Below are 72,089 nucleotides of genomic sequence, written 5' to 3'. Positions count from 1 at the left end.
CTCTACGTGTCAGTTCATATACTTTACTTTCTTTCTCTTTCCTCTCCCCTTCACCGTCTGGGGTTCTGGTGTAGGAAATGGCTAAGGCGGATATAAGGCATTGGATTTTTGTTCTACTGTATGTTTTCCTTTTTGAATACTAATCGCTTCTGTTGCCTGTATTGTTTGTTTTGTATACCGATTGTTACTGTGTTCTCTATCGTTTGTTGTGTATGAGTGTTTTTGTGGTATGGGAAATGGGATGAGAGAATGATACGTGCTTGTTGCTGTTCTTCGTTATAGAGGTAAAGAACCTTAATGTATTGTGCTTGTGTATCGCTTTTTCTCACAGCTGTTTTGTAATGGTGGGTTTAGGATGAAGAACAATGGAAGGAGTGAATGGTACATGTTTTCTTTCTATCCCTGTTCTTGGTTTATGATGAACAATGGAATGAGTGGTACATGTTTTTTTTTGTTTTTTTTCAATTCTCGTTCTTGGTTTATGATGAAGAACAGACATGAGTGAGTGGTACATGTCTTTTTTTTTATCCTCATTCTTGGCTTATGATAACTGACCCCCCTTTCGGCCACCTCTTCGGATTCTTTACAGGAGCAGCGAGTAGCGGGCTTTTTTATTATTGTTTCCTTTTTTGGGGCCCTTGTGCTGTCTCCTTTGCTGTAAAAAAATGATGAAAAATGGAATGTCTATCCTCGTTCTTGGTCATGAAGAGTAAGGAATCGATTTTTTTTCCTTTTAGCATATCAGTTTTGTTGTAGACGTTTTCTAGGAGTGGGTTTGTGGAGAGAGAAAGGTGGACTGAGGTAACCGTGCATGTTTTCAATTTTCACTCTTCGGCATTGTTAAAAATCTTGGGGTTTTGCTTCTCGTATTTCGTTTCCGTCGCAGTTGTTTGATATAAGTGGCCTTGCGTTGGGCGGTGGAATGAATCATGTCTGTGTTAAAGTATTTTTTTGTAAAGAAGCTCTGACCGTTTATTTTATTGTACTCGTAATGGTCCTGAAAACTTTCCCCCCTCAGTAAAACAAACAAAAAAATAGATGTATCTTTAAGAGAACAATATGGAACACTTTTTTCAGCTTTCCAACCAGTCTTCTCTGATTTATGGGACTTTCTTGTTATCTTTTTTTCTTTTTTCCTTTTAATACTTCCCTTCCCTTCCAGAAACGACAAAAAAAATGTTATCTCGATCTGCAGAATATGGTCAGACTTTCTTTCTGGGGAACATTAAAAAAAAAACATTAACTCTGAGTCTGAGATTTGATATTCCGGTAAACAGTTTCCTCCCACCTTTCAGAAACAAAGAGAAGAAGAAAATTGTTTTGAAGTGGGGGATACAGTCCTGTTTTTATATGAACCTTTTTAACAATCTTTCATTTCGGGAGATTGGTTTTCCTTTAAATCCTTCCTATTCCTTAAAAAAAAAAAACAGGAAAAGTTGTTGGTAAAGGGGACAAACAATAGAAACTTATTTCATTGAACTTTATAACAACCACCTACTCCAATTTGTGGCTGAGTGATATACCGATACTTACTTCCCATTCCTATAACAACCGACAAAAAAAACTTTTGTTTTTTCGAAGTAGGTTTTTAGAAGGATATTTATTTTATGGAACTTTCTAACAAGCATCCACTTCAAGTTAGAGATCACTGGGGTTTGTTTAGATACTTCCCTTCCTTTGATAACCGATAAAAAAGAAGCGTTATGTTTTCTCGACGTGGACAGGCAATGAAGATATATTTTATGGAACTTTTAATCAACTGTAAACTTTATATTAGACACCAATGTTCCCTATTTTTATTCTTCAGATACTTCCCTTCCTTTGATAACCGATAAAAAGAAGCGTTATATTTTCTCAACTTGGACAGGCAATGAAGATATATTTTATGGAACTTTTAATCAACTGTAAACTTTATATCAGACACCATCGTTCCCTATTTTTATCCTTTAGATACTTCCCTTCCTTTGATAACCGATAAAAAGAAGCGTTACATTTTCTCGACGTGGACAGGCAATGGAGATATATTTTATGGAACTTTTAATCAACTGTAAACTTTATATTAGGCACCAATGTTTCTTTAAATACTCCCCCTTCCATTACAAAGCAAACCGAGAAAGAAAGAAGTGTTGTTCATTTGAAGTGGAGAGACAATAGAGAGATTTCTTTCACTTAGTAACAATCATCTACTTTAATTTATGGTCCATCAATTTTCCTTTTCATTATTTATCTTCCCTTAGAAACCAATAAAAGGACAATGTTGTTCTTTTGAAGTGAACAATATGGTGACGTACATGTTTTGATAGACGCAGAGAGAGAGAGAGAGAGAGAGAGAGAGAGAGAGAGAGAGAGAGAGAGAGAGAGAGAGAGAACTTATAGGCAACCTTCTGAGCCTGAAATTTAACGAGACAAGTTTCTTAATCCATCAGCCGTGTGCCTAACAAAATTTCATTACAAAGTTGTTGTTTTCCCCTTACACCCGGGTTTAATTTCCTCCATTGCCCCTCCGCTGCGTCCCTTAACCATCAACGCCAACAGTAATTATCTAACACACGCGCGCCCATCCATTCCCCGCCACCCCTTCCACCCCTTTCCTCCGGGTCATCACTATCTAATTTTCCTCTTTCACATCTTGTAATAGTTTTGTTCCCATCCCCTTCCTTCCTTCCTTTCCTACTCCTGTTCTTGCTCTTCTTTCAATAATAACAACTCTCTTTTTTTCTTTCGTTCTCTCTCTCTCTCTCTCTCTCTCTCTCTCTCTCTCTCTCTCTCTCTCTCTCTCTCTCTCTCTCTCTCTCTCTCTCTCTCTCTCTCTCTCTCTCTCTCTCTCTCTCTCTCTCTCTCTCTCTCTCTCTCTCTCTCTCTCTCTCTCTGTAACGTTGACTATATATATGATCGTAAAAATAATGAACTTCAATTACTAATAAACAACAAAAACAATCGTAAATCTATGAGTAAAGAAATAAGGAAATACAAAAGAGTAAGCAATGTTTGAATAATCTCTCTCTCTCTCTCTCTCTCTCTCTCTCTCTCTCTCTCTCTCTCTCTCTCTCTCTCTCTCTCTCTCTCTCTCTCTCTCTCTCTCTCTCTCTCTCTCTCTCTCTCTCTCTCTCTCTCTCTCTCTCTCTCTCTCTCTCTCTCTCTCTCTCTCTCTCTCTCTCTCTCTCTCTCTCTCTCTCTCTCTCTCTCATTAATTTAAAAGTTGGGTCCCTCAACACCCACTATTTTCGTTCATCACGGCGACTCCTGAGACACCGCGATCTGTGAGCTTTGGGGGGACTGGAAGGGGGTGAGAGGGAAGAAGAGGACGAAGAGTAGCTGGGGAGCAGAAACGAAAAGAGGAAGGAGGGAGGCAGATGACAGACACGCACAAGTAAACAAGGGGAAGATACGTACAGAACACCCCAAAAAAAAAAAATGAAAAAGATGCTGAGACAAAAGAAGAGGACGGAGAGAAGGAGGAAGAGTAGGGAAAGGAGAGAGAGGGGAAGGGAAGGAAGAGTACATAGCAAAAGAAACATGAGAGAGGAGGAGGAGGAAATGGCGGAGGGTGAAGTATAAAGGAAAACACAGAATAAAACGAAACTATGTGAGAGAGAGGAAGAAATATGAGGGAGAGGAAGAGGAAGAGGAAGAGGAATGATGAGCGATGGAGGCTGGGAGAGGAAGAGAGGAAGAGAGAGAGAGAGAGGAGAAGGAGAACAGGGAAGAACGACGAGATTGAAGAGAAAGAGGGAAGGAGGAGATAGAAAACGTGATGAGAAGAGGGACGAGGGAGAGCTAGGAGGAGGAGGAGGAGGAGAGAAAGAGTGAGAGAGAGGGGCTTTAGAGACTGACTCGGGAGAGATGAGGGTCGTTTACTTTTTTTTCCTTCAACACCACCTCCTCCTCCTCCTCCTTCTCCTTCTGCTTACCTACTTATAAACGTACCCAGTCACCCATCTTCCTACTTACTCCTCCCCCTTCATTACTAATTCATGTTCCTACTTACTCTCCTTCTCTACCTTACTTATTCACTCCCTCAAGTACACACACGCCATATAATTCATCCCCTTTCCCTTTCACTTATACACACCTTCTTGCTCACCTTCATATGTGTACCTGTTAACCTGTTCGCCCACCCAGGTAAACGACTGCACCTGGCTGACTGGCTGGGGAACGACTGCCCGACTGACTGATTGACTGCACGTGAATCTTCTCCCGTTTGTCAGCCTTCGATCAAACTCTGTAGCCTATATATTCACTCTCCCTCTCGCTCGTTCAAACACTCATTCTCAGTCGCTTGCTCTGCCTCTCCACTCTCCACTCTCTCTCTCTCTCTCTCTCTCTCTCTCTCTCTCTCTCTCTCTCTCTCTCTCTCTCTCTCTCTCTCTCTCTCTCTCTCTCTCTCTCTCTCTCTCTCTCTCTCTCTCTCTCTCTCTCTCTCTCTCTCTCTCTCTCTCTCTCTCTCTCTCTCTCTCTCTCTCTCTCTCTCTCTCTCTCTCTCTCTCTCTCTCTCTCACTCTCTCTCTCTCTCTCTCTCTCTCTCTCTCTCTCTCTCTCTCTCTCTCTCTCTCTCTCTCTCTCTCTCTCTCTCTCTCTCTCTCTCTCTCTCTCTCTCTCTCTCTCTCTCTCTCTCTCTCTCTCTCTCACGTGATACTGTTTTCGTCGCAATGATTTTCGTATTTTTGTTTTATATTTTTAACCCACTTTTTTAACTTTTTTTTTTTTTTAATGCGAGTTTTAGGGGCAGTCACTTTCAACAATTTCAGTTGGTGCAGAGTAAGAGGCTGTTTTCATCTCTGTTTGTCTGTCTGTTTGTGTCTGTGGGTCTGTCTGTCTGTCTCTACATGTTTTAAAAAGGTTGACGTTCTCTCTTCTTTTCGTGGGAGAATATTATAATTTCTGACATCTGCTTCCTTACGTTTTTTTTCCTTCCATATCTTTCCCTCTCTCCCTCTCTCCCTACCTTACCTTTCCTCTACCATTCCTTTCCTCTCCCCAACTCCCCCTTCCTTCCTCCCTACCTCCTCTCTCTCCTTCACCCTTTTGAGATGAAGTTATTTGCATCTCTCTCCCTCCCTCCACCTCCCCGCCCGGCGTTTCCTGACTCTCGAGATAAGTCCGCCTCACACACACACACACACACACACACACACACACACAAAGCCCCTTAACCCCCCCTCCCAACACACACATCAATCATCCGTCTGCCGCCGCATGTAGTCCGCGCTAAGTAGTGCCTGGTCCGGTTTCGTTCCCTGTTTGAGACTGGGAATTTGTCACACTAATAATGGCGTGGAGACCTGGTAGTCGTGTTCAGAGGTGGGGTGTAGGAGTGCTTAGTGTGAGGTAGAGAGCAGAGTAGTTAGTGTTGAGGAGTGCTTAGTGTGAGGTAAAGAGCAGAGAAGTTCGTGTTTAGGAGTGCTTAGTGTGAGGTCAAGAGCAGAGAAGTTCTTGTTGATGAGTGATTGGTGAGTTAAGTAGCAAAATAAATGGGAAAAGAAGAGTTAAGTAGCAGAATAAATGGGAAAAGAGGAGTTAAGTAGCAAAATAAATGGGAAAAGAGGAGTTAAGTAGCAGAATAAATGGGAAAAGAGGAGTTAAGAAGCAGAATAAATGGGAAAAGAGGAGTTAAGTAGCAAAATAAATGGGAAAAGAAGAGTTAAGTAGCAGAATAAATGGGAAAAGAGGAGTTAAGTAGCAAAATAAATGGGAAAAGAGGAGTTAAGTAGCAAAATAAATGGGAAAAGAGGAGTTAAGTAGCAAAATAAATGGGAAAAGAAGAGTTAAGTAGCAGAATAAATGGGAAAAGAGGAGTTAAGTAGCAAAATAAATGGGAAAAGAAGAGTTAAGTAGCAGAATAAATGGGAAAAGAGGAGTTAAGTAGCAAAATAAATGGGAAAAGAGGAGTTAAGTAGCAGAATAAATGGGAAAAGAGGAGTTAAGTAGCAAAATAAATGGGAAAAGAGGAGTTAAGTAGCAGAATAAATGGGAAAAGAGGAGTTAAGTAGCAGAATAAATGGGAAAAGAGGAGTTAAGTAGCAAAATAAATGGGAAAAGAGGAGTTAAGTAGCAGAATAAATGGGAAAAGAGGAGTTAAGTAGCAAAATATATGGGAAAAGAAGAGTTAAGTAGCAAAATAAATGGGAAAAGAAGAGTTAAGTAGCAAAATAAATGGGAAAAGAGGAGTTAAGTAGCAAAATATATGGGAAAAGAAGAGTTAAGTAGCAAAATAAATGGGAAAAGAGGAGTTAAGTAGCAAAATATATGGGAAAAGAAGAGTTAAGTAGCAAAATAAATGGGAAAAGAAGAGTTAAGTAGCAAAATAAATGGCAAAGAGAGTTAAGTAGCAGAATAAATGGGAAAAGAGGAGTTAAGTAGCAAAATATATGGGAAAAGAAGAGTTAAGTAGCAAAATAAATGGGAAAAGAGGAGTTAAGTAGCAAAATAAATGGGAAAAGAAGAGTTAAGTAGCAAAATAAATGGGAAAAGAGGAGTTAAGTAGCAAAATAATAGGAAAAGAAGGGTTGTCAAAATAAATGGGAAAGAAGTGATTAGCGTGAGGGTAATGACGAGCAGTGTAGTTTATTAGAGTAGTGTTATTGAGTGACTGGTTGCAGTTGTAGCAAAATAAATTTTAGGAAAAGAGGAGTTGTTTGAGTGATTAGCGTAAAGGTAATACGAGTAGTGTAGTTTATTGGAGTAGTGTGGTACTTTGAGTGATTTGTAAGCAAAACTAACAGGGTACAGCGTGGGACTGCGGTGTTTGGTGGGGCGTGAGAGTTACGGAGATTAACGGGTGACGAGGGGTGGCAAAATGGAACAAGTAATTAATAATACAAAATTAAGTCAGTTAGTAAATTAGCCAATAAGAACTACATCCCTGTCGGCAACATTATTGGATCTTATTGTGACAAATAATCCTGCCTTAGTGTTGGACCATGATGGTATTGTTTGCCCCATTGCTGACCATGACTTGCTAACTCTCACTCTTGACATTGCCAAACCTAAAAGGCTACCTATAACAAAAACATTCCGAGAAATGAAGAACTACTCACCATAATTATTCTGTAATTTATTAATATCAGAAAGTAAGACATTAGATAACATCTACATTACTGGTAATGTCAGTACTCAAGTTAAGGTTCTTAATGGTGTCTTTTTGAAATGTCTTGATTTTTGCGCACCCTTAGTGACAAAGGAATTGAAAAGACCCTTTGCTAAATGGCTTAATGAAGAGTTAAGAACTTTGATACAACAAAAAAACAGTGCCTTGAAAGCCTGGAAAAAAGAGAAAAGCAACGTTAACCTAGTAAATACTTATAAAAACTTAAAGTGCCAAGTCAGAAGATCTATTCACTAATTTAAATCCGAATTCTACAACAAAAAATTTGACAACAAAGGTAATAGCAAAATCATTTGGAAAACCATTAAGGAACTTATCCCTAATAATAAAAGCAGTAATCTGCCTGTCACATGTAACCATAAAGAAACTACCATGCAGACTGCTAAGCTCTTCAATGATTTTTTTGCTAACGTTGGTAGAATCACTTTTGAAAAGACACAATTAGGTGACTCCTCACGTCTCCCAACTGCAGATCCAGTTGATATCACTGATCCTAACTGTCTCTTCAGACCTGAGCCTATTGACTGGCAAACTTTAGTCCTTACCATTGCACATATGAACAATAGTGATGCATGTGGGTCTGATGGGATACCACTGAGATTCCTTAATGATTCCCTTCCTGTTATTGTCTCCTATTTAACCACCATCATGAACACGTCAATAGTCACAGGAATTTTTCCCACAGCATGGAAATTCTCAATCGTGGTGCCAATCCTCAAGACTGGTGATGTAAACGACCCCAGTAATTATCGTCCCATATCTCTCCTCCCAGTCCTCTCCAAACTACTAGAAAAAATAGTTTCATCACAGTTGATTCAGCATCTGGAATCAAATCACCTACTTATTAATGCTCAGCATGGCTTCAGACCAAAGTTATCAACTACTTCAGCTCTATTAACACTAACTAAGAATCTATATTCCAACATGAATAATAAAAATGTCTCTCTGGTCACTCTGCGATTTATCAAAGGCCTTTGACAGCGTTATTCATGTTATTTTACTTAAAAAAAAACCTTAAATGCAATGTGGATCCATTCTGGTTCGAGAGTTACCTTAGTGACAGAACACAATCAGTGCGATTAAATGACACCGTGTCTGATAAGACAGGTATTTCATATGGGGTGCCTCAAGGGTCTGTTCTTGGCCCTATTCTCTTTAATATTTATATGAATGATCTTGCTTCATTCTTCCTCAACTGTGACGTCATTCAATACGCAAACGACACCCAAATTATTCTTTCAAGTAATATTGATAATTTAAAGGACCTTATACAAAAAGCTGAAGACTAAATTAGCTAAAGCATACTTTAATGCAAATGGTCTAATGCTCAATGCCTCAAAAAACAATGTATCTTTATTGGATCCAGAAGGCTTTTATCACTGATTCCAGCCAAAGTGGCTCTCGGAGGCGCTGCAAAAAGTGACCATGTTACTCCCTTCCTTAGGGAGCTGAAATGGCTGAAAATAAATCACCAGGATGTGTATGAGATTATAACACTCACATATAGGATAATCAACCATGACCTCCCTGAGTGGTTGCTCCCATTCGCTCGTGTTCGTGACAGTCGCCGTCACCATGTAAACACCAGGCAGACTGAACACCTACATGTACCCCGGTGTAACACTTGCCTTGCCACCAGGTCTTTCCAAGTGAGTGCTCCCTCACTTTGGAACAACCTGCCTCCTGTTGTTCACTTTCAAATCACGTCTCAATTTTTTTTTACTTAATAGGCAATTTTCCCAGTAGCTTATCTAACTTTTATTCAATTTTTAGTTTTTGGTCCCATATTTGATTTTATTTATTTTACATCTGACTGTGATAGGCCTCGCCCTGTTAAATCTTTTTCTTGTTTTTATTTTGACTCAGCACTGTTGCTTTATGGGCTAATACTTATTAGCTCTCTGTGCCTGAATTTAGTTTTTAACACGTCTGGCTAAACTTCACTGGCCTTATTGTATGGGACTTTTGTTATAAATCTAATTGATTATAAGATATATGTCAAGAATAGCCATTGTAATAATGGAAATAAGTTCTATTCTATTCTATTCTATTCTATTCCTCCTCCTCCTCCTCCTCCCGCCCCGCTGATGAGAGCTCTGCCTCTCTAAGTCCATTGTTATTGTTTCACGAGCGCCTCTACAGACAGACTGAGCCTGATAGGTGCCTTGCAGTGCACCATACAAACTAGTTCCTAACCCAGTAATATCCAGAACGCGCATGGATCATTACGATTTCGGACATAAATCGGTCTTTACGAGTTCTACGTTATTTTCTTCTCTATAATAAGGTAAATAATAGCGCAAGTATTTGTATTTTGATTTTAAACGATTATATTCCTGATATATTACTACGCGGGGTCTATCGCTGCCAGCCGGCACGTAGCAGTCTGACAGTCTTCCTCGCGGCGCCATGATGGAAGGACAGATACAACTAAGGATAAAGACGAGATGACTTTAGAATTTACCCAAACGATGATTTTGAGATAGCTTTTAAATATTCGAACGATGACTATATGAAGAATTTACCTAGTGTGAAAAATGTTTGGTATAGAGGAGGAAGGGAGAGTAGAATAGGCAGGTAAAGGTAAAGAAGCGCGTGGCCTCAGTGCTCCTCCTCCTCCTCCTCCTCCTCATCATCATCATCATCATCATCTAACTTAGCAACTACCCTCTCTGTGTTCCTCTTCTCTTCCTCTTACTGTCTTTCTTAATCTTCTATTTTTTCATCTTCTTTCTCAGGTGTGACAATCTTTCCTCTTCTATAGTCTCTCTCTACGCTTTTCCTTTTCTCCACCTTCATATTTTTTTCCCGTTTTCCTATGAATCTTCCTTTATTTTTTATGTCCCTTTGTAATATTTTTTTGGCTCCTCAGTTTTCTCGGTTATTCTGCGTGCTTTCCACCTTGTCTCCTCCTCTTCCTCTTCCTTCTCCTTTATCTTCCCGACTCTCCCTTTTCCCTCCATCTCTTCCTCTCTCATCTACATTGACATCCTCTCCCTATATCTGGGCGGGAAGGAAGAGGGAACGATGGAGGAGAGAGGGGAAGAGGGAAAGATGGGAGGAAGGAGGAATGTGTTTGAGGTAGAAGACACGAGCTGGAGAAGGGGAGAGAGAAAGAGAAAGACAAAAAACAGTAGGTAGGGGACAGGAAAGAGAGGAAAAGGGTGAGACGAGGAGAAACGAAGGGAGGAAAAGATAGAAGGAATAACGAACGTCGAAGAGAGTAGAATACGAGAAGAAAGAAAGGGGAGAGAGAGAGATAAATGGAAGAAAATAGGTGGTGAGAGGAGGATGATGGGGACGAGGGGTATAACGTTGGCTAAAGAGGAAAGGTAAAGAGAGGAAGAGGAGTGAATGATGAAGAGAAACAGGAGAATAAAGGAGAGGGAAAGAGAGTTGAAAGTGAAGGGAAGATGATGGGTACAACAATAATAACAGAGACTAACGAAAGGAAGGAAAGAGAAGGAAGGAGGAAAGAGTGAAATGGATGAGTCGAGTGAGAATAAAGGAAAAGGAAATAGGAAAAGAAATGGAATAGAGAGTTAAGGGAAGGTAATGAGGAAAAAGAGAATTGGGAATATGAGAGTTTAAAGAGGAAGGCGTAGCAAAGAGAGAAAAATGTAAGAAAACGAAGATGCGAGAGTATAAAGAGAAGGAATAGAAGGAGTGAAGGGAAGATATAGAGAGAAAGGGAATCATGAAACAGTTTAGAGATGGGAAGTAAAGAGAGGGAGAGGAGTGAGTGAGATAAAGGAGTAGAATGTGAATAAAACGGAAATGGGAGAGAGTAAAAGGGAAGGAATAAAGGGAATAAGGGGAAGAAAATGAGGAAAAGGGAATAATAAGACAGTTTAAAGATGGGAGGAAGGAAAATGAGGCAAGGACGGGGAAAAGATAGACAGGAGAGAAGAAAATGAATAAATGGAAAGTAGAGATATAGAGATGAGTGAATACGGGATAGAGAAAGAGGAAAGAAAGCAGAAGGGAGATGAAAAGATAATGAAAGGAGAGATACATGAATACGGGATAGATAAAAGATAAGGAAACAAAATAAAGAGAAGAAAAATCAGAACTCAAAGTAAAGAAAAATATCAGAAACCAACAGGAAAGGAAAGAGAAGCGAGATAGGAAAAACAGATAAGCGAGAGGAGTGAACACGGGATAGATAAAAAGAAATTAAGAAACAAAATCGAACCCACACACAAAACATAAGCACATCAACCCGAACGGAAAGTATAGACGACATAAACAAACAACACCAAACCCCAAAACCTCCCAGTCACCTCAGAATCTAAACCTTTATATCCACCACGCGTGAATCATAATGTATTCCGATCGTATGTAAATTCCCCCCTTGAAGCCATCCATTCCCTGATAAGCCATAAATTAGTGTTATTCTCCCATTAACCTTATCGCGCGCATATTTATTCATTTTTGCCCCTTTTGTCCTCCCTTCCTGGTTCCCTTTATTTGTACTCTTGAAGCGACAGTCATCCTCTATCTTGTCTTACATCTTATCTTCCTCCCTCTCCTTCATCTCCTCACTTGCGGTCTCTTTTATCTCCTTCTCTTTTCCCCTTCTAATTATTACACACAAAACCAAAGTTAGTCAAATCCTTCATCAAAAAGATCGTGACTAATGTGTTAGTCATTTCATTCGACCCCTACATCCTTGTAGCTACTGGTTAAAAGCGTTTATAACACTTGCCTTACAAAGAAAATAACTCCTCGTTGAATGTTTGTAACATATTATGAAATAAATTGACTGAGGATGTGATAATATAGCGCATTAGGTTCGGAATGAGGCAATTTGAATCGACCGCCTCCAGCGGCGGCGTCGCCGCTAGGGTGCGCCACCGTCGCAGCAGCAACGAGTTCAAAAGAAAACATGGCCGGAGGTAAACATAACGCCGCTTCCCCTGCCACTCTACACGGCCAAACGCCTCATCTCCCGCACCTGCCACGCCTCATGGGACGACACCACCTTCATGGGCCAGTACCGCACCAACTCCTCCCCACAGCCGTGGGTGAGGAAAACGTTCCGCGTCCTAGACGTGGCCCTGACGCGCCATCGCCTGGGCCCTGGGCCACACACGCCCCGGCGCTCACCTCCACCGCCTGTCCCCGACCCTTACTGCCCCTGCTGGTGCAGGACCGTCGAGGACACCATTGAGCATCTCCTGCTGCACTGCCCACGCCGTTACTCCCAGCGAGTGCTGCTCCGACACCACCTCCGCGCCCTGACGTGCCCACCTTTGACCTGCCCACCTTTGACCTGCCCACGCTGCTGTCGGCGGCAGGCGTCCACCCCTCACGCCAGGAAGCTGCCATCCGCCTCACCTGCGCCTTCCTCAGGAAGACAGCAGACGTGGATGTGAAGCCCTCACAGCACAACACCAAGGCTCATGTGAACAGTGAGCGACTAGATCGCCGCGGCCCAAAACAACGAGACGTGGGTTCACTGCTGGTAAGTTTTGTTGTTCCTCTAGTGATTTATGTTAGATAGTTATGGGTGAAGTTTGTGGGCAGAAACAGTACATGCAGTAGCAGATTGAGTGAGTTTTAGGTGTGGTGTCTTTGCCTCTTTGCCACCCTTGCTAAAACTGGCCAATTTTTTTTTTAACATTTTCAGTGTATGGACAGTGATTTCCAGTGATCACACACACTATCAGTACCAGGGGAAATGCCCATCGTATTGACCATCACCCAGGTGCTCATCCTTGTGTGTGCCTTCATAGAGCACTTACTGGTGGTGGATGACATGTTTGCTCAAGGAGTCATTCAAGAATCACATTCCCCGTGGATTCATCACTTTTATCCCCCCAAAAGGATGGTTCATTTCGACCTGTGGTGGACTTTAGGAAAGTAAATGAAATCACTATCCCTGATCATTTTCCCCTCCCCATTCTTACTATAGTGACCATCTTCAGTTAATGAGGTATTATTCCAGAGTTGCCAGCCAGCGACTATTGGGTCACAGGGCCCACGAAGCTTGAGCTACTCGGTAATTCTTTACAAGAAGTCCGCCACCCCCTCTGCCATTCCAGCCCCGCCCTACCCCCCAAGACAAGCCTAGGAACCTGTGGAGAATTGGGGTTGTGAAGGCGGAGTCAAATTAACTGAAAAATGGGCCTCCAAAACTACCATAAAATATTTCCCTAGGATAGGGAAAATTCCCTAGTTAAAAGTTTAAGGGGAGTTCCATTAATTTATTGTCTTGTAATCTATTCTAACCTAGCCTAGCAGAGGAGGGTCAAGTTTTGGTTAGGTAAAGACAGGTTGGAGTAGTTTAAATATACTTGACGTACAGTGTAAGCTGTCAGATATACGCAGTTCAGTACACTTTTGAGGAGTAGAAAATTTACCCTATTTTAGGGATTTGGGGCGGTAAATTTGGGAGTCCCATATATCAGTCAGTCTCCCTTTCCCCCCCGGGATGTTTTTGGGGGTGGGGGGCACTGGAGTAGCGGAGTTCTTGTAAAGAATTACCAAGTATTTTTTCAATCATCATAAATTATCTGTATTTCTTTGGGACTTTCAACAATTACACTTCAATATAATAAGTGATACTAATATTAGTAATAATGTAGCTGATCATTCTCATTGTTTTATTTATTGGTAAATGAGAGAAAATATAAATGCTATTAGGTAGCATTTCCTCATCCATAATCGTTCTTGCATGAAAGCCCTGTGAAATCAAGCCAAAGTGGGCTACGACTGGGCTTCTTAAAAAATCTATTTACATTACATTGTTTGCTGAGTTCCTGTCATGCATGTATCAGCCCCACCCCTCCAAGACTAGGAAGGCCAGGTGTTTGTGTCTCGGTGAGGTTACCGGCTTCCGCTCCCAGCATATTATACTTCACCCTCAAATGATTGCAGGTTGTTGTGCGAGATGAACCGAGACCTTGGGTGGACGACTGCCACTACCAGAAGCATGAACAGGTCAAAGGTGATGCCGCTACCAGGAGTGTAGGCAGTTCAAAGGTGATGGCTTTAGAGCCAAGAGTTGTGGGTGGAGGAAAACACTATTGGATGGATGCTATCGCACACAGACAATAAACAAAGGAGGTTCGCTTTCTGCCGAGATGCCTGGCCCCCAAATGTTCTGATAAATTTCGCCGAAGGCGACAAAGATTCACCCAAAGCAGGTACTCAGCATGTAATGTAAACAATATTTTTTTAAAGCTCATTTCTGCTTGGATTTCACAGGTCTTTCATGCAAGAACGATTTGGGATGCACTGGAAATGCTTAATTGTTTCATTCTGCATATTCACATCAAATGATAGCTGTGCTATATAAAACTAGTTAGATAAAATTGAATATTTCTTTACAGTAGGGCTGCACTGTTGTAAACCAGAGTCGTGACCTCCAACCAGCTCCCTAAGCTAATCTCACTGCCCCCCAACCCCTCCCTTACAGGTGTTATATGCACAGGCTTCAGCGAATTATTTCAAATACAGGTTAAGGTCAATCTTTATCATCATTTCATCGACGCATGCTCCAAGGAGCTCCTACCAGGGAATGGCCATGGCAGAAGAGTTTCCATCTTTTTCTATCCAGACACTCCCTCCTTGTCTGCACAAAGTTTCTCAAGGATCTTTCCCCCTTCTCCATAACGTATGCCTGCATCCTCTCTCTCCATTTCATTGGAGGTCGTCCTCTAACATTCCCTCCCTCCATCTCACTCACATACACCATCCTGGTCATCTCACTCTCCTCCATTTGCTCCATGTGACCAAACTATTTTAAAGTGTCACTTCACTTCTTCCACCACTCAACACCTCTTCCCTTCACCCCTGTGACACATTCCAAAACGTTCATACACACTTCCATTACTTATTCCATCCATTCTACTCACACCACATGCACTCCTCAAATAACTCATTTCCACTGCCTGCACTCTAGACCTCTGACTTTCATTCCAGGCCCATGTTTCACTTGCATATGTGAGGGTTGGTACTATTATTTTATTTCTCACATCCCTCTTTACCTCCATGCTCACACTTCTGCCATTCATGATACGTCCCAAAGACCCTACCACCCTTCTTCCTTGCAATGGCCTTTCTCTTGTCTCTCCCTCCGTATCACCATGCTTGCACCTAACTGATCAAGATAGTTAAACTCATTGACCTGCTCCATTTCTTCACCATTCAAAATTATTTAGCATTTTTTTCATATTCAGTTCCCACTCTATATGGGCATACAAAATTTACAACCTCACTCCTACTTTGCTCACAAACCATCACTTTACTTTTGTTGACATTTACTTTCAGCTTTCTCCTTTTACATACCCTATCAAAAACACTGACCAAATTTTGTAGGTCACTTTCATTTTCTGCAATGAGCACTATGTCATAAGCAAATAAGATTGAATTCAGCACCCACTTCCTTCCCTCAGCGTACATTTTAACTCCAACTCCCCAACTTTGAACTATGCCCTTCATTCCTCTAATAACACCATCCATATAAATATTGAATAACCATGGTGACATGACACACCCTTATCTTAAGCCCACTTTTATATCAAAATGTTCACTTGTTTCTCCACTAATTTTGACACATGCATTCTCATAAAAACACTTTATTGCACTAAGCATTTTTCCTTCCACACCATAAATCTTTAAAACATCCCACAATGCAATCCAATCGACTCGTCGTAAGCTTTTTCCTAATCCATGAAGGCAGCGTATGGTTTCTTTCTTTTTGCTATTATTTTTTTTCTACTATCATCCTGAAGGAAAATATCTGATCCACATCCCCTTCCTTCCTGAAGCCTCCTTGTTCTTCACAGATCTTCTTTTCTGTAAGCCTTTTCACCCTCTCTATACCTTTCCGGGTATACTTAGGAGACTTATACCTCTATAGCTCCCACACTCCCCTCTCCTGCCCTTCCCCTTGTAAACTGGGACAATGATGGATTTTGTCCAGTCTGCTGGCAACCTCCCTCCCATGCCACTTCACAAAACTTGACCATCCATTCAGTAACTACCTCTCCTTCACACTTCAACATTTCTGCTGTGATTCCATCAATTCCTGCTGCCTTTCCATTTTTAATCTTTTATTGCTTGATTTACTGCTTCATATGTTATACTTCTTTATATACTCCTACCTCTACTCAAAACGGCTGCTGTTACAGGTGCTGGATGTCCATCCTCAAAATTCGTTAAGTTTTTTAAATATTCTCTCCATCTCTCCTTCACAGCTTCCCCGTCTTTTAACGTCTTTCCATTCTCATCCATAACTTCATTTATTTTACTTGGGGAGATATTTTCTGCATTTCTTTTGTGTTTTACTTCTTTCCAATATGATTTTGTTCCCTATATATTTTTCACTTAGTCTTTTTCCAAAGTCTTCATCAACTCTCTTCTTACTTTCTTTTATTGCTTGTTTTAATTTCATCTTGCATTCTTTATATTTCTTTTTCCTTTCCCCTTTACTTGCTCAGCCATAATTCTTTCTTGAGTTTTCTTAAAAAGTCCTCTTTTCTCTTTTACTTTCCTCCTTATCTCTTCTGTCTACCATGAATTTCCTTTTTTTTCCATCCCTCACCACTTTCATCCCTAACACTTATTTTGTTGTAATTAACACAGCTTCTTTAAATGTTCCAAAAACTTTTTCAATATCCACTATCTTTTACACTTCCCCATTTTTCACTTAAGGCCTTTGCCATTTCATGTTTATACTCATCTTTTTTTTTCCTGTAACTTTTCTATCTTCAATATTTCATTTTTTTCTTAACGTTTCTTTTCAATCACCCACTTTTCCTTTCCAATTTTTTTCAAAACCTAATTCCGTCAAAATAGGTGATAGGTGATGTTGGTGGAAAAAATAGTTTCATGGTCTTTGAAGAGATTGATAAAGATGACGGAAGCAGGGATTGCTTTATTCTCATGTCTTTCTCATACTTGCAGGCTGAATTTTGATAGATGAAACAAGGTAATTGATTTTTCAAGACAGGATATTATGAGGAAAACAGAACTGTTAGTGCAATATAAGAAATATGTAAGACTATGTCAATAACTAATAAGAAGCATTTTTTTTCCATTTGCAGAAAGGGATCTGATCACCTGCAAAGCAATGTAACACCACTTGAGGGTTCAGTTTCACATATATTGCTCATGCACTAACCCTATACTAGACCACAACACAGAGAAAAAAAAACTACCCTGACCAAATATCTACTAACATTGTAATTTCAGACAAAAGCAGCTCATCCCATCCCATTCCATATCTTCTCATCCTGTTCCATCTCTTCTCCCATCAAATCCCATCTCTTCATCTACAATCCCATCCTATCTTACATCATCTGATAGCCCTTCCATATCATTACATCCATTATCTGCACCTCCCATCTCATCTGTTGCTTTCCCATTCTATCTCATCCCATCTCTCCTCCTCCCAACTACTTCCAATCCATTCAAATCCTCCACAATCTTTTCAACTCCCATCTCATCTCGAGTTATCCCGTCCCATCCCAGAGTTTCTCCCATCCCATTCCACATCATCTCTTCTCCCATTCCTCTTCCCATCCCATCTCTTTCCCTCCCGTCAAATCTTTTACACTCCCATCCCATGTCGATTCCTCCCTTCCCATCCCATCTTTTCTCCCATCCCATCCCACTTCATCTCTTCTCCTTTTCCCTCTTCCCATCCCATCTCTTCCCTCCCTTCCCCACCTCCCATCCCGGACCGCCCAGACCACTCTCGATCGCCGTGACCAGCAGGGACGGACGAGTAAATGTTCCTCTCTGGTCTCAGTTTCTAATCTTCTTTAATATCCAGTTGGGAGCGTGTATCAAGGAGACCAGATGCTCCCTCGACATGTTCCTGGCGGTGGTGGTAGTGGTGTGGGTGGTAGCGGTGGTAGTGGTGGTGGTAGTGACGGGTTCGAAGAAGGTTAAGGTGAAGGAAGGTGTGGTGTGGTGTGGTGTGTGTGTGTGTGTGTGTGTGTGTGTGTGTGTGTGTGTGTGTGTGTGTGTGCTGGAGGAGCAGGAAGGAGAGAAAAAAAAGGTTAAGTAAAAAGAGGAAAGGAGACAGTTTATCATAATTCTGAAGTTTGTAAAGTGGGGAAACAAGAAATATAGGAAGGGATGAAAAGGAAAATAAAGAAAAAAAAAGGAAATGTGTGGAGAGATGTTAAGTAATGAAAGATGATAATATATAGTTGCATAATATTAAGATGAAATGATGTGCTTGAAGAAACAGACATAGCTGGAGTAAAAAAAAAAAAAAAAGATAGAATATTAACATTGACGGTGATACTGTTGATAAGACTGTATGACGTGGTGGTGATGCAGAGGAACGATGGTGGTGGAAGTGGAGCGGGGGTGGGGTGGGGGGGTGGGGGGGATGAAGATGGGTAGAGAGTAGGTTTAAGAAGAAAAAAAATAGTGTTTTCTTTGGTGATGGTGTGGGTGGTGATGATGATAGTGGTGGTGATAATGATGGTGATGATGGGATTCAGACTTGGTGGTGGTGATGGTGGTGGTGATGGTGGTGGTGATGGTAGGAGAAAATAAAGAGATAAATAATAAAGGCAAACACTGAGTAAGAGTATGATGAGGAAGCGAAGGAGGAGGAGGAAGAGGAGGAGGAGGAGGAGGAGGAAGAGGAGGAGGAGGAGGAGGAGGAGGAGGAGGAGGAGGAGGAGTTTCCGGGTTACTGGCTTACCTTAACATAACCTTGGAGACATTAATTCTTCTTCCCTCCTTCCTTCTCTCCCTCTCTCCCTGCCTCTCGTCTTTCTTCGCTTCTCTCCCTCTCTCCCTTCCTCTCTCATTCCATCTCTGTTCCATCGTCTGCCTTCATCTTTCTCCTTCCCTTCTCCCTTATCTTTCTATCTCTCCCTCCCTGACTCTCGCCTCCCTTCACGTCTCTCCCTCTTCCCTCTCTTCCTCCCTCTTTTCCTCCGTTCCGTAGTTTTCATCTCTCTCCTTCCATCCTTCCCTTCTTTTCTCTCTCCTTTTCCCTCACTTCTGTCTCTCTCTGCTTCTCGTCTCCATTCACTTCTCTCCCTCCTTCCCTCCTTCTTTTCCTCCGTTCTGCCGTTTTCATCTCTCTCCTTCCCTCCTTCCCTTCTTTCTCTCTCCCTTTCCCTCACTTTTGTCTCTCTCTGCCTCTCGTCTCCTTTCACTTTTCTCCTTCCTTCTCTCCTTTCCTCTCTCATGCTATCCTTCTGTTCTCCCGTCTCTCTTCATCCTTCTCCTTCCATTCCCCCTCTTCCTATCTCTCCCTCCTTTTCTTTCCATCTTTCCCCCCTCCTCCTCCCTCCTTCCTTTCCCCGTCACTCTTCATCTTTCTACTTCCTTCTCCCACTCTCTATCTCTCCCTACCTCCTCCCCTCGCTTCTTCCTTCCCTTCCTCCAGGCAATCGCTATACAGACTTCGAATGGCAACTCACTCGGTTTGTTTATCTTTTTTTTCAAATATCTGAAATACAATTCTGAGTTCAGTTTTATGTGCACGCGCCTCTGCGGTTACACACACACACACACACACACACACACACACACACACGTATACAGACTCACGCACACACTCAAAAAAGGTGTTGATATCGGTTCGAATCCCGCAGACAGCAGAGTCCACGCAGCACACGTTGAGTGGTTTGTAAAAAGAGTTTCTTGTGACTCGTCCGAATCGTTTTAGTCCTTAGGTTCGAGAGCCTTTGGTCAGGATTTTTCTCCTTTTTTGCAGCTGAAGGTATACGATGTGCTGCATCCGGAACAAGATCAATCGCGAAAGGAAAAAAAAAATAGTAAGTGAAGTCTGCGAGAGGCTGCTGATACATAAACAAAACTAGATGCCGTCCCCTCCCTGTCCCCTCATGAGTCTATAGAGGTGAAAAGCAACAGTGGAGATCACTACAATGAAGGTACTTGAAGAAACTAGATCTAAAGTGAATTAAAAAGTTTGGAAATGATCGCGTCAAACCGAGATCGAGGTATGGGGTCTGAGAGAGGTGTTATCTACACTATCATAGATCACAATGGACCTCTGCCAGACTGGAAGTTTTGTGCGCGTGGTGAAGAGCCTGACGCCCGCTGAGGGGAGGCAGCGGCGCCGACCACGGTCTTCCCCTTCCTCGAGCTGTTCCGGCGATGCAGCACCAGCGGGGGGAGCTTGCCCAGAACTTGACTGACGGCAATCACGAGGAGGAGGTGACACTTGTGAAAGACAAATATGGAGACAAAGAACAACACGGAATGGAGTGTGAGGAAAGAGAGGAGATCCTTGAGTTCATATAGTTGGAAGAGACGGTGACACACGAGGAGAAGGAGAAGAAGGAGGAGGAAGCGATTTTGGAGTAGGGGGAGAAGGAGGAGGAGGAGGGAATGGACCACAAAGAACAAGACGAGTTGTCTTTGTTTCTTGAGCTGCAGGAGCTGGTGAAGGCACAAGAGGAGGCACTGAAGCAATCTAAGGACGAGGAGCAAGTCACACAGGAGGGGAAGGAGTTGCAGAAGGAGAAGGAGGAGGAAGTGAGTCTCAAGGAACAAGACGAACTGTCTTCGTTCCTGGAGCTGCAGGAACTTGTCAAGGCACAGGAACTGTTTCTAGCATTGCTGCATGACGCACAGATCATTAGACAGAAGCCCCGCAAGCTGCACGGTTTCTCTTACTATTATTTTTTCTCAAAATTAATTCATCATACTACTATTGCTCTCCTTCCCACTTCACACACACACACACACACACACACACACACACGTATATAGACTCACGCACATACAAAAAAAGGTGTTAATATCAGTTCGAATTCCGCAGACAGCAGAGTCCACGCAGCACACGTCGAGTGGTTTGTAAAAAGAGTTTTTTGTGCCTCCTCCGCCTCGTCGTAGTCCACAGACTCGTATAACGTTTTTGTTAAGATTTTTCTCCTTTTTGCAGCTGTGGTGTATCGGGAACAAAAAGAAGACAGTGGCGAGAATGAGGACTCAGAAAGAGGTGCAATATAAAAGCAGAAAATGTTTAAACAATAGTTAGATAGAGGTGACAAAGAGGTGTGAGGTACAGCAAGTTAATATAAAAATAAGAGAGAGAAGTAAATATGACAGGCTCCAGTAAATGACTGTAAAAAATATGAGGACAGCAAATGTGACAGAACTGGGAAACAAAGAGGAAAACCAGGAGAGGAAACAGAAAAGCGAAAGGAGGAGAAAATTATGTAATGACTGGAAAAAAATAAATACAGAAAATATATACAGAAAAATAAATACAGAAAAATAAATACAGAAATAAATACAGAAAAATAAATACAGATAAATAAATACAGAAATAAATACAGAAAAATAAATACAGAAATAAATACAGAAAAATAAATACAGAAATAAATACAGAAAAATAAATACAGAAATAAATACAATAAAATAAATACAGAAATAAATACAGAAAAATAAATACAGAAAAATAAATACAGAAAAATAAATACAGAAATAAATTTGTAAAAATAAATACAGAAAAATAAATACAGAAATAAATACAGAAAAATAAATACAAAAAAATAAATACAGAAATCCGAAGGTGAGGTTATATAAGAAGATTAACAATGAGATGGTAAGAAAATAAACAAAACAAACAGAGAAGCCAGAAGGAGAGGGTAAAAGAGGCAAAAAAAAGACGAATAAGGAAATTGAATGGGTGAGGCCACACTAAAAAAAAAAAAAAAAGTGATGACTGGAAAAAGTAGACCAGAGAGAAGACAGGAAGTGAGGTACGTACATGAGGTAAAGAAGAAAAAAAAAAAAAACTTACGGTAAAACGATGTGAGTACGAGTGAGGAGTTGAATCTGAAACAAAACAAAAAAATGCGTATATATAAAAATAAAAAAAACACAGAATTCTTAGGAGGATGGAGAAATTGAGACTAATACATCCAATACTTAAAGATCGTGTCCATTAGAGTGAGTACTTAGCTCTAATGATATGCGTACAAATATACATTCAATAGGATAAATATATTGAGGGATGGATTAGGTTCCTCAAAGACTCAAGATGCGAAACTAAGAGAAAGAATAGAAATGCAAGATAAAGAGGGAATGGACGTAGAAAGGAAAAGCAGGAAAATGATGGCGGCAGGACAAGGAAGAAGAAAAAGGGCAGAAGTAAAAACAAAACAAAAAACAAACAACAAAAAAAACCCTAATTATCAAAGGTGCAACACGGGTTTGTTTGGTAAATATGGAGATAGAAAAGGCTAACAAAGGAATAAAAAAAAATCGATTGATGAAAATAGAAGATGAGTCGACAATATTAAGATAAATATTGTGGAGGGAAAGGTAGAAAAGATACATAGAAAACAGTCTGAATTAATGAAATATTCTAACGAGGAACAGGCGGCCCCGAATATCACGACCAATACCTCGATGAATGACAACACTGAAGGAAGGACGGAAAAAAAAAAAAGGAAATTGACCCCAAAAGCCATCGTCTCCAGCTTCCTTGACTCAGGTAAATGTTGCACCTGAGCGGCGTCACTGGTTCACTTTTTTGTGTGTGGGGAAAACACACACACACACACACACACACACACACACACACACACACACACACACACACACACACACACACACACACACACACTGCCGTAAGGGGTATGAAGTGACTCCCTCTCAGTTTTGGCTGCCCTGAAAAGTGTGACGGAGATGAGCTCTGAGGCCACGCGAAGCTTTTGTCAGTGTCCCTAACTTTACTTTTTTCATGTTCGTTTTGTCCTTCAGTGTTTTTTTTATCTTGGTTTTGGCTCCTGTGGTTTTCTTTTTTCTTTTCTTGATTTTGTAATTGTTTTCTTCCTCTGATCTATCTATCTATTTGTCTATCTATCTATCTATCTATTTTTTTTGGTTGATATTATAGTTTGTTTTTATTTTATATTTTTTCTCCTCGTTTCTGCTCCTCTTCTCCTACTCTATTTTTTTCTTATTACTTGTTTCTCCTCCTCCTCCTTCTTCTTCTTCTTTTTCTCCTCCTCCTCCTCCTCCTCGTCATCATCATCATCATCATCATCACTCTCTTCGTCTTCTCCTAATCCGTTAGCATAACTTCCACGTACAAAACCTTTTTCTCCTCCTCCAACCCAGCAAAGCATTCTCTCTATATATTCCTCTTCTTTCTCTTCCTCTCACTATATCTCAACTTTATCTTTTTATGTTCCATTTTTCATCTCTTTCCTCACGTATCGCAATCGTTCGTCTTACTCTCTCTATATACCCTCTCTCTGCCTCTCCTTTTCTCTACCTTCATATTTTCCTACGAGTCTTTTTTGTTTTTTTCTTGTTCCTCTGTGATGTTTTTTTCGGCTCCTCAGTTTTCTCGGTTATTCTGCTCCTCTTCCTCTTTTATTCCTCTTCTTTTTCTTTTTCATCTTCAACTTCTTCTGTTTCTTCTTCTCTTCTACCTCATATTTGTTCTTCTTCTTTTTCGTATTCTTCTCCTCCTTCTCCTCCTCTTCTTCCTCTTTCTCTTCTTTTCTTTTTCATCTTGTTTTGCTTCTCTTCTACTTCATATTTCTTCTTCTTCTTTTTCTGATTCTTATCCTCCTCCTCCTCCTCCTCCTCCTCCTCCTCCTCTTAATCATGAGCTAAGCAAAGCACCGCCTGATGTATTAATTCTATTTATCCCTGACTTTGTTGTTTATCTCTATATTCTCTCATTCATACCCTTTTAAAAATTCTCTCTCTCTCTCTCTCTCTCTCTCTCTCTCTCTCTCTCTCTCTCTCTCTCTCTCTCTCTCTCTCTCTCTCTCTCTCTCTCTCTCTCTCTCTCTCTCTCTCTCTCTCTCTCTCTCTCTCTCTCTCTCTCTCTCTCTCTCTCTCCCCTCTCTCTCTCTCTCTCTCTCTCTCTCTCTCTCTCTCTCTCTCTCTCTCTCTCTCTCTCTCTCTCTCTCTCTCTCTCTCTCTCTCTCTCTCTCTCTGCTATTTAATATTCCTACTCTTCTTTATATCCTTTTTCTTCTGCTTATCTTCCCTTTATTCTTTTTCTTCCTCTTCGTCCTCCTCCTCCTCCCTCCTCGTCGTCGTCGTCCTCCTCCTCCACCTCCACCACCACCTCCTCCCTCTTTCCTCCGTCTCTCCTTCCTTATTTATAACACACAGGGGCAGGAGACAATTACACGGCGACCTGTCTCCAGTCTCCTCCAGGTGCTCGTCAGGTACTCACCGAACACGCAGGTAATTATGAGACACTTTCCTCCATCCCTCCCTCCTCCTCCTCCTCTTCCTCCTTCTCCTAAACGCTGGTCCGCCTGACGCAACCATTACGAAATCAAGGGCAGTTTAAGGGCCAGAGAGGAGGAGGAGGAGGAGGAGGAGAGAAGTCACCTGCAGGTCTTGGGAGAGTGATCACCTGAGCGGAATAATTATGTGTATACAGGTGACCTCCTTGTGCCCCCCGAAAGGTGAATGTGTTTATTCTTTGTGGTGGGGTTGTTGTGTGTCGTCAGGGAGGGAGAGGGGAGGGGAGGGGAGGAGAGGGGAGGGGGTGTATGTTTGAGAGTATTTATTTTCTTTACGTATAGAATGATAATTATTTTCTCGTTTTCTTTGTCTCTGTCTCCATCTATCGTTCTGCTTGACATTGTTCGTGTCTGAGTGTCTTTGTCTCTCTCTGTCTCTGTCTCTTTGTATGTAAGTCTCTCTCTCTCTCTCTCTCTCTCTCTCTCTCTCTCTCTCTCTCTCTCTCTCTCTCTCTCTCTCTCTCTCTCTCTCTCTCTCTCTCTCTCTCTCTCTCTCTCTCTCTCTCTCTCTCTCTCTCTCTCTCTCTCTCACACACACACACACACACACACACACACACACACACACACACACACACGGAGCTGCTAATGAGCTCTGCCTCTTCCCTGCCGCCCCGGGCCAGGTGGTGTGTGTGTGTGTGTGTGTGTGTTTTCTTATTGTTTTTTTCTTTTCTTGTTCGTGCTGTATTGTTCTTTTTTTTCTTGCTCAATCAGTAATAGATATTTTGTTTACTTTTTTATGCTTCTCTCTCTCTCTCTCTCTCTCTCTCTCTCTCTCTCTCTCTCTCTCTCTCTCACACACGGGCCTGTTCCTCTTCTCATCAGTCCCTCAGGAGCTGTTTATTAGATTAAAAAATGAAGGGACCAATTATATCGCAGACCACTCATCACTGTAACCTGGGCAGTAGCGCGCCTACACACACACACACACACACACACACACACAAACTCCATGGGGTACTACGAATCACAGGAAAGTTCTGGGGCCACGAGGGTGTTGTAGGGGATAGATGTAGTCCAGGGGAGATAAGAGAAACTGGGGGATCACATAATGTATTGGGGAGCTTTGGGACTGGGGGAACTTAGGGACCAGGGGAAGGATTTCGTGTGATCTGGGGAAAGTGGGGTGTGACTGGGGAGAACTGGGGGATGCTGGGGATCTCTAAGTGGTACTGGGGGTTGGTAGATCGCTGTTGTGATACGTAGGGAGAACTGGGGAACACTGGGGGATCTCTATAGGTACTAGGGGATTGGTAAGGGGAGCTGGGGTATTACTGGGGTAGTATTGGGGGTCTCTTAGGGGTACAGGGGAATTCATGGGGGGGAGCTTGGGTTTTACTGGAGGGGTTACAGGGGAGTCACGTGGTCAGGCGAAGTCAGGGAGGTCAAGAGAGTCATGTCAGTCCCCAGCGCGAGTCATTAGGGTTCGTGTCAGTCTGGTGTGTGTGTGTGTGTGTGTGTGTGTGTGTGTGTGTGTGTGTGTGTGTGTGTGTGTGTGTGTGTGTGTGTGTGTGTGTGTGTGTGTGTGTGTGTGTGTGTGCTTCTTTGTTCTCTTCTGTATGGTTATTTTTTTACTCTCTTTTTTTCCTTTCCTTTTCCTTTTCCTCCTTCTCTTTCTTCCTTTGCTTTTCCTTTTCCTCCTTCTCTTTCCTTTGCTTTTCCTTTTTCCCCCTTCTCTTTCTTCCTTTGCTTTTCCTTTTTCCTCCGTCTCTATCTTCCTTTGCTTTTCCTTTTTCCTCCTTCTCTTTCTTCCTTTGCTTTTCCTTTTCCCTCCTTCTTTTTCTTCCTTCGCTTTTCCTTTTTCCTTCTTCTCTTTCTTTATCTGCTTTTCTCTATCCACTCTTTATTACTGCTTTTTTTTATATCTCTTGACTGAGCTTTCCCTCCTTCCCTTCTTTCTCTTCCCTATTCCTCAGTATATGCTCTTTTTCTCCTTCCTTCCCTTTTCCCTTATCTTTTGACATTTTTAAAAATTTCCTTTAGTATCCCTTAACGCAGATCTTGCTACTCTGATTTAGCTTCCCTCCGTTTCCGTCCTCCTTATCCCTCTCTTCTTTCCTTCTTATTAATTCCTTCCTTTTTTCCTTCTATGTTATCCTCCCTCTCCCTCTCTCTCTCTCTTTCCTTTTTCTTGGATATCACTCTCTCTACTTCTTCTTCCTCTCCTTAACCACACCTGGCCTTCTCTCTCTCCCTCTCCCCTTCTTTAAAACTAAGCCTAATCTGTCCTTCCCTTCATCACTAATCTCTATCTAACCTGTTTCATTCACTCTCTGGTTTTCTTCCTTTTCCCTTCCCTTTATCACGCCTCTTCCTCCTCCTCCTCCTTATCTAACCCTTTTCCACTCACTCAGCTTTTCTTCTTTCTCCCCTTCTTCCCTTTATCACGCATCTTCCTCCTCCTACTCCTCCCTATCTAACCTTTTTCACTCATTCAACTTCCTCTCCCTTTTCCCCTCCCTCCCTTTATCCATCTCTTCCTCTTTCTAACTAATCTTTGACAATCACTTTTAACTTCCTCTCTCTATTCCCCTCCCTCCCTTTATCACGACTCTTCTTTCTCTTCCTCTTTCTAACTAACCTTTTACAATCACTCTTAACTTCCTCTCTCTATTCCCCTTCCTGCCTTTATCCATCTCTTCTTCCTCCTCCTCTTTCTAACTAACCTTTTACAATCACTCTTAACTTCCTCTCTCTATTCCCCTTCCTGCCTTTATCACGACTCTTCTTTCTCCTCCTCTTTCTAACTATCCTTTTACAATCACTTTTAACTTCCTCTCTCTATTCCCCTTCCTGCCTTTATCCATCTCTTCTTCCTCTTCCTCTTTCTAACTAACCTTTTACAATCACTCAACTTCCTCTCTCTTTTCCCCTCCCTTCCTTTATCCATCTCTTCCTCTTTCTAACTAATCTTTGACAATCACTTTTAACTTCCTCTCTCTATTCCCCTCCCTCCCTTTATCACGACTCTTCTTTCTCCTCCTCTTTCTAACTAACCTTTTACAATCACTCAACTTCCTCTCTCTTTTCCCCTCCCTTCCTTTATCCATCTCTTCTTCTTCTTCCTCTTTCTAACTAACCTTTAACAATCACTCTTAACTTCCTCTTTCTTTGCCCATCTCTTTTTCCATCAATTCTTCCTCTTCCTCTTTCTAACTAACCTTTACAATCACTTAACTTCCTCTCCTTTTCCCTCCCTCCCTTTATCACGCTTCTTCCTCCTCCTCTCTCTTTTTATCTTCCCTTCCTCGCCTCCCTCGCCACAGGTTCGCCCCGCCAGGACTCACCAAAAGGCCGTAAAAGACAAGGGCGGGCAAGGATTCAGAGTTACAACGTTACTCTCGGGAGGCGATATAAAGAGAGGAAGACTTGAGGCATAAAGAAGAGGGAGATTATGTCTATGGAAATAAAGACAGCAACCCTTACTTTTTTCTCGTTCTTCTCTCTCTCTCTCTCTCTCTCTCTCTCTCTCTCTCTCTCTCTCTCTCTCTCTCTCTCTCTCTCTCTCTCTCTCTCTCTCTCTCTCTCTCTCTCTCTCTCTCTCTCTCTCTCTCTCTCTCTCTCTCTCTCTCTCTCTCTCTCTCTCTCTCTCTCTCTCTCTCTCTCTCTCTCTCTCTCTCTCTCTCTCTCTCATTATATATAAAAAAAAATGGGTTACTCTCTACAATAAAAAAATGTGCAGATGTGGAAAGCAAGAGGATGAGGATCAAGAGGAAGAAGAAATAACAGAAGAAAAAAATATATCAGACAGAGAAAGAGGAGGACACGGAAGGAGGAGGAGGAAGAAAAACAGTAAGAGGAGGAGGAGGAGGAGGAGGAAGACTAAAAAGGAAAAAAAAAGACCAAAAAGAGGAGGAAAAAGACCAGGAAGAGGAGGAGGAGGGAGTAAACCAGTAAGAGGAGGAGGAGGAAGACAAGAAAGGGGGAAAATAGTACAAAGAAGAGGAGGAAGAAGACCAGGAAGAGGAGGAGGAAGAAGGCTTGTAAGAGGAGAAGGAGGAAGAAAGGGGGAAAAATAAGACCAAGAAGAGGAGAAGAAAGAAGACTAGTAATAAGAGGAAGAGGAAGATGACCAGCAAGAAGAGGAGGAGGAAGATGACCAGCAAGAAGAGGAGGAGGAGGAAGATCAGGAAGAAGAAGAGGAAGAGGAGCAGGAGGAGGGGGAGGAGCAATAAGCACAAAACTGCCGGCCGGGAGGAGTGAGACAAACGTTCCCGGGCCAGAATAAAATAAACGTTTCTCAGCCGAGTCAACAAAGGCGTTTCCGTGCGCGAGGCTTACAACGCGAACCTTTATTCCATCCTTTTTTATTACGTTGCCTCAGCTAAATGCCGGAGTTTTTGTCTTTTTTTTACTAAGAGAGAGAGAGAGAGAGGAGGAGGGGGTTGGGTAGGACTGGCGGCGGTAATTTTTTTTTTACATTACACTTTATTATTTCTCTCCGAACTTTTTTTCCTTTTTTTTTATATGATGCTATGCAAATATTTTCTGACAAGAGGAAAACTCAAAAGCTTTTTCTTGCAAGAGCTACACGGGAGAATTATTTTCTTAATGAAGAGTTAGGTGGGCGGGCAGGTGGGAGGGGAGAGAGGAGGGAGAGGGAAGGGAGAAGGAAAGGGTCGAGGGGTTGAGAGGAAGAAGAGGAGGGGTAAAGGGGAAGAGGAGAGTGAAGGAGAGGAGGTGATGGAGAGGAAGAGAAGAGTGGGAAGGGAGAGGGAAAGGAAGGGAGGGTTGAGAGGTGAGGGGAAGAAGGGAGAAAGGGGAAAAGAGGGAGTTAGGTAGAAAAGGGAGTGAGGGAGGGACGTGTGTGTGTGTGTGTGTGTGTGTGTGTGTGTGTTTAGGGAGAAAGGGAGAGTATATGTATATTTCTTCACAAAGTTTACATTTTATCAACACATTCCTTTTTTTTTATTTTCCCACGCGGTTATTTAAATTGTAGTGGTGGTGGTGGTAGTGGTGGTGGTGGTGGAGGTGGACGTGATGGTGGTGGTGGTGGAGGTGGACGTGATGGTGGTGGTGGTGGTGGTGGTGGTGGTGGTGGTGAAGGATTATGAACGCGAGTATGTTTGGTGTTGAAGAAAGGAAAGTAAAAGTGATAAAAAAAGAGAAAAGAAAAAAAATAAGCAACACCATCACCATCATCACCATCACCATCACCTCCTCCCTTCACCTTCCTATCACCGCAACACTTTCTCCTCCCCTTCCTTCTTCCTCTCTTCTTTTTTATATTTTACCTATTCTCCTATCTACCCCTGTTCCTTCTTTTACATCTATCTATTTCCTGGTCTTTTTCCTCTTCTTCTTCTCCATCCTCCTCCTCCTTTCCTTCCTACCGCTTCTTCCCTCTCCTCATCTTCCCTCTGACCACCTCTCTTCTTCCTATTTCCTCCTCTTCCTATCCCCTAACTCCTATACTTTCTCCTCTTTCACCAACCATCTTTGTGCTTCCTCCTCTTCTCCTCCATTCTTCTTCTCCTTTCCTTCCTTCCGCTTCTTCCCTCTCGTCATCTTCCCTCTACTACCTCGCTCCTTCAAACCTACCTCCTGCTTCTCCTCTTCCTTTTCTAACCATTCCTCTTCTCTTCCTCCTGCTATTTCTCTCCTTCCCGCCCTACCTCTTTCTCCTCCTCCTATCTTATCTCTTCTTCCTTCAATGACTCTTCTTCTCCTCCTACTTGTTCCTTCTCCTTTTCCTACCATTTATCTCCCCTTCTACCTCCTCCTTCAATCACTCTCTCTTTCCTTCCTCCCTCCTTCTCCTCCTCCTACCACCACCCCTCCCTCCTCCTCCGTCTCCCCCTGGTCCTCATTCGCCCGCCGCCTTGGTTGTGTTCGTCCCTTCCCCACAAGGCGTCTGAAAGGAGCGCCAGGTCTCGCGAGAGTCTTGTTAATCGAGCTGGAGCGTGGAGGGGCCGAGATAAGGGTGTTGGGGCAGCTTGCAAGGCGCCCCAGGACCCGCCGACAAAGACCCTTACGTGTTGAGCGAAATTAAAACAGATTCGAAATTTCGGACCTGAATCAAGGGTAGAGGGGGGAGGAGGAGGGGAGGAAAGGAGGAGGAGGAGGAGGTTGGGGTATTGAGGAGGAAGAGGATAGGTAGGTAAGGGCTTGGAGAGGGAGGGAGGAAGGGAAGGAAGAGGGAAGGAAGGAAGGAAGGAAGGAAGGAGGACGCAAAAGGAGAGGAGAATTAAGGTTATAAGAAGGGAAAAAGTGGAGGGAAGAAATAAAGGGGAAATTTTGAGGTAAGAAAGGAGAGAGGAAAAAAAATGGAAGGATGGGACGAGAAGGAAAAGTAGGTAAGAAGGAACAAAGGCGGAGGAAGAAATGTGAAAGGAAGAGGTTGGAAATGGGGAATGGGAATAAAAAAAGCAGGTGGACGAAGGAGGTAATTCGTGAAGATGTTGCAAGAAGAAATGGGAAAGAAAGGAGTTGAAAATTGTGAGAATGGGTAAAAATGGAGTTGAAGTAAGAAGTGAGAAAAAGGAGGAAAAAAAAAGATGAAAGGAGGAAGAAAAAGAGAGGGGAGGAAAGGGGAGAAAGAGTGGGTGAGGGGAGGGTGGTGGGGAAGGGTGGCAATGGTGGTGGTGGCTGTGGTGGTGGTGGATGTGGTGGAGGTGGTGGTGGCGGCGGTGGAGGTGGTGGCTGTGGTGGTGGTGGTGGCGGTGGAGGTGGTGGCGGTGGTGGCGGCGGTGGAGGTGGTGGTGGTGGTGGTGGTGGTGGTGGTGGTGGCGGCGGTGTAAATGGCCACTTTCATTGTTAAGGCGAACACGATGTCGGACAAAGGAAGTCACAAAAGCGGCCGAGAGTGTTTGCGATTTGTTGATTTCACCGACGAACTAATACGGGTCTCCCTCCTCCTCCTCCTCCTTGCTTTCTTCCTTCTTTCTCCTTTTTCCTTCTTTGTTTTTCTGTTACCTCGATTCACTTCTCTCCATTTTTCTCCACATCATTCAGTTTAGCTCAGTTCAATAAGAGTTTAGTTTAAGGGATGGAAGCAAGTGGATGAGAGGATGAGGATAAGGATGATTATTAGGGGCGTTGTGACTTGGCGCCGCAACTGCACGGTCATATGGCGCCGGTGAGGATGAGGATAAGGATGATTATTAGGGGCGTTGTGACTTGGCGCCGCAACTGCAGGGTCATATGGCGCCGGTGAGGATGAGGAGGAGGAGGAAGAGGAGAAAGGGGATGATAGTATGTGCTCATGTGCTGTCTTTTACTGTATCTGTCTGTCTGTTTGTCTGTCTAAACTCTCCCTGTCCTGCTATTCCCTGTCCAACCTCTCCTTTATCCTACTCCTCTCTCTCTCTCTCTCTCTCTCTCTCTCTCTCTCTCTCTCTCTCTCTCTCTCTCTCTCTCTCTCTCTCTCTCTCTCTCTCTCTCTCTCTCTCTCTCTCTCTCTCTCTCTCTCTCTCTCTCTCTCTCTCTCTCTCTCTCTCTCTCTCTCTCTCTCTCTCTCTCTCCTCTGCCCTTCTCTGTCCTTCCCTTTCATCTTTAACCCCCCCCTCAAGCTGCTCCCTCTCTCTCCCTTCCTCCTTCTCACTCCCTCTCTTTATCCTTTCCTCATTTTCCCCTCCTTCTCAGTCCTTCCTCTCTCTCTTAATTACTCCTAGGTTTTTTCCCTCCCTCCCTCCTCCTTTCTCTCTTTTCCCCTCTTTATCTTCTGTCCTCATTTTGTCCTTCTCAGTTTTTTCTCTCCCTCGTCTTTATCCCCAACTCCTCCCTCCCTCCCTTCCTTATCCTACCCACACCTTATTCCTTCCTTCTCTCTTTCCCTCTCCTCCCCTGCCCTCTTTATCTCCTCCTACCCCGTCCCTCTTCTCTCATCTTAACCCCTAAACTCCTTTCTCTCCCTTACCCCCAGCTCTTGTCTCTCCCGCCCTCCTCCCATTCTCTTTCCTCATTCTACCCTCACTCTCTTCCTTCCTCTCTCTCCGCCCTTTCTGTCCTCTCCCTCCCTCATCTTCACTCCCAGCTCTTCTCCCTTCTTCCCTCTCCCTCCTTCCCTCCCTCTCCCTCTCTCCCTCGTCCTACTTCCTTTTTCCTCCTTTTCCTTCTTTCTCCATCTCTCTCCAACCTTCATCTTGTCCTCCTTTTCTGTCCTATCCCTCCCTCCAACTCTCCCTCCTTTCCTCCCTCTCCCCTTCCTCCGTCCCTCTCTCCCTTCGATTAACGCCGGCTATTGAAAGGTGAGGAGTCGGAATTGGACTGTCGCCGGAGCCAACTTTTGGTGTCGGGGCAACGGAGGGTTAATGAGGCCACTGTTGAGGGGCGAGGCGATTAGCGGCGACCGGGGGAGGATAATGTAGCTCGTGTTGTGGAGGATGGCGCCGCGACGATGAGGGGGGATGTGTGTGGCAGCAGGAGGCACAGGGAAGGGAAGGAGAGGTTACAGAAGGCTAGAAGACGCCGCTACGATGAGGGGGAGGAAGGAGGCGCTCTGGCTAACGATAGGAGAGGGAGGAGAGGTCAAAAGGAGTTACAGAAGGTTAGGAAGAAGGGAGGTTTAGCTACGAGGGGAGGAAGGAAGCATTCTGGTTAACGACAGGAGTGAGAGGAGAGGTCAATAGGAGATAGGAGAGGGTACAGGGGTCTAGGGGGAAGGGAGGCGTAAGGAAAGAGCTCAGGAAGGGTTAGGGTGGCTACTGGAGGGTTGAAGGAAAGGAGGAATAGTTACGAGAGGAGGAAGGAGGGATTCCGGTCAACTATACGAGTGAGGAGAAGTAAGAGGGGAGGTTAGGAGGCGATAGGAGAGGTTACAGAAGGAGGGCGAGAGGCGAAATGAAGTGTTCTGGTCAACTATACAAGTGGCGAGTAGAAGGAGAGTAGGAGAGTAGGAGAGGAGGCTACGAGGGGAGGTAGGGGGAGGGGTTAGGAGGCCAGAAGGAAGTAAGAGGGGAGGTTATGAGGCGATAGGAGAGGTTACAAGAAGGAGGGCGAGAGGCGAAATGAAGCGTTCTGGTCAACTATACGAGTGAAGAGTAGAAGAAGAGGAGGAGAGGAGGATAGGAGGGGAGGTAGGGGGAGGGGTTAGGAGGCCAGAAGGAAAGCGAGGGAGGTAAGTGTATAGTGGAAGTCCTGGCAAGTGGTTCGTATAAATAAGGGTCGTGATGGAGAAACCCAGACTCCAATGTGGATCTCCTGAAAGTTTTTGGCCCTTAAGTGTCGAGGTTTATGCAAGGTAATGAGACGGTGATCAAGGCAGGTGTGTGGCGCGGGTGCTTCCTTGAGGGGGGGGGGGAGGGAGGAGAGGGTGTCGTTTTCTTGTGTGATCTGTATTGACTTAATTATCTCGCCTGGTGACATCAATACCACAAAATATCTAATACATAATCATCATCATCATCTTCAATTTCAGGCATTATTAGTCCATAGGATGACAGGCTTTTCCATACTCTCTCTACCTCCCTGTCTGATGCTTCTGTGCTCCATCCTGCTCTGGCAACTACTCTAATTTCAATTCTCCATCTGGTGCTCTTCTGTCATGACCTTACATAGTTTCTGGGTTAACGATCTGCGGTTACTTTTCTTGTACGCGTATGAAACTCTTAAGTCCATTTCTTGTTCTCAATCGTCACCGAAATATCATCAACCTTTTTCTGTTCTCTGTTTTTTTTTTTTTTTTTTTTTTTTTACAACAAAGGAGACGACTTAAGGGCAACAAAAAGGGTGTAGAACAAAAAGAAGCCCGCTACTTACCGCTCCCACGACAGACAAAAGTAAGGCGTGCTGTTATCATATCAAATGTTTGAAGTCATAGAGTGAGTGAGGAAGACAATCTGGTATGAATTTGTTAAAAGTAATATGTTTCTTTTCTCTGTTAACTTATTATATTTCTGTAGTGTTAAAAGTGATGTATCTATTTTCTCCTCACTTATTATAACCCTGTAGTGTTAAAAGTAATATGTCTCTTTTCACTGCTAACTTATTACAATTTCTGTACTACATATTTAATCTTCCATATTGCATTGATACTGTAGCACAATTATCACCAGCATTGTGAGGCTCTGCACGTCAAAAATAAATGTAACAACGTCTTCTCTTTACAAGTGATCACACGACACAACCTTCAGTTCTTTGCGCTGACCTAAAACAGAGCAAGAAAGCAAATATTGGAAGAAGTAAATGATGAAGAGTGCGTGTGTGTGTGTGCGTGTGTGTGTGTGTGTGTGTGTGTGTGTGTGTGTGTGTGTGTGTGTGTGTGTGTGTGTGTGTGTCCGTCTTTCGATGTTAAATCAAGAGTGTAGGGACGAGAGGAAGTCTACAGCAGATTGGGTCCTTTCTCCTCCTCCTCCTCCTCTTCCTCCTCGTCCTTGCCCAGCGCCCTCAGTCTCTCCTCCCCTGGGACGCCATGACAGGGGGAGAGTGAGGGGAAGAGGTGATGAGCTGGAAGAGTGAGAGGAGGAGGAGGAGGAGGGGGAGGGAGGGCAGGCGGAGTGGCGGCAGGAGATAGACAGGGAGGAGGAACACAGCGAAAGGAAACGATGGAAAAGGAAATGATGGAAAAGAAAGCGACGTACGACCAACCGATGTGTGTGTGTTGAATGAAACGACTCCTCTCGCTAAGAACCAAATAATAAACAACAACAAAAGCTATACAATAACCCCTCATGGATTCAGCTTCAGAGGCACATATGTTATTTATCAAACTGTATCTACATTTACGAAAAAAAATGACTTTGTGGCCTTGGCTCAATTTTGGCACATACAAAATAAGGTAATGACAACAAAATAAAAATGTACATAAATAGAAAACTAATAAAAGTGAATACAAAGAAAATAAAAAGAAAAGAAAATGCCTACATCCTTGCATCGGCCGGAGATCGAACCCGGGTCTTCGGTCTTCAGTGAGGGAGACGAAAATTCCACCACTGAGCCACCGATGCCACACGATCATCATATTAAGGCGTGGATATATTGCCTTAAGCTGTCCGCTGCGATTGGTACGGATTTGTCCTTTACCGGTAACCTGGTAACATTATAGTCCCAGGTCTTTCTCTCTGTGGTGGATAGTTTAGTGTTTCCCATGTGGTATTGGTATGCTGGATTTCCCCTCCCAAGGTGCATGACTTTACATTTTTCTTCATTGAATTATAGCAGGCTCTCTTTGTTTGTTTAATTAATAGCGGGTTACGAAATGTCAGTGTTTCATAGATTTTGTTAGATCGGAAAGAAAAAAATGACAAAAAAGTATATGTTTTGCTGCGCTACATACGAAAAATAAAGCAGAAGCAAATATTGTGTACATAAAAATCGCATTCTACTAATCTTACATGTGATATAAAAAAATGGCAATAAAAAGACGTGAGTAACTACAAATTTGGTAACGATACAGCACTAGACAGCTTATGAACAACATACAAAGAAAAGTAGGAATTTAAAGAGGAAAAAAAAAAACTCGCTGTAACAAACCAAACCAAAACAAAATATAACAGGTGTCAGGGGGATAAAAAAAAAAGTGGCAAAAGAAAACGGAAAAAAAATGTAGATCAAATGAAAATGAAAATGGAGAAAAAGATGAAAAAACAGAGAGAAACATGGAAAGAGAGAGAGAGAGAGAGAGAGAGAGAGAGAGAGAGAGAGAGAGAGAGAGAGAGAGAGAGAGAGAGAGAGAGAGAGAGAGAGAGAGAGAGAGAGAGAGAGAGAGAGAGAGAGAGAGAGAGAGAGAGAGAGAGAGAGAGAGAGAGAGAGAGAGAGAGAGAGAGAGAGAGAGACGAGAGAGAGAGAGAGAGAGAGAGAGAGAGAGAGAGAGAGAGAGAGAGAGAGAGAGAGAGAGAGAGAGAGAGAGAGAGAGAGAGAGAGAGAGAGAGAGAGAGAGAGAGAGAGGGGTTTCAGTCCTACCGAAACACGCTGATTTGTCAGTTCCTCGCCGAGTGGCAGAACATTACCCACATGTTGTCAGGATCTTTAATCAACCTGAACTTCAGTGACCGATCAACAAGAGCATCGGGGGGCAGCATGGGCCAAGCAAGTCATACACCACGGCAGCCACCATAAATAAAATTAGCCTGCGCCACTAAGGGGTCGGGTAATGTTCATAAGGCCCTTAAAAAGCCTACCGGCGCTACAGGCATCACAAAAACTACTACTACTACTAATGATAATAATAATGATAAAATGATAATAATAAAAATAGAAATACTAATACAAATACCGTTATTATTTTTATTATTCATCATTATCAAGGTTTAATCATCAACTATATTATAAAGGTCAGTCACAGCGTGTTCATTATTCATTATCGCCATCATTATTACATATTGCGTCATTTTTATAGTAGTAGCAGTAGTAGTATTAGTATTAGTAGTAGTAGTAGTAATAGTTGGCCTAGTAGTAGCAGCAGCAGCAGCAGTAGTAGTAGTAGTAGTAGTAGTAGTAGTAGTGGTTGGCCTAGTAGTAGTAGTAGTAGCAGCAGCAGCAGTAGTAGTAGTAGTAGTAGTAGTAGTAGTAGTAGTAGTAGTAGTAGTAGTAGTAGTAGTAGTAGTAGTAGTAGTAGTAGTAGTAGTAGTAGTAGTAGTAGTAGTAGTGACATTTTTCATTAATACAAAAGTAGCAGGATGAACATCGCTATTCGTACTGTCATTTGTTAAGTCATAATCCAGCCATTAGAACGGATGATAATTTGGGGATTTGCAATGTGTGTGTGTGTGTGTGTGTGTGTGTGTGTGTGTGTGTGTGTGTGTGTGTGTGTGTGTATTATCCCTCAACTCTTGTGGCAGACTCTGAACGTACCCTACAACTTAAACCTAAATATACACGGTCTGTCACAAATCAACACTAATATACACCGTTACTGTAATTGATGAACTCCTCGATCATATAAAGAGCGCATCTAAGGACCTCTCTAAAACTACTAAACGTTTTCTTTTTCTTTTTAGTTCAGGAGATTGAATAAATTATGTTGTGTAGCAAACCAAAGCAAAATGAAACTATATGAAGAGGATAGAGAGAAAATAATAAAAAGGGGAAATATAGATAGATATAATGAGAGAGAGAGAGAGAGAGAGAGAGAGAGAGAGAGAGAGAGAGAGAGAGAGAGAGAGAGAGAGAGAGAGAGAGAGAGAGAGAGAGAGAGAGAGAGAGAGAGAGAGAGAGAGAGAGAGAGAGAGATTTAATAGTATTACATATGCAAATTGGGTCATTTATTCTTCTTACTGTTCCCTCTTCCTAGGTCTTTTTTTTTCCTTTTCTTTTTCTTCTCTTTAGTCCCGTGTAATCCTGACAAAGGAAGTGTTGTGGGGCCCGGAGTGATTTCTTCCGGTGGTGGTGGTGGGAGAAGGGGTGATGGTGGTTGTGGTGGGTGGGTCCTGGTCGCGGCGGGGGGGGGGGGATGAGGGTCGTCTTTGGGGTGGTGATGATGGTGGAGGTGATGGTAGTAGTATTGGTAGAAGTGAAAGCCGTACAAACGAAACTATTTTTGATACGATTATAGTCTTTTTTTTTGTTTTGTTTTATTCTGCTTTTTTTTAAATTATTATGCTTTGAAAAATTTCCTTAGTGTCTACTTTGACTTAGATAAATTTAAGAAAAGAAGAAAACAACATCAAGAGCGTTACCTCGGTCTTTTATTTGATAGCCGCCTAACCTGGGTGCCTCATTTACGTTACGTAAAGGCGGCTTGTCAGAAAGCCCTGCCCCTCCTTCGTGATTTACCTCATACCTCTTGGGGTGCAGACAGGGACACGTTACTCGTCCTCCACAGAACACTCATCCTTTCCAAGTTGGAATATGGCTGCGAGGTATACTCCTCCGCCAAGGAAGCTCGCCTACGCGTGTAGGACTCAGTGCATCATGCCGGGGTCCGCTTGGCTACTGGTGCATTCCGGTCTTCACCGATACCTAGCCTCCTCGTGGATGGTGGCGTCCTGCCTCTGGATTTGAGACGCCAGTCCTCTCTATTCCGTTGCTGGTTCCGCGTCCAACACCTTCCAGAATCAGTTCCTTGTGTGTCAATTTTGCGGGATTCCCGTTCGCCTGCATATGATGAGCGACCTAGTCTCCCTAAACCTTTTGGGTTTCGGGAAGCGTCTGCCATGACACCGTTGTCTTTCCCTCCCATTCCTATCTGCCCTTATCGAGTACCTAGGTTGGATACTGGCAGTTCCCGGTGTATCCGTGTGTTCTCCCACTATAAATAGTAAGAGGGATTTACCGCCATATGCGTTCCGATCCTTATTTTTAGAGCATTTCACTGAACACTCGGACTCCATCCCTGTCTTTACTGATGGTTCTAAACTGGATGCTGGAGTTGGCTTTGGTGTTGTCTTCCCCTCCTTCTGTCGGGGAGGTAGTCTTTCTTCTGTTGCTTCTGTATTTACTGCAGAGCTGTCTGCAATAGTCCCCTATTTACAGATTATTTTTACGCTTCCTGTGGACTCTTTTATGATCTTCAGTGATTCTCGTAGCGCTCTTTCTGCGCTGGGCTCCTTTACTCCCTCTGTTAATCCCCTAGTTTTATCTGCTCTCGAGTGGCTGTATTTGCTCAGCAACAGGGGATATCGCGTTGGGTTTTGTTGGGTTCCAGGACACGTTGGCGTACACGGACACGAACGAGCTGATGGACTTGCAAAGGAGGCAGCAGCTGGAGCTGCCCCCACCCTAGTGCTGTCCCATGTACAGATATGTTTCCAGAGATTCGCAAGGCAATTCTTGCCAGTTGGCAGAGAGGTGGAATGCTCGGGGTGCAACTCCCAAAATGGGAGAGATTACCAAGACTGTGTCTCGTCCTTGGTCATACGAAAGTGTCCGTGACCGTCGCTCGCAGACAGCCTTGACCCGTCTTCGGACGGGTCATACGCGTCTAACACATGGTTACCTCATGTCCCGGGGGGTGCAGCCTTATTGTGATGACTGTTTGGTTCCCCTGACCGTGCGGCACTTGCTGGTCGAGTGCCCCAGTTTGGGGGACCTGCGAGTGCGATACCTGTCGCAGTGTCGGGGAGAAAACGGATAATTCCGTCTCTCGCTGATGCTGGGGGGGAGATGCCTTTCCCCGGGACATGAGGTACTCCTCTTTATGGAGAAGGCTGGCCTTCTCCATGAGTTATGACCGTTTTCTGTGTGACTTGTTTCGTCTCGTTTTGTTTGGCTTTTCTCTTAGTTTACCTTTTTTAGTTTCCTTTTTTTGGTCTTTTTAGTTTTTTTTTTCTTTTTTATTTTTTACTCATTGAATGCGGCGCCATATGACCCTGGCTGTTGCGGCGCCTAATTTAAATCAATCAATCAATCCACGCTGACTGCTCTTCTGAGCTTGCTAACTGCATGCCTCCCCTCCCATGGCCCCCGTTGCACACGACTTTCTACTCATGCTCATCCCTATACTGTCCAAACCCCTTATGCAAGAGTTAACCAGCATCTTCACTCTTTCATCCCTCATCCTGGTAAACTCTGGAACAATCTTCCTTCATATGTATTTACTCCTGCTTACGACTTAAACTCTTTCAAAAGGAGGGTATCAGGACACCTCTCCTCCCGAAATTGACCTATCTTTCGGCCACCTCTTTTGATTCTTTTTTGGGAGCAGCGAGCAGCGGGCTTTTTTTATTATTGTTTTCTTTTTTTGTGTGCCCTTGAGCTGTCTCCTTTGTTGTAAAAAAAAAAAAAAAGTCACCACCACCATCACCACTACCACCACCAACAACAAAAGGACATAAGCCCCCCATCAACTACCATCACCACCACCAACACCTGCTGCATCTCTCTCTCTCTCTCTCTCTCTCTCTCTCTCTCTCTCTCTCTCTCTCTCTCTCTCTCTCTCTCTCTCTCTCTCTCTCTCTATGTGTCTCTCTCTCTCTCTGTCCCATTCGTATTTTTCTCTCTCTCTCTCTCTCTCTCTCTCTCTCTCTCTCTCTCTCTCTCTCTCTCTCTCTCTAATACCAAGGTGTCTGTTTCTGTTGAACTATCAATCTACTTACTTAATTTTCTCCTCCCCCTTCTCTTCGTCCTCCTCCTCGTCCTCCTCTTTCTCTTCCTCCTTAACCTTCTCTTCTTCCGTCTCTTCCCTCCGTCTTCTTTTCCACCTCTTTCTGCTCTTCCTCATCTTCCTCCTCATCTTCCTCCTCATCTTCCTCCTCATCTCCCTCCTCCTCCTCTTCCTCCTCCTTTCCCTCCTCCTTGCACACTGTCTTCTTCCCCAAGTTATCAGACGCAGTAGTGGATAGATCTGTGGCGCACGTCGATCAGGTGGCGCGAAGTTATGTCCAGTGCCCGTATCCTCGACAACTATTAATACTAAACTTGGTATTAACTTTTGACTTTAGTATTAACTTCACTCTCAAAGTGTATCCTCAACAACTATTAGCCTAATACCTACTATTAACTTTGGTATTAACTTGGGAGTGCTGGCGAGGACTTCTAAACACTTAATAGTAAAGTTAATAGTGAATCCCAGACCCAGACCCATATCAACATGGCCGCCGGACTTCCTCGCCTAACCAATCTGTTGCTATTTGTGTCTTGCTTGAAGATATTCATCACTGGATTCAAAGCTATGGTATTAATGTGCAATAGTCATCATAACAAAATACGTAGTAACTAATTATATATGTCAACCTATTTATTTTCATGAGATCATGGTATGACCACTGAAAAACATAATTTGTTTTATCTTGGCTCCATTACAAATTCAGTATATAATTATTATATTCAATAAAGTAGTGGAATCCAGTTTTCAGCATCTTTTATTATTATGCCAATATTCTAAGCACTCAGCTTGCAAACACGCTTAGGTTTATGTTGTCAGCTTGGGTCGGACTTAGGTGAACACTTTACCAAGTGACCTAAGATTACTCAATGCTACCATAGAGGTACACAACATCTTTGATTGTGAGTGCATCAGAGAGCACTGGAGAGCAGCATGAGTCTAATTAGGTGCTAATGAATATCCTGCCTGCATCACAGACTACATAAAATGCAAATATGATCGGTGCCTAAAGGTGTTATAAGCTAATGATGGTAAATATATATATATATATATATATATATATATATATATATATATATATATATATATATATATATATATATATATATATATATATATATATATAACTGTCTGCCCTAGTGTCCTCCCACTTTTGAAGTCCAAATGACGCCCTGATTGTAACAACGTATCTTGTAACACCCATGACTGGGTGCCGGTGCAAATCTCCTCATTGAACACCGAGAAATTAATCTAGGCTCTAGGGAACTCGGAAAAATCCAAGTTAGAGAGTGCTGGCTGTGGTGATTGAGCCAGTGACCTTCGACATACAATGTCTGTCAGTGGAGTCAATAAAGGTAAAGGTAAAGTTGGGGCATACGCTGTAGCAGCGCGTGTCCTTGGTGCTCATCTCTGTAACATTGGCCCTTGAGCCTGTGTTGGGAGGGAGCCCATTACCCCGGGACACAGGGCCAGTGTGACATCCGGGTTACCACAGTTTCCCCAGGTAGTCATTTATCGACCAGCCCGAGAGGGAGGATGATCAGCTGGGTGAGCTGCACGCCAACTGCCCAGGCCGGGATTCGAACCCGGGCCCGCGTAGAAGCCAGGCATGCTGACCACTAGACCACGGAGGCGTATTGGAGCCCAATCTCAAGTGAACCCACTCACAATGGCACACAATTTTTTTTCTGGAAAATTTTGTGCTTTGAATGAATTTGCTAACCATTTCTGTCGAAAAACAGCACAGATTATTTTTCACCCCTTCCACCCCAACCTCCTCAGTAATAAAAAAAAAGTGACAAAATCATAGCCTTGAGGCAGTAATATTCAGCCCCAGCATCAACAAATTATACTGCTGCCCTATGAAAGGCATCTCTTAACTCCGATGAAGTAGGTGATGACTGTGGTGGAGCAGCTTTATTGTCATCCCTGGCAGTGGCAGGTGTCATTGGCCCAGCAGATGATGAAGCAGTGGCAGGTGTCATAGGGCCAGCAGATGATGAAGCAGTGGCAGGTGTCATAGGGCCAGCAGATGATGAAGCAGTGGCTGGTGTCATTGGGCCAGCAGATGATGAAGCAGTGGCAGGTGTCATTGGGCCAGCAGATGATGAAGCAGTGGTTGGTGTCATTGGGCCAGCAGATGATGAAGCAGTGGCTGGTGTCATTGGGCCAGCAGATGATGAAGCAGTGGCTGGTGTCATTGGGCCAGCAGATGATGAAGCAGTGGCTGGTGTCATTGGGCCAGCAGATGATGAAGCAGTGGCTGGTGTCATTGGGCCAGCAGATGATGAAGCAGTGGCAGGTGTCATTGGGCCAGCAGATGATGAAGCAGTGGCTGGTGTCATTGGGCCAGCAGATGATGAAGCAGTGGCAGGTGTCATTGGGCCAGCAGATGATGAAGCAGTGGCTGGTGTCATTGGGCCAGCAGATGATGAAGCAGTGGCTGGTGTCATTGGGCCAGCAGATGATGAAGCAGTGGCAGGTGTCATTGGGCCAGCAGATGATGAAGCAGTGGCAGGTGTCATTGGGCCAGCAGATGATGAAGCAGTGGCAGGTGTCATTGGGCCAGCAGATGATGAAGCAGTGGCTGGTGTCATTGGGCCAGCAGATGATGAAGCAGTGGCTGGTGTCACTGGGCCAGCAGATGATGAAGCAGTGGCAGGTGTCATTGGGCCAGCAGATGATGAAGCAGTGGCTGGTGTCATTGGGCCAGCAGATGATGAAGCAGTGGCAGGTGTCATTGGGCCAGCAGATGATGAAGCAGTGGCAGGTGTCATTGGGCCAGCAGATGATGAAGCAGTGGCAGGTGTCATTGGGCCAGCAGATGATGAAGCAGTGGGTGGTGTCATTGGGCCAGCAGATGATGAAGCAGTGGCAGGTGTCATTGGGCCAGCAGATGATGAAGCAGTGGCTGGTGTCATTGGGCCAGCAGATGATGAAGCAGTGGCTGGTGTCATTGGGCCAGCAGATGATGAAGCAGTGGGTGGTGTCATTGGGCCAGCAGATGATGAAGCAGTGGGTGGTGTCATTGGGCCAGCAGATATTGAAGCAGTGGCAGGTGTCATTGGGCCAGCAGATGTTGAAGCAGTGGCTGTTGCCGGAGCAGCTGATGGTATATTTTCCACAAGTAATGAACAATGCGCTGGGATGGTCTCTAGCAATACAGCAGCGGGGCTGAAAAAAAGCGTCATATATTAGTCATGATTAATGCTAATACTTACACTCAAAGTTGACGAGGATAGCTGTTACTCTTAATAAATTGAAACTATCAACTTTGATAGTAACTTTAAGAGTAAAAGTTAATAGCTCTCGAGGATACGGGCCCAGGTGATCTATTTTGAGAAACATTCATTGACGACGTAGGCTCACGTAGCCTATTCATGTTATCCGTATAATATTTTTTGACCACAAATTCCAAATTTCAAAAAATTATGATTGATAGACTTCATTTTCTGTTTATGTAATACTTTTTTTCTATAGCGTGTGTCATTTCTTGAATTCACGCAGGCTTGGGATTTGTGTCTTTCCATTCTTTACATATTTCCTCCCTGGTCACAAAACGCCAGTAAACGCTTCACGTACGTACTCTATGTAATGTAGGAAAGTCATTACTGACTCGGCTGATGCCCGGATAATTCAGTTAATCAGGTAGGTAGATAATGAAATAATGATTAAGAATAATTACTGCAAAACACGTTACGTGAAGAATCATCCGCCAAGTCTAATCTATAGCAATAAGTGACCCAGGTTCTCTCATGAGTTTGGAAGTGCTCACCTTAGTTCTAAGTTTCACTAAACCCTTGCCAGAAAAGCTGCAGGGGTCACAACAAGAACTGATGGGTGCTCATGGAAGTGTAGCTACACAGAGCTGCATAGATGCATTTCAGTCCTATCGTGATGGAAATAAGTTCAACCAACTTTTTGCCCAAGCTGAGGAAAGGTACGGAGATATCATCCAGAAGCCTTGAACAATCGGTGGTCATCATAAACATAATAAAGGCTAACCCTTCAACAGCAACTCCATAGGAGTACTATCGAAGAGCTATTTTTCTCCCATTTTCGGACACTGCTATAGCACAACTTAGGAAAGGTTTGCATCTAAACACATTAGGAGTTTTTGTTGGAAATCTTGTTCCTCTTTTCAGTTGATAATGGCTTTGGTAAACTGAAGGAGGCAGTTGAATTTTATGGAAATTTCTTGATGGAGATGCCGATCTCGTTGAAGATGAATATCTACGGGGGCAGAGTTATTGGAAGCGTCGTGAATCTCATGAGAGGTTAAAGCAAGTTCTTGAGACATTAGCATGTGCCAAAAAATTGGGCACACGTCCAAAATTTTCCACCCTATTGCAAATTTTTCAACCCTACCTGTTAGCACTTTCACCAATGAGCGATTATTAAGTGCCCTTAAATTGCTTAAAACGTACCTTAGGAACGCAGTGAGTGACAGTCGTTTAAATGTACTGGCCTTACTCTGTCCATTGTGACACAAATCTTGATCATGAAGTCCTTGATGAATTTGCACGTAAGAACAGACGCATAAATTTGAGAGGTAAACCAGTTACAATGTATTGTTGTTGACAGTAACGAGTCTAATTCATCTAGTTAATTTTTTATTTTATATTCATAAAATACCTGACCCAGTTTCCATGTATCTTGTAAAAATATGTATTACAGCAGCAGCCTGTATAAACGAAGATTATATATGTTATATGAATATAACATTTTTTCCTTGCCAGTATATTACTTTTTTATCAGAACATTTAGTTCTAGAGTAAGTAGTGTTGTTTCGAGGGTAAATTTTTGCAGTCCAAATTACAGAAATGAACAAGATTTCTCCCCTCTCCACACCCACCATACTTCCCTTCCCTTCTGCCGCCGCTGACTCTCATTCATCACCCCCCTCTCCCCTTTCCTCCACCTCTTCCCTCCCTTCCGTCTCTTCCTGCTCTTCCTCGCATTCTCTCTCCTTGTCCTCCCCCACATCACCTCCCCCCTCCTCTGCTACCACTACCTCCCCCGCCTCCCTCCCTCTCCCCTCCTCCCCTGCCTCCTCCACCACCTCCGCCACCACCTCAGCAACCTCCTCCTCCCCCCCTCCCCCTTCGACGTCATCCTCTTCCTCTCTCTCCTTCTTCCACTCATCGTCCTCCTCCTCCTCCTCCTCCTCCTCCTCCTCCTCCTCCTCCCTCCCTCTCCCCTCCTCCCCCACCACCTCCGCCACCACCTCAGCCACCTCCTCCTCCCCCTCCCCTTCGACGTCATCTCCTTCCTCTCTCTCCTTCTTCCACTCATCGTCCTCCTCCTCTTCCTCCTCCTCCTCCTCCTCCTCCTCCCCCTCCTCCTCCTCCTCCTCTTCCTCCTCCCACTCCCCTGCTGCCGCCCCTCCCTCTCCTCCTGTAGCGGCTTCCCTTCCGTCTACTGACAAAGTTAATAAGAGGAAAGTACTGGTGGTTGGGGACTCTCAAGTCAGGTTCATTGACAGGTACTTTTGTTCAAGGGATAAGGAAAATAGGCTTCGAGTGTGCTTTCCCGGGGCAGGCATCCAGCACGTATCTGACAGAATGGAGGAAATTTTAGCAGGGGAGGGGACACAGCCAATCGTCTTCTGCAGTTACGGTGGTAATGACATCAGTAAGGTGGGTAGCGAAGAGATATTTCGGCGCTTCAGGGAATCGTTTCCTAAAGTGAGGGACTTCGGGGGGGTGCCGGCTGTTTGTGGGGTTTTGCCGAGGAGGGGGGTGGGAGAGGGATGGCTTTCCAGAGCCTTAGCAGTAAACAGCAGGCTGGCGGCCCGCTGTAAGCGAAATGGTTGGCTTTTCCTTGACAATTGGGACCTCTTCTACAATAAAGCCACCTTGTATGCCAAGGATGGCGTGCATCTGTCACTCCAAGGGGTGGAGGTTCTCGCAGACTCCCTCGAGCGATCACTTAGCACCCTACAGAATTTTTTAGAGTAGGCGAGGGGGGAGGGCCTGTCAATGCATCGCAGACTGGGACCAGGGGGCGCAGGAGAAATCGAAAGGATATAAGAAAGGATGGGCTAACGGCTTATTACACCAACAGTAGGAGTCTCAGGAACAAGATAGATCTACTGAGGGGGAAAGCATGTGTCGAGAAATTCGACATTATAGCTATCACGGAAACATGGGTGGATACTGCCAACAAAAACTTCATGTCTGAGTATGAAATAGATGGTTACCAGATGTTTCACAAAGATAGAAAGGGAAGAAGGGGAGGTGGGGTGGCACTTTGTGCTAAAGACACACTTAAATGTTCCGCTAACAACTCTATTCAAACAAATAGAGACTCAGAATCAGTTTGGGTGGACGTCCACAAAGGGAAAGACAAACTAATTCTAGGGGTTCTTTACAGGCCACCCAACCTCAGCAGGCAGGACACTGATATATTACTGCAAGAGGTAGGCAGGGCGAGCAGGAGCAAAAATGTCTGCATAATGGGGGATTTTAACTATAGGAATATAGATTGGGAAGGCGTGGTGGGTGATCTAGAGTCTGAGGATTTTCTGAAAGTAATACAAGATAATTTTCTCAAGCAGACAGTAACAGAGCCCACCAGGGGTAACAACATTCTGGACTTGGCCTTAACTAACACCGAGTATATGATCAGCGAGCTAGATGTTGAGGGAGAATTAGGTGGCAGTGATCACAAGGAAATTAGGTTTAAATTAGACTGGGCGGTGACCCATGAGCTCAACCCTGTGTTGGTGCCCGACTTTAGAAGAGCTGATTATGAGGGGCTCAGAAGACACCTTGAGGAGGTAAATTGGGAAACCTTAGGGCTGGATGAGGGCCAGATCTCAGGGGTGGAACCGGAAAGACAGGGAACCATGTAGAAATGACCTACAATAATTTAGTTAGAGAAATTGCAGAGGGTCAGAGACAGCATATCCCTTACCAAGCACGTAGGAAGGAAAATAACGACCCCAAATGGATGACCCGCAGACTCAAGCATGAAATAGGCTTGAAGAGAGGAATTTATAGGAAAATAAAGAACGGAGAGATCCATCTCAGGGGTAGGTATGTTGAGCTAGTCAGGTCGGTGAAGAAGAACACCCGCCTAGCAAAAAGAAATTATGAGATTAGGGTAGCCAACGAGGCCAAGAGCGATCCCAAGGGCTTCTTTAAATTGTACAGGACGAAAACAAGGGACAGAATTGGACCGTTGAAAATAAACACGGGCGAGCTCGTTGAGAATGGAGAAGATATGAGTCAAATGATGAATGACTATTTCCTCTCAGTTTTCACGCAGGAAAATCTAACAACCATTCCGGAGAGAGTTCAGATATATGAGGGTGACGAGAACGACAAGTTGAGGGATGTGATCATCACTAGGCAAGTAGTCCAGGATGAGATTGGTAGGTTGAAGAAAAACAAATCGCCGGGCCCAGACGAAGTATTCCCAAGGGTTCTGAAAGAGTGCAAGGAAGTCCTTAGTGGCCCTCTTGCCGATATCTTTAAGATGTCGGTAAATTCTGGGTATGTGCCCAATCAATGGAAAGTAGCTAATGTGACGCCGATTTTCAAAAAGGGAGACAAGTCAGCCACCTCAAACTATCGCCCAATTAGCTTAACATCAGTTGTAGGAAAGATTTTAGAGTCAATTATAGCCCGGAGCATTCGGGACCATCTAGAAAAGCATAATTTAATTCATGATTCACAACATGGGGTCACAAAGGGTAGGTCTTGCCTTACTAACCTGTTGTCCTTCTACACTAAAGTAATCGAGGCGGTTGACAGAGATGAAAACTATGACATATTATATCTAGATTTCAGTAAAGCGTTCGACAAAGTCCCTCATCACCGGCTATTACTAAAATTACAGGCTCACGGCGTAGATGGGAAAGTTCTGAACTGGATCAGGGCGTGGCTTAGTGGTAGGAAGCAGAGAGTGCAAACCAATGGTAGGAAATCTGAGTGGGGCAGTGTTACGAGTGGAGTCCCACAGGGGTCGGTGCTGGGTCCTCTGCTTTTTATTATTTACATCAATGACTTGGACACAGGAATTAGTAGCGATGTCAGTAAGTTCGCAGATGATACCAAGATCGGTAGAGTAATCCAATCAGACAGCGACGCTACCGTTCTCCAGGATGAGCTTGACAGACTATATAATTGGGCGAGGAAGTGGCAGATGGAATTCAATGTCAGGAAGTGTAGCATTTTGAGTGTAGGTAGGAATAACCCCTCACACAATTACTCCTTAAATGGCACTCCTCTAAGCAGGTCTGGGCGTGAGAGAGACTTAGGAGTCCTAGTGAGCGCTGACCTCCGTCCTAGGGCTCAATGCATTCAGGCTAAAAATCGGGCAAACAGAGTACTGGGTTTCATCTCAAGGAGCGTGAGCAATAGGAGCGCTGAAGTCATCCTCAAACTTTACTTAGCACTAGTTCGACCTCATCTCGATTATGCAGTTCAGTTCTGGTCCCCCTATTATAGAATGGATATCAAGATGTTAGAATCTGTACAGAGGAGGATGACAAAGATGATTCAGGGGGTGAGAAACTTGCCTTATGAAGACAGGCTGAAGCAGTTAAACCTACACTCTCTAGAAAGGCGAAGGTTGCGAGGAGACTTGATCGAAGTCTATAAATGGATGAAGAGATTTAATAAAAGGGATGTCAATAAAATTTTGAGAGTGAAAGAGCCAGGTAGGACGCGTGGCAATGGTTTTAAGTTAGACAAATTCAGATTCAACAAAGACATATACAAGAATTGGTTCACCAATAGTGGTGGACGAATGGAACAGGCTTGGGAGCCATGTTGTGGGTGCCAATACCATAGATACATTCAAGAAGAGGTTAGATAAAGCCATGGATGGTGAGGTAAGGTGGGGTTGAGTGTACAGGAGCTGCCTTGTATAGGCCAACCGGCCTCTTGCAGACTCCTTACGTTCTTATGTTCTTATGTTAAAAGTAATGTTTGCTCAAGTAACATAAAATTAGTATTTTTAAGATTATTTAAATCTCCCAGGTTTATGTTGTACTTATATGCTGCCAATAAACTTCTAAAATGTACAATGTATGTATATGTATGTATCAACACATGTATGTATAAGAAATAACAAATTTACCCTTGCTATCTAACCCGAATCCTCAAGCTGTATGGGATCCCTGCGCTTGCAATAATACTGGACGCAGAAAAATTATATATATATATATATATATATATATATATATATATATATATATATATATATATATATATATATATATATATATATATATATATATATATATATATATATATATATATATATATATTGGCCCCCCCTTTTCAATTTTCTGGTACGCCAGTGTTTAACGTTATCTCCATGCCAGCACACTAGACGCATCACATTCCCCACACACACACACAAGGCACACACAGTGTTTAACGTTATCTCAATGCTAGCACACTAGACGCATCACATTCCCCACACACACACAAGGCACACACAGTGTTTAACGTTATCTCAATGCCAGCACACTAGACGCATCACATTCCCCACACACACACACACAAGGCACACACAGTGTTTAACGTTATCTCAATGCCAGCACACTAGACGCATCACATTCCCCACACACACACAAGGCACACACAGTGTTTAACGTTATCTCAATGCCAGCACACTAGACGCATCACAGTCCACACACACACACAAGGCACACACAGTGTTTAACGTTATCTCAATGCCAGCACACTAGACGCATCACATTCCCCACACACACACAAGGCACACACAGTGTTTAACGTTATCTCAATGCCAGCACACTAGACGCATCACATTCCCCACACACACACATAAGGCACACACAGTGTTTAACGTTATCTCAATGCCAGCACACTAGACGCATCACATTCCCCACACACACACAAGGCACACACAGTGTTTAACGTTATCTCAATGCCAGCACACTAGACGCATCACATTCCCCACACACACACAAAAGGCACACACAGTGTTTATCTTTATCTCAATGCCAGCACACTAGACGCATCACATTCCCCACACACACACACACAAGGCACACACAGTGTTTAACGTTATCTCAATTCCAGCACACTAGACTCATCACATTGCCCACACACACACAAGGCACACACAGTGTTTAACGTTATCTCAATGCCAGCACACTAGACGCATCACATTCCCCACACACACACAAGGCACACACAGTGTTTAACGTTATCTCAATGCCAGCACACTAGACGCATCACATTCCCCACACACACACAAGGCACACACAGTGTTTAACGTTATCTCAATGCCAGCACACTAGACGCATCACATTCCCCACACACATACACACAAGGCACACACAGTGTTTAACGTTATCTCAATGCCAGCACACTAGACGCATCACATTCCCCACACACACACAAGGCACACACAGTGTTTAACGTTATCTCAATGCCAGCACACTAGACGCATCACATTCCCCACACACACACAAGGCACACACAGTGTTTAACGTTATCTCAATGCCAGCACACTAGACGCATCACATTCCCCACACACATACAAGCACACACAGTGTTTAACGTTATCTCAATGCCAGCACACTAGACGCATCACATTCCCCACACACATACAAGCACACACAGTGTTTAACGTTATCTCCATGCCAGCACACTAGACGCATCACATTCCCCACACACACACACACAAGGCACACACAGTGTTTAACGTTATCTCAATGCCAGCACACTAGACGCATCACATTCCCCACACACACACACAAGGCACACACAGTGTTTAACGTTATCTCAATGCCAGCACACTAGACGCATCACATTCCCCACACACACACAAGGCACACACAGTGTTTAACGTTATCTCAATGCCAGCACACTAGACGCATCACATTCCCCACACACACACACAAGGCACACACAGTGTTTAACGTTATCTCAATGCCAGCACACTAGACGCATCACATTCCCCACACACACACACACAAGGCACACACAGTGTTTAACGTTATCTCAATGCCAGCACACTAGACGCATCACATTCCCCACACACATACACACAAGGCACACACAGTGTTTAACGTTATCTCAATGCCAGCACACTAGACGCATCACATTCCCCACACACACACACAAGGCACACACAGTGTTTAACGTTATCTCAATGCCAGCACACTAGACGCATCACATTCCCCACACACACACAAGGCACACACAGTGTTTAACGTTATCTCAATGCCAGCACACTAGACGCATCACATTCCCCACACACACACAAGGCACACACAGTGTTTAACGTTATCTCAATGCCAGCACACTAGACGCATCACATTCCCCACACACACAAGGCACACACAGTGTTTAACGTTATCTCAATGCCAGCACACTAGACGCATCACATTCCCCACACACACACAAGGCACACACAGTGTTTAACGTTATCTCAATGCTAGCACACTAGACGCATCACATTCCCCACACACACACAAGGCACACACAGTGTTTAACGTTATCTCCATGCCAGCACACTAGACGCATCACATTCCCCACACACACACACACAAGGCACACACAGTGTTTAACGTTATCTCAATGCCAGCACACTAGACGCATCACATTCCCCACACACATACAAGCACACACAGTGACACACGAGGCCGCAGTGTGATGTAGGGAACAACACGACGACTGTAGCTGAGACACAAGGCGAGCTTATCACGCTGAGCACAGCGGCGAGGCGTCACCCTGAATTTGGAGTGTGCTGGAAATAGCGAGGCGGAGCTGTGCTGAGGGAGCAGGGAATGTAGCGTGTGGGAACACAACACTTCCTCTGTAACAGTGGCAGCATTTCACGGGCACGGCTGTCTCGTCAATACTGAATAGGCTTTTCGCTAACACCCATGAAAAAAATAATATCCTCACCTTGATGGATAACAAAACAAGAAAGAAACACACGGAGGCAGGCGACGTCTGGCTCACTTCCTCTCTTTTTCTCTCTTCGTCTTTGTCCTTCATTCAGTCTCCTTCTCTTTTGCTCCGTCTCGTTCATGCCCGCACATGTTCTTCCTCTTCCAGCCCCAACACACTTTCCTTTCCTGTCCCACTGCCAGTCACCGTCTCCTGTCTATTTTATCTAATACCTGCTCGTACATTCTTTCTCTCAGTTTCTTTCTATTCGTGTCTCTCCGTCCCTCCTTCATCTGTTAATATATTCCATTTATTCCTCGTCCTTCATCCGTCTGTATATTATCCCCGTTACTCCTTCACCCGTCTATATATTCCCCTCCCCCCAATCTCTCTCTCTCTCTCTCTCTCTCTCTCTCTCTCTCTCTCTCTCTCTCTCTCTCTCTCTCTCTCTCTCTCTCTCTCTCTCTCTCTCTCTCTCTCTCTCTCTCTCTCTCTCTCTCAGTCCACCAGTCAGTCAGTCAGTCAGTCAGTTAGCCAGTCAGTTAGATAGTTAACCCGGTAGCAGCGACGGTCCAAATTTGTGGCTTCACCGTGTAGCAGCGACGGGCCAAAATTGTGCCATGATATAACCCCCCCTAAATAGATGATACATAATCTGATCACAAATGCTTGGATATATATTATGAAGTGGTTTGTGTGAGGGTGATTTTTTCTCATTTTTCTCACTTGGAGGAACCATTAAGAAACATGATCCCCGCTGCTACCTACCGGGTTAACCATTCACTCATTCATTCAGTCAGTCCGTTTGCCATTCATTCATTCATTCAGTCAGTCAGTCAGTCATTTAGTCAGTCAGGCAACCAATCACTTTTTTTACGTAGCCACAGAGTCAGTCAGTCAGTCAGTCAGTCAGCCAAATCAGTCATTCAATTATACATTATTAGTTAGTACGGCAGTCAGACAGTTACGTAGGTAGTCAGACTGCTAGTCAGTCAGTCAGTCAGTCAGTCAGTCAGTCATTTAGTCAGTCAGGCATTCAGTCAGTTATTTTCGTAGCCACACAGCTAGCGAGTCATTAAGTCAGTCAGCCACTTACATCAGCATGGTCAGCTAGTCAAGATAAGTCAGTCAGTCAGTCAAGGCATTCAATCAGCCATTCTTAAACTAAGTCAGTCACTCTAGCAGGGAGCGCCATCAAATCCCGGAGTCTGCCTTACAAAAATCCCGTTTTCTATCGTGTGCCGGGGCGGGGCTAAGGCCAGCGTGACCTTGAGGGCGGCGCAGGGATGAATGATGGGCCTTTAAACTCTGCCATGCATGCGGGACCCGAGCCAGTCGCGGCGCCCTGAATCACGCGTCACCGGCTACTTCGGGGGTCATGTTGGTAAACCTTTCGGCGTCCAGGCACACACACTGGGCAAGGCTGTCGTGGAGTGGTGGGCGCGTCCAGGGGTAGTTTACGGCCCTGGCGGTAGTCTGACGAAGCCTCTGTGATGGGATCTTGAAAATACTCCTGAAAACTTTGTAAACGTTTGTTGTGAGGTGGAAAGCGTTAAGAATACGAGACTCAGGTCGGCATTGTCAGACGCTTCCGCCTCTCACATCAACTTTTTTTCAAGGCCCAAAGATGACATTAATCGGGCTCTAATGAGTGTTCGTTTCAGGGTTTTCACGGACTGTCTCGTGATCCCGGTGACTGTCATACACGACCTCTGCACCCTCAACGGGACACCCCCGTGAAAACCCAGTTAATCTTCTCTGTGGGCTTGGAAAATAGTCCTAATCTGAGCCGAGACGTTTAGGAATATGGAACGAACTCACTTCAACCTCGTTTACAGTCTCTCTGTAGATTAGGTAACGCACACACCAGCGGCTTTGAAACAGGCGTAAAAGTAGCTACGTATAGTGATTGTAAGGCTGGTTTATATGTCTATAATGCTCTCTCTCTCTCTCTCTCTCTCTCTCTCTCTCTCTCTCTCTCTCTCTCTCTCTCTCTCTCTCTCTCTCTCTCTCTCTCTCTCTCTCTCTCTCTCTCTCTCTCTCTCTCTCTCTCTCTCTCTCTCTCTCTCTCTCTCTCTCTCTCTCTCTCTCTCTCACACCTTCTCCACGCTGGGCTTAGTGAACGTAAGGAGGAACGGCTTGCAATTTTCCTTCCTAAGTCTGTCAATGGCGAGCGCGAGATATTCATTCACTTCCTCTGTTGTGTTCTTGCCGCTTTGGGAGTCGTTGAGACCCAACCTGCGAAGGGAAGGTGAAGTATTGCATGGGAGGGCGAGGCTGTCATCAGGGAGCTCCGCTAAGGACACACGGGCACCTGATAGAAAGGGGAAGGTGAAGTATTGCATGGGAGGACGAGGCTGTCATCAGGGAGCTCGGGCTAAGGACACGGGCACCTGATAGAAAGGGGGAAGGTGAAGTATTGCATGGGAGGGCGAGGCTGTCATCGGGGAGCTCCGGGCTAAGGACACACGGGCACCTGATAGAAAGGGGGAAGGTGAAGTATTGCATGGGAGGGCGAGGCTGTCATCGGGGAGCTCCGGGCTAAGGACACACGGGCACTTGCTTAAGCAAGAACAATAACTTGTAACATATATATTTATGTTGCAACTTGGGGGAAAGACAATGAAAGCGACGGACAATGAGGAAAGAAACACTCGTCATTGTCCGTCTGTTTACCTGTCTGTTTTTTTTTTACCAAAATACCTCAAAATCTGATGAATATATTTACCAGTTCCACATGGGTGGACATCCCAAACATTTACACAGCTCCCTCCACACACACGTGACGGCCGTGCTGCGTGCGCCAAGTGCCGGAGGCGGTGACAGTGAAAACGTGTGAGAAAGTATTAAGGGTTATGATTATTTTCCAGTTATCATTCCTCCATTTTTCGCACTTCTTGAAAAAAAAAAAGAAACGTCAATCAGAAATAGAAAAAAAGAGTCTGGATGGAAACTGTAAAACTTAATCTGTTGTTTGCTCAGCACGTAAAGGAAAATTGAGCTGCTTCTCCGTCACAGATTTACGTAGAAAGTTAATTAGTACGTACCACGCACACAAACACACTCACACACACAATAAAACTTCCTTTGTGTGTGTGTGTGTGTGTGTGTGTGTGTGTGTGTGTGTGTGTGTGTGCTTTCCTCATCACATCTGATAATGAAGACGTTGAGGATTGTTTCGACACAGCCACTCAGCGCGGCCGGTCGGCTTAGAGAGAAAGGCGGCGACTCTCTCCTCACTCTTCATAAATAAAAGCGGATCAGCAAAGTAGCTTCTCCCGCGACGCCACCGATGAACAACTCTGTGGGGGGTCCTACCTGCCCGCCGCGCCCCGCCAAGCTCCCACCTCGCCCGCCGCGCCCCCGCCCCCCCCCCCACCCCGCTCCATCCGTCCCATCGCGGTGGTCAGAAGGGCAAAGGGACTGAAAGGAGTGTTATGTAAACCTTTCCCATTTTTTTTCATAAAGACAGGTGTGCTAGGATAATGTGTGCTGGAAAAAAGGTCTGTCAAAGATAAATCCGTGGAACTCAGTATTCAAGTATTATTCATTGGTGAAAGTTGTTAGTGACAGACTGGTAGGCATCTGGGCATACAGACAGACGAGCAACGGACAGATACACACAACTAGAGACAAAGACATGAAAGAACACACACACACACACACACACACACACACACACACACACACACACACACAGACACACACACACACACACACACACACACACACACACACACACACACACACACACACACACACACACACACACACACACACACACACACACACACACACACACACACACACACACACACACACACACACACACACACACACACACACACACACTGTACCCTCAAAGTTATCCGGAAACACACTTTTTATCTGAATACATGATAGTGTTTGCCTCGCCAAAAAGAAAAGAAATGCGGCTGATCTTTCTGAAATTACAGGCAGGTGTCTTATTTACGGTCGTCGTCGAGAAGGGCCTCTGCGTGTGCGTGACGGCAGGAGGCGCCACGGGGGGCAGGATTATTAGGGAATGTACAGATGTGACCTTTTTTGTGCAGTGACGGTTTATTTTTGTCACATTTGGTTAATTTTCCCTCGTTCATCACTTCATTATTTTTTGCTCGAAGATGGAGTTTTCAAGCCTTTGCTGTGTCTGGCCTTTCCCGAGACAGTCTTGTATGGAGGAAATTTCTCTTGGTGGTTGCAATGGTGTTGTCATGCAGATAATCACACATACACGCTCTAACAAGCGCGCACACACACACACACACACACACACACACACACACACACACACACACACACACACTCTCTCTCTCTCTCTCTCTCTCTCTCTCTCTCTCTCTCTCTCTCTCTCTCTCTCTCTCTCTCTCTCTCTCTCTCTCTCTCTCTCTCTCTCTCTCTCTCTCTCTCTCTCTCTCTCTCTCTCTCTCTCTCTCTCTCTCTCTCTCTCTCTCTCTCTCTCTCAAAAGAAGCTGACAATTTTAAACCCCCGGTTGACCAGGCGTTTCAAACTAAGTATTTACGGAGAAACTACTCACTGCCAGTAGCTCTTGGACGCTTCTTCACACACAGCCTTCTCCAAGGTATGCGATAAATACATTACTGCGAGAAATGTTTTCACCGTAACTCGTGTGGCTTTCCTTCATTCCTTGATTGCGGGGGAAAGTTCAAGAAAGTATAGAATTATGTAACCATCACCGTCACAGCTCGCCGCCCTTTCCTCTCCCCGCTGAAAGCTTGAGAAATGTGTGGTCGCCTCATCCCAAACGCCAAATAAAATAACGCCAACTTTTTGAAGCCTTCCTTTAGTAGGCGCCAGACGTAAAGAATTCGACGGGAAGTGTTGACTGGATTCGGCGGTCAGTAAGGAATTCTAAGGATTATTTATATTTTTTCTTACCGGTGAAGAGGTATGGATTAAGTCGGGAGGTTGCAACTCCCGGGGATCTGCTTAATAAAATCAACCTTTCATTGAGGGAAGTCGACCTCGGTAGGTAGATAAGGTTAAGCTGACAGTAAGGTTGTGGCTTAATGTCAGACTTCTCGGTGTGCCGCGGATTATAGGCGAGATAAGTGGAGGAATCACCCACGGCCGCCTCCTGCCTCCTTACTCGTCGAATGATCAAGGGGCTGGAACCTCTAAGGCGATGGCAGATGTATTGTTAGACTTAGAAAAGAGTCAGAGTTCAGTGCGAACCTTGTGTAACCTGTTAGTGAGAGGGGAAAGGGGTCTGAAGGAAGGAAGGAAGATTTGATAAAACTAGAGAGTGGAATTTGATTGGAATAAACTTACATGACTCAGCACTGGAAACTTCATTGGTTAAATATGATGAAGTTTTCGTAAGTGCTGGTGAGACCCCGTTAATTACTGCTTGGTGGAATTTCACGGTCGGGAGGTGAGGTTGGCTCGCCCTACAAGTAACGCTGAAATAATGAGTTTCTTTGAAGTCGGCCGCACACCGGAGCAGTTTGTTCACGAACTGCATAATAATATGTAAACTTTTCCCCAGTAAAAATGATGAGTTACCTTTTGTGTTGTAATATTAACTTAAACGCACATGGGTGGTTTTCATCCCCCCCCCCCTAAGCATTCTTCTCTGTTTTCCCGGTATTTTATCTCTATAGACCTACTTGGTACTTTGGGAGACCACTAATAAATAAACACTTATAAGCATCTAACAGATAATTCTTTGCGTTGCAGGAGCCAAGATGGCGGCGAGCCCTTGCCGTGGTGCAGGGCGTGGCGTCCAAGGGGTACTGGCTGCTCCTGCTGCTTCTCTTGCTGCTGCTGCCGCCACCACAGGCCGCCGCCGGGCCCCCCGCGGAGAGCCAAGGTGAGTCTCCGCCCGTCACGCCAGAGGAGGTGCCGGCCGTGGAAGTCTTGGGGCAGGAGGAGTATAGTTACAATACCAGCAGCGTCCAGGGCGACTCTCCGCTCCTGCCTGACGACGCCGACGATTTCCTTCCGCCCATCATATCAACGGAGGCGCCCTTGGAGAACCCGAGTCCGCCAGGTGAGGTGCGGCTGCCTGGCCCGCCCGCTGCTGCCTGCTGTCTCGCCGCACGGCCTCCACTAACACCTGACTCGGGCGGCGCTGGGGATGCGGGTGGTTGTATTAATGGTTGTTGTTGTTGTTGTTGTTGTTGTTTGTGGTGGTGGTGGTGTAGGTGGTACTATATAGTGCTGGTAATGGTATTGTTGTTGGTACTAATATTGGTAATGATATTCCTGTTGATATCAGTGGTGTTGATGGTGGTAAGATTAATATTGTCATTGGTATTGGAATTTAATGGTTTATGGAGGTAGTGATAATAGTGATGGTGGAAGTATTTTGTGTGATAGTTGGTGGTGGTGGTCATGTTGCCGCTACTGCTTGTGGTGTGGGCGGGTGACAGGGCTGTTGCTAAACTATAAAGGAATAGATAGAATATTCTTAATTCTTTTGAATGGCAACTATTCGCAAATAAATCTTGATAGGTAAGAAAAAATAACCGTGCTTAACTTTTATTTCATGCACTATGCGTGGATAACATGCCTTGGGTTCTTTATACATTAGTTATTTCCCAGTGTGTCGCGTAGGTACTCTTTCCCTCCATATCTGTTCCCTTTATCCCGTGTCCGTCCATTGCGATTTCTTAATTTTAGTTGCCTTTCTGCCTACTGCACCCCTGGATTGTTACTAATGAGACCAGAATACATACAATACCTACTTGCTCTATTATTATTATTATTATTATTATTACTATTATCATCATCATCGTATATAGTAGTAGTATTTCAAGTATGCCTATGCCTCTCCATATTGTACTCAGTCTTTCATCGCTAAATACAAAGTTCTCATTTACTACTCAACGGCAGGTTTTATAGTTTTTCACCTTCTTTGAATTCCACATATAGTACTTTACACCCAATTACTTTTTTTGCTTTGCACATTTGCGTCAAATTATTACTATCAGTGGACATCAGATTGTTGGATCATTATTACAGTAAATATGAGATATATGGATAATTTTTAGAGGTGTTCATCATCAAGTAAAGTGGTTCGTGGAAAGTTGATTTCATAGGAATAAGGTCTGGAAACACGTAGTTGGAACTTGGAGTATGCGCGTTGTGCTGAGTTTTTCCGTGGCTATGGTCTAAGAGTCTTGAGGAACTGTCAAAGGGAAATCAAGAATGAGCTCGGGAGGCAGCATGAGCCACGAATAGATGGCGTCACTATAAACACTTGCCTGCGCCACGGTGGGCCCCCAAAGAAAGCCTACCGGCACCATAGGCCAAGATGTAAAAAAATATATAAATAAAGGTAGTAGCAATAGTAGTAGTAGTAGTAGTAGTAGTAGTAGCAGTAGTAGTAGTAGTAGCAGTAGTAGTAGTAGTAGTAGTAGCAGTAGTAGTAGTAGTAGTAGTTTTCTTGTACTGTTTTCCAATGTATTTAAAAAGGTGTAATGTACAATATGACCGTAACTGGTGAGTAAAGGAACGCGTGCCGTAAAAAGGGTTGCCCTTAACGTCTAAATTTGCATTCCCTGGAAAGGCGGACGATGCGAGTAGACTTCATTAAAGTTTATAGATGGGTGACGGCCTTTGATGAGGGTCTGCTCGTAAAAGGGCATGCACTCTTAGCCATGGGTCGTTAGATCAATATAGATTTGTTAAACATGCAGGCAGGAATTGGTTTGCTAATAGAATGGTAGTCGAATGGAAGAGGCTTGGCAGTCGTGCATGTGGTGAATCTCACTGTGATAGGCACACTATTATTAATAGGTAAGGTAAATTCATTAATAGGATAATAGTTTTGTTGTAAAGGTTTTCATTGATAAGATAAGAAATACAGCTGGAGCTCCTCCCCTGAAGGTGTAATAAGAGCGACGGTCACTGAAGGGTGTCTCGCTCCCCGGGAGTGTGGCTCACGATGTGGCTCGCGCCTGCGCCGGGGGTCACTGGTGAGTGTGTTACCAGGCTGCTTAGTGAAGCATGACAATTTACACAACGACAGCACAGATGGTCGTGACGTCCAGGAAGGCATCAGTCTCTACGGACCAGTCATCACTGGTCATCATCTCGAAGGCTGCCCATGCATCATCAGCCTCTTCGGTGATGGCGGCCACCAATTCGGCGGATGCCCATGGATCATCAGCCTCATCAGACGAGTCATCACGGGTCGTCACTTCAAAGAGTGACCATGGATCATCAACCTCATCAGACGAGTCATCACGGGTCGTCACTTCCAAGAGTGCCCATGGATCATCAGCCTCATCGGTGATGGCGGTCACCAATTCGGCGGATGCCCATGGATCATCAGCCTCCACGGACCAGTCATCACGGGTCATTGCTTCAAAGGCTGCCCATGAATCATCAGCCTCCACGGACCAGTCATCACGGGTCATTGCTTCAAAGGCTGCCCATGAATCATCAGCCTCCACGGACCAGTCATCACGGGTCATTGCTTCAAAGGCTGCCCATGAATCATCAGCCTCCACGGACCAGTCATCACGGGTCATTGCTTCAAAGGCTGCCCATGAATCATCAGCCTCGACCATAGCAGCGGAAGTCACCAAGTCTGGAGCTGCCCATGAATCATCAGCCTCCACGGACCAGTCATCACGGGTCATTGCTTCAAAGGCTGCCCATGAATCATCAGCCTCGACCATAGCAGCGGAGGTCACCAAGTCTGGGGCTGCCCATGAATCATCAGCCTCCACGGACCAGTCATCACGGGTCATTGCTTCAAAGGCTGCCCATGAATCATCAGCCTCGACCATAGCAGCGGAGGTCACCAAGTCTGGGGCTGCCCATGAAACATCAGCCTCCACGGACCAGTCATCATGGGTTGTCACTTCAAAGGCTGCCCATGCATCAGCCTCGACCATAGCAGCGGAGGTCACCAAGTCTGGGGCTGCCCATGAAACATCAGCCTCCACGGACCAGTCATCATGGGTCGTCACTTCAAAGGCTGCCCATGCATCAGCCTCATCGGTCCTGGCCACTCCGTCAGTGGCCGCACGCGGTGCAGGGCTCACCGCCCGGACGGGCTCGCCACACCGCCTCCCGTTGCACCGGAGACTGGTGAAGACGGGCCCGTCGTCACAGAAGAGAGAGAAGTGGAGGCCGCTGATGTTGTCCAGCAGCCAGGCCAGCGGCATGGAAGAGGTGAAGACTGGCTTCCTAAGCGAGGCACATTGCACCCTGACGGCCGCGTTGCCGTCTTTCTTGCACAGCTTCGCCAAGGGCACACGCAGCTCACCCTCGGCGTGGCAGCCTTGAATCCCTGCTACGCAAGACCAGCCTTCCACGGGGAGCTTGACGGAGGCGACCGTACGCCTCCTCTTCAGGCAGCAGGTGGAGTCCTTGCACGAGAGCTTGATGGAGTCCACCTGGGAGGAGCCTCGCTCCAGGGTTACCCACACGTTGAATTTCTGTCGAGATGCAGAGTTTCCCATCGTTGCTTCGATGTGATATAAAAAAATATCCGTATATCGAGGAAATCGGTGTTAGGTAATAAAAGGAGGTGCTATGTCCATGAAGACCGACTGGCCTCCAGCAAATTCTTTCTGCTGTAATCTTGCCTAGTCGGCTAAGTAGTGCAGTTCACGCGTCGGATGGCGGGTGACAGGGCTGCAGCAACACGCTTCTTCATGTTGTTTAATAATAATTAACAAAATAAAGGAAAATTCAAATTGTCTAGTGAGAGAGAGAGAGAGAGAGAGAGAGAGAGAGAGAGAGAGAGAGAGATTTACATAGATTTACATAGAAAATCAGACCACACAGACCCCATGGTTCAGACTTGGTGGTCTGTCCTTAAACCTAAGTGATTTTACATTAATCAGAAGACTCCAAAACGTTGCATTTCTACTCTAGTTGATATTAAGTTGAAGGAAGTGACGGTCGAGCTTATTTTTGAAGGAGTCAATCGTGTTACACTGGACCACTGACGGTGGAAGCTTATTCCATTCTCGCACTACAACGTTGGTGAAGAAAAATTTGGTGCAGTCTGAATTTACTTGTCTACATCTGAGTTTTACGCCATTGTTCCTCGTGCGCAAAGTGTCATCGATCATAAACAATGTTGATCTGTCTACATTCGTGAAACCATTAAGTATTTTAAAACATTCGATCAGTTTTCCTCGGAGGCGACGTTTCTCAAGAGAGAACATGTTAAGGGTAGAAAGCCTTTCTTCGTAGGATTTGTTGCGCAAGGAAGGGATCATTTTCGTTTCCCGATGCTGAACACCTTCTAATTTAGCAATATCCTTTGCATGGCGGGGAGACCAAAACTGTACCGCATATTCCAAGTGGGGTCTGACTAAACTGTTGTAGAGCGGGAGTATTACATCTTTATTCTTAACTAAAAAGTTTCTTTTAATGAAGCCCAACATTCTGTTCGCTTTATTTGCTGCATCGATGCATTGCTGTGAGAATTTGAGGTTTGACGCGATTTTGACCCCCAAGTCTTTGACGCATTGAACGCTTTTGAGTTTAACGCCGCGGATTTCGTATTCGAACTTCTTATTCCTCGTTCCAACTTGAATGACTTGGCAATTGTCTACGTTAAAGGGCATCTCCCATCTATCCGACCAAGCTGAAATTTTGTGCAAATCCTCTTGGAGGCTTTGCCTGTCTTCGTCAGTGAGAACCGAGTTGCCAATCCTTGTGTCGTCTGCAAATTTACTAATGCGGTTATTGAGTCCAACATCCACGTCGTTGATGTAAATAATGAAGAGCACTGGGCCAAGGACCGAGCCCTGAGGGACGCCACTAGTGACAGGCGCCCACTCTGAGTTAAATCCGTCAATCACTACTCTTTGTTGTCTGTTGCTCAACCAATTCGCGATCCATTGGTTTACTTGACCGTCAATACCTATTTGCTTTGATTTGTAAAGTAATTTATGATGCGGGACTTTATCAAACGCTTTCTGGAAATCAAGATAGACTACGTCCAGTGATTTGGTTACGTCATAAACAGTGAAGAGGTCGTTATAAAAGGTTAATAGGTTTGATAGGCAGGATCTTTTGTTTTAGAAGCCATGTTGTGAGTCCCCAATCAATGAGTGGCTTTCAAGGTAATTCACAATTTTGTCTCTAATTATGCCCTCAAGTAGCTTACCTACAACCGAAGTTAGACTAATGGGCCTGTAATTACCTGGTACTTTTTTGTCTCCTTTCTTGAAAATCGGTGTCACGTTAGCCTTTTTCCAATCTGAAGGGACGATGCCTTGTCGCAAGGACATATTGAATACGGTTGTGAGGGAGGAGAGTATTTCGCTCTTTGTTTCTTTCAGCAGAGTTGGATATACTTTGTCAGGTCCAGGACTTTTATTTGTTTTAAGTGAATGGAGAGCTTTAAGGACTTCATCGGTTGTTATTTCAAAATTAGGCAATGCATGCTCGAGATTTACAATAGTACTGGTGTTGGTGGTAGCGAGAGGAAGACTGTTAGTATTAAACACCGAGGAAAAGTAATTGTTTAAGAGGTTTGCAATGTATTGGCTGTCAGTCACAAATGTTCAACGTTACTGTTTCCCGGTGTTTTGTCAGTGGGTTGCAAATAGCTTTTGACATAAAGGGCGACGCCACCGCCTCTACGGTTTACACGATCTTTGTTGAAGAGTCTGTAGCCATCTATGTTGTATTCGGAACTTAAATCAATATTTGTGGTGTCGATAAATGTTTCGGTTATAGCAATTATGTCAAAATTTTCTGTTAAAGCAAGACATCTCAGTTCATCAAATTTGTTTCTTAGGCTACGCGCATTGAAACTAAGGATTTTTAAGTTATCTAGAGGCTTAGTAATAGAGGTGGTGGTACTTGCGGGATCACGGTTACGGGTTTGTTGCGATGCACGGCGTCTATTTACACGGGCGGGGTGGAGGGACGTGGCCGTGACTCGTTTTTTGTTCGGATGACACGCACTGCTTCGTTGAGGAGCCTTCCGAGTCTGGCTGCCCCGATGGGAGAAAGGTGCAATCCGTCCCTGTGGAAGAGCTCATTTTGTCCATAGAAATTGTCCCATGCGTTTAGGAACTCCACGTCAAGCTCCCTACAAAGAGTCTGTAAGCGGTTGTTTAGGCTGAAGGCCTTACTGAAAAAGTCGCTCTCCGCCCAAGTCCGTGGTAGAACTCCTGAAATCAAAATGTTAGGGGATTTAGTCTTATACTGCTGGATGAGCCTACGGTACTTCTCCAGGAGCTCCTCAGACCGGGTCGTGGTGACGTCGTTCGTACCTGTGTGAATAACAAACATTGAATCATTAGTAGCCTGGGGGGAGATCTCCTCAAGAGCAGCAGTTATGTCGTCGATCCCAGCACCAGGATAGCAATAGTTCCGTCTTCGACGAGGAACTCTGCCGCAGAACTCAACGACCTGCTGGCGAATCATGGAGTCACCCACCAGGAAGGTGCTCTCCTGCTCGTCCTCCTCCTCCAGAATGGCAAACCTGTTGAAGCAATGAACAGGATAAATCGCTTGTCTGGCTGGCTTGGCTCCTCCATTCACGACGGTGAAGCCATCATGGTCGGTGCCACTAGCATCCTCCCGTTGCGTGGTGTTGTCCGCTGGTGTCGACGGTACCGCTGAGGGCAAGGGGGCGGTTGGAGAAGGGTTTGGCACCACAGCAACGTTAGCCTGGATGAATTCCTGCAAGGAGGCAACAGTGCGAGAAAGCTCTATTATTTTATTCTGACCTGCTTCCATCTTCTCTTCTTGCTCCTGCAGTCTGGTCTCGAGATGCTGCCTGGTGAGAGAAAGCTCTATTATTTTATTCTGGCCTTCTTCCATCTTCTCTTCCTGCTCCTGCAGTCTTGTCTCGAGATGCTGCCTGGACAGACACAGTCGACAGACAGCAGAACGCCCTGTAAAAAGTGAGCTGAGAAGCTACAGTTACAAGTACTGCACTTCTTAGGCGCCATCTTAGCTGAAATGAAAGAGATAAAACACAGAGTGAAGGGGATTAGGAAAGGGGGTGAGGTGTGTGAGAGGTAGTTTAGTAATGGAGGAAAAGTGAGAGAGAGGAGGAGTAGGAAGGGATGTGAGGTGAGTAAAGAGGGGGAAAGAGAGGTGTGTGAGATCAAGGAGGGTTAGGAAATAGGTGAGGTGGGAGAGAGGAGTAGGAAGGGATGTGAGGTGAGTAAAGAGGGGGAAAGGGAGGCGGTGAGTGAGGTGTGTGAGATCAAGGAGGGTTAGGAAATAGGTGAGGTGGGAGAGAGGAGGAGTAGGAAGAGATGTGAGGTGAGTAAAGAGGGGGAAAGAGAGGCGGTGAGTGAGGTGTGTGAGATCAAGGAGGGTTAGGAAATAGGTGTGGTGGGAGAGAGGAGGAGTAGGAAGGGATGTGAGGTGAGTAAAGAGGGGGAAAGGGAGGCGGTGAGTGAGGTGTGTGAGATCAAGGAGGGTTAGGAAATAGGTGAGATGAGTGAGAGGGAGTTTGGGAAAGGAGGTAAGTGGGAGAGAGGAGGAGTAGGAAGGGATGTGAGGTGAGTGAGGTGTGTGAGAACAAGAAAGGTTAAGAAAGAGGCAAGGTAAGGTGGGTGAAGGGATGGGTAAATAGGATGTGAGGTAAGTGAGTGAGGGGGGGAGGGCTTATAAATATGTGGAGGTGAGGGAGGAGTAGGAAGGGCTAATCCTCTAGGGGATGAGGAGGAGCAAAATGGATGTGAGGTGAGCGAGGGTGGGGGGGGGCTTAGGTGAGGTGAGGGAAAGGGGTGTAGGAAGTGTTAATCCTCTAGGGGATTTAAAGAGGATGTAATGAGGAGGAGCAGATTGAATCCTCAGGGAATTGAAAGGGTGGGTTGTCGATACACCCAAATCACGCGTGAGACACTCGGGAACACAAAGTCACACTCGGGACACACGAAACACTCAGAAACCCAAGCACAAGCACGACTAAACACCCTCAAGTCACTCGCAAAAACACCGGAAGTACAACAGCACACTCAAAACACTCTGAAACCCACGCAGCACTATAAACATCCAAATCACACGTAAAAGCACTGGAAACACAACACACTCGAAACGCAGAACACTCGAAAACAGCCAAATCACACGCAAAAACACCGGAAACAAAACAGCACACTCAAAACGCTCTGAAACCCACGCAGTACACTTAGAAGCAGCCAAATCACACGCAAAATAACCGGAAACACAACACACTTGAATCACTCTGAAACCCACGCAGAACACCCGGAAACAGCCAGATCACACGCAAAAACACCGGAAACACAACACACTTGAATCACTCTGAAACCCACGCAGAACACCCGGAAACAGCCAGATCACACGCAAAAACACCGGAAACACAACACACTTGAATCACTCTGAAACCCACGCAGAACACCCGGAAACAGCCAGATCACACGCAAAAACACCGGAAACACAACACATTTGAATCACTCTGAAACCCACGCAGAACACCCGGAAACAGCCAGATCACACGCAAAAACACCGGAAACACAACACACTTGAATCACTCTGAAACCCACGCAGAACACCCGGAGACAGCCAGATCACACGCAAAAACACCGGAAACACAAATCACAGAGCCAACCACAGGCAGAAACCACAAGCGAACACACACCAAACACGTGTCGGGAAATCACAGGCAACACACAAGGTCCACAAGCGAGAGCACACAAACGCCCAAGAGCACGACGAAAACACAGGGCAAGCGATGTTGTGGGGCGCAGCGGGGTGAGGTCACGACCTTCTCTCTGAGAGAGAGAGAGAGAGAGAGAGAGAGAGAGAGAGAGAGAGAGAGAGAGAGAGAGAGAGAGAGAGAGAGAGAGAGAGAGAGAGAGAGAGAGAGAGAGAGAGAGAGAGAGAGAGAGAGAGAGAGAAAAGAAAAGGGAACCACAGTAACAAATAAAAGTAAGGAGACCGCAGTGGGAATAGGGATTATCGGTAGGTGGCAAAACGACCATCTCAGGGCGCCTCCAAGCACACACACACACACACACACACACACACACACACACACACAGCCACATCTATGTGGTGGAGACTAGTCGTGATGAGGATAGTAGGTGTTTGGTGGTGGTAGTATACTTAGGGAAAGGTCGTAAATTGCTGAACAGGTTTCCCCAAGGACGAAGGAGGATTTGCCGGTTTAATGGCACAAACTTAGGGATACTTTGGCTATTAGAGGAGCGTTGAGGTGCTTTTTGTCAGGCTGCTCGTGTTCCCCTTATATTGAAATGAAAATACAATAGATAATGATGCTAGGAAAAACAAGTATCGTCCAAGGTAACGTAAAGAATAGTTTGTTTGTTTTGTATCTTGAGTATGAGTAGTGAAAGGACCGGTGTTGAGTGCGCGATATTCCGGAGCTAAAGACTAGAAGTACAGTAGATGAGGAAGCCAGAAAAACAAGAATCGTCAAAGGTAATATAAGGAATAGTTTGTCTTTTCAATCTTAAACGAGGAGTGCAAGGACTAGCGTTGATTTGCGCGATACTTCGGCGCTGAGGATTAAAAGCTTAGTCTCTGATGACGGTAAGTAGATGATGATCCTCCACAGCAACAATGAATTCAGTTTGTTATCATTTTTTTTTTACAGCAGAGGAGTCAGTTCAAGGGCATAAAAAAAGTAAACAAATGTGAAAAAAAGCCTGCTACTCACTGCCCGCTACTCACTACTACCATACCGTAATTGAAGAATGCTAGGACTGGTGTTGACTGGTGTGAAGTGCGTCGAAGCGTGGTAATTTAGGGTTACGTGGAGGGCAAATTTGAGTACCTGTTTTAGTTTCCCTGTAACACTCATCGCTAATTGTCCTGATTTAACTTGTTGCTGATGACGAAATTGAGGAGTCTTACCTAATTAAGCATGAAATCGCATTAAAAATCTCCCGGTGAAGTGGCAACCTGTCGTCAAGCATGAGGCTCATATTACGTTAGTACAGTGTTCCCGACTAATCAAGCAAACAGGTAAGTAGCTTGAGCAGAAATCTATTAAGAACGTCATGTAAATATTTGGGAAGCGACAACAAAAACTAGCCGCAAGGGTGCTCAAGAGGAGGGCGGGGAGGGAGAGTGGTATGGGTGGTAAGAGAGGTAGAGTGGCTCCGAAACCCGGCAAGAACCCCAACTGAAAATGTATGTCCCGTTTACTGATGCTCCCCCACAAGGCCGGCTGCCGCACCTGAGTTATGGAACAATAATATCTGCGTCCACTCAATCACATCACACACCTGGACTCGACAAAAAAGCTCAGTTTCTGATACGACTATAATGACCAGATTTCTCTTTTCTACGAACCCCACAACAGACCCCTCAGCAACACTCACTGGAATGGTAAATATGTCCCCTGCTGCGATTCATTGCGGGGGGATGTCGACGAAAGTATATCCAAGATGGCTAACCTCACTGCATTGCGCTAAATACTCCATCATGTGCGAATATTGCTTTCAGTTACCTTGAATTTTATCAGTAAAGTAAATTAAGCATGGCAAGCTGAGAGCAGGACCCCGCGGCTTAACGGATCCATGGTTAGTGAGCAATGTGAACGCGTCGAAACAGCAAGCAACGGCTACTGCTCTGTCACACTTTCATCTTATAAGCAGGGATTCATGATTCATGACTCATGGCAGCACTGAAGGCAGGTGTTGCGGAATGGAAACTGGGTCATTTGGACTCTGGTGATTGGTTGCAGCTCTGCCGTGCAGCTTATTCGGACGCCTTCCACCGTTTACCATTTATTAGTAGCCTACAGTGAAATGCTATACTTCACCGTTGTGAAGTGGTTAGCACGCGTAACTACTAATCCTCGGTCCTGGTTTCGAATCCCGGCCCGGGCAATTGGTGCTCAGTCCACCCAGCTGTCCATCCTCACATTCTGACCGGTCGATAAATGGATTATCTTGGAACTCCTAAGGGAAAGTCTGTGATAACTTAGATGTCACTCTTGCCTTGTGTCCCAGGTTAATGAGCTGAGATGGTTGTGTTTGTGGTAGGGGTTGGTGTAGGGGTGCTGGCTGAGGTGCTTGTGGTAGGGGTTGGTGTAGTGATGATGGTGTTGATGTTTGTGGTCAGGGTTGGTGTAGCAGTGATGGTGGTGGGGATGGTGTCGAAATGGTGGTCTGTGCGGTAGGGGTGATAGAGTGGTGTTGGCGGAGGTGTTTGTGGTAGTGGCGGTGGTGGTGGTGGAGTTTGGGATGCGGAGTGTGTCGAGGTGCTATAGTACCGCCCCATGTCTTATGGTGACTAACGAGGAGTATTTACAACCCGACCACCGTGCTATCTGGTTAGGGCAGCCTAGGAAGGGTTTCTTATAACCTTTGTAAATTGTTGCAATGCATCACAGTGAGTTACGTTCCACCCTCTTGAAGGAGCTCGGCGTCCCTCAGGGCCTCCACTCCACCTTCAGTAGGTACCCGTGGTAAAGGGTCATTGGTTGGTATTACAAGACACTTTCGCCTCTAACATCAACTATTTCTAAAGGTCAAAGAGGGAGGCAATCGAGTTCTAATGAGTATTTCTTTAGGTTCATGGTACAGAAGAAGGGTCAAACTACCACCAGGGTAAAAAAACTACTGGAAATGCCCAAAAAGTCCTTGGAAAGCCTTGTCAAATAGGCGAACTTAAGCGACAAAATGTTTAGTAATACGTCCCATAATGCTTTCTTCCTCTCATTTTCCTTTTGGCTAATACTCGCATTATCGCCTCTTGTGTCTCGTTCAGCATCGTAGCGCGTAGGCTGTGGTGCACGCAAGCCTTTACTGTCCTAAACAAACAAAAAAATATAGCGTTTGTTTATTAAGCCCCTATAGGTTGTTGTATTATGCAGTCTATAAAAGCCCGTCGGTATTAAGTAAACATGAAGTGAGTTTCGATCCTGCATGTTAGTTTGCGCGACCATTTAACGCCTCGGTGAAGAAGCGTGGCGCAGGGCACAAAAGCGCAAAGCTAATGTGGCAAACAAATAGTGATGAAATTTTCCAGGTGGTCGATGTTGTGGGGGAAGTAAACATCGCAGTACTTGCAGACTCGTAATTTTTTTTTTCCCCGTCGCCTTTGGTGTTGCTAATAGGCGCACCTGACATGACCAAATGTGGGTAAAAACCTGGCGGAGGGACTGTTTTTTGGACGCCATCAAAGGTAATGGCTGAAGGATAGTTTCGCCGGATATTTTGTTTTTTATTTATTAATGATCCACGAGACATCCTAGAGTTAAATCAAGGGATGTGCTTATCTTTGTATTCATTCATACACACACTGGTAACATTTCTGTGGAGTCTGATTTACCTATTAGAGTGAAATTCTATTGTGATAAACAGACACAAATTCGTGTCACTAGTAAAAATTAAACTAGTAATTTAAATTCTGCCACCATGAAATATACACATATAGATAAATATGAAAGCTCACGAAGTTACAATAAGTGATATCACCTGCTTTGCGCAGTAAAAGTATGCTATTTTAGGTATCTGATACCCGCTGCTGCTGCCTCGACCACAGATTATTGCCAGATTGTCGTACTCAGCCGATTATATTTCCCGACTTCCTGCCCCAAAACTGTCTTTTGGGCTCCAAAAACGAAACTAATTTATAGTTATCGTCAAAAGAGTAAGATTCTGATGTTTATTGGCAATAGTTAGGCGTCAGAAACCGTTAAATACTATGCTCTGAGTACGACAATCTGGCAACGCTAGCTATACGTATTTTCATATTATTGTTCTGTTGTTTATTGAATGTTGTATTAAAAAAGAATACTCATAATCTTAGCTAGTTTTTGGTTATAAGGATTCTTTACGAAATACAAGTATAACATTACCTTCTTTAACTTAGGAAACGTCCTGAATCCTGGATCGGCTATGGTATTGTTAGGTGCGCCTATTCTACCCACGCACACACAGGCGGGAGGAATTATTATGCCTTTTGAGGAGGCGTTTAACGCACGCACACTCCTTGATTTATCTGCGCTGTCGTGTTCAGAAACCGGAAAATTAATGCTGCTGTAGAGACAAATATTAAAAGATACTTGGATTCGTGTCAAGGCGAACAGTTATTTAACTACACAGAAGGAATGGTCGATAAAAATGCGTGATAGACATTTCAGACTAAAAGCCGTCATCAGTGGTCTTGGAGAGATGCGTGCAATTCTCATTGTTGGGATAAAAATGAGTTTTGCCCAAAGTTGCGCTCTTAAGGAAAACCACCTCCCTCCCCTTGCTGGTGCAGAAACCATAAAACTAACCTTATCTTCTGAATCTCATAAATAGGTGTGTGTGTGTGTGTGTGTGTGTGTGTGTGTGTGTGTGTAAGTACATCATGATGTTTTTTTCTGAATGTTTATCCTTATGTTATCCTACGTTTTGAAACGGATCTGAATAAAAGACACCATCGTAATAATTTCACAAGTTGCGTTTTCTTCTGTGTCGAATTTGAAAACAGTGCATTTGATATACTTTTCAGTATTGCATTTTGCATTGAAAATACCTTTAAAATATTTTTTTCTCAAGACATAACTAACCTATTTCAGCTGTTGGAGGCCAGTATGTATCCATCACTGATATATTTACTCCAAGCACTGTTTACATCCATCTATATAAAAGAAAGTCAAACACGACTAACGTAATATATTGCAAGCTTACATGCATGTTTATTTTAAATAAGCCTAACTAAAACTAATCGCGTCCACATCCAATTGGCAAGGTCTTAAAATATGCTTCAGTATGGCTGCGTTAACGTGCCAAAAGTTCTGAAGTAAAAAAAAACAGACGGACAAACAACTTTCAGACTGAGTCAGTATATGAATATTAACGTCACTCAAAACCTCTTTACGTTGGTTTACGTGTACTAGGCTGGGCCGTGTGTGGACTTGTGCTGAATAAAAAGCTCGACAGCGGCAAGAGTGGCCTGCCAATGGGAAGATGTTGAAATTTGTGCAGAAGTGTCCTGCGGGTAAAACGAAAACTGCGGAATGTGTTAGTACAAA

At 44.5% G+C, this 72,089-nt stretch overlaps 1 protein-coding gene across 1 annotated transcript; it reads right to left on the bottom strand.

The window, feature by feature from the left end:
* Window positions 1-59,964: 59,964 nt before the first annotated feature.
* On the bottom strand, window positions 59,965-61,779 carry LOC126981650 (uncharacterized). Its single transcript, XM_050833086.1, has 2 exons — window positions 60,361-61,779; window positions 59,965-60,303 (listed from the first exon to the last, which is right to left on the bottom strand). Exons 1-2 carry the CDS (start codon window positions 61,603-61,605, stop codon window positions 60,148-60,150), a joined length of 1,401 nt encoding a protein of 466 aa, XP_050689043.1. The 5' UTR covers window positions 61,606-61,779; the 3' UTR covers window positions 59,965-60,147.
* Between the last annotated feature and the right edge of the window lie 10,310 nt (window positions 61,780-72,089).

The sequence above is a fragment of the Eriocheir sinensis genome, chromosome 49 (genome assembly GCF_024679095.1).
Source record: "Eriocheir sinensis breed Jianghai 21 chromosome 49, ASM2467909v1, whole genome shotgun sequence".
In the NCBI taxonomy this organism is placed as follows: Eukaryota; Metazoa; Arthropoda; class Malacostraca; order Decapoda; family Varunidae; genus Eriocheir; species Eriocheir sinensis.
The sequence above is the reverse complement of the archived record's forward strand: the minus strand, read 5'-3'. Positions and strand labels throughout refer to the sequence as shown.

Bases quoted from the DNA above. Each gene is read 5' to 3' on its own strand.
- LOC126981650 (XM_050833086.1), bottom strand. From the start codon at position 61,605: ATGGGAAACTCTGCATCTCGACAGAAATTCAACGTGTGGGTAACCCTG. The intron at 60,304-60,360 runs GTTGATGATCCA...TCGTCTGATGAG, and splicing joins GTGATGACTCGTCTGATGAG to GCTGATGATCCATGGGCATC.